Here is a 72,089-nt window from a genome sequence, read left to right as displayed (position 1 = left end):
ATAGCTATCTCCTCTCTTTTTCACACAACCGCCGCTCTCAAAACAACTGTAACCACAACCATGGCAGCAACTTTCTCATAACCACCGCTCACCTTATCACCGTCACCACTCTCAGCAAACTCATAAGATCTTTACAAGAATGCGTTCTTCTCACACGCATAGCTTCTCGGTCCGGTCCTCTCACATCTCGATTACAACGAGCTAACCACTACATCACTGTCGCTCTCCGTCGACCTATCCTCCCGGCCTTTACACAATCAACTATCTTCACAAAATCGTTTTTGGTACTAAAATTGAAACGTTAAGCCCCAACCATTGCGTCACCGTCAATGTGTAATTTTGTGATGAAAGGGGCAAATATATTTTAATTTTTTATTGTTTAGTTTATTTTGAATTATGAAAAATTTATGTAAAGTTTTTTATTTTTCTGAAAAATTATTGTCAAAATAAAAATTGTGAGGTAAAGCATGACACCCTAATATTTTGGGACGATGACAAAAGTACCTAAAATTTTAAAAATATTTACAAAAGTACCTATAAATTTTTTTTATTTATAAAAATACGACTGATTTAAATTTAATTACAAACCTACTAAAAATAAAAATTAATTACAAAAGTACGGTGTGTATAATGTCAGTATAATTATGGTATAATTTCATAATATTAAAACTATAAATCAGATAATTTAAAAATTGTATTTGGTTTATCGTTGGTATAATTTCAGTATATTTTTGGTATATCGATTTTAAAATTTTATATATATTTTCTAATTGATAACATGTATAATTTTTTTATATGTATTTTTCAGTATAATTGGTAATGAACTAGAGAATTTGTATATTGTTAGTTTAATTTTTAGTATACGATGTGAGGGGTGTAATAATAAAATTTTCAGTATATTTTGATGTGTATACTCTTGGTATACTGTTGGTATAATTTTGATATATTATTAATTTAATTTTTAGGATACGAGTTGATGTAATTTTGGTAAATTTTTATTTAATATTAATAAAATCTCAGTATGCATAATGTCGGTATAATATTGGTATAATTTTGATATAATGTTAGTTTATTAGTATACTTACATTATACTCACAATATACACCGTATGTTTATAATTATTTTTAATTTTTTGATACTTTTGTAAATATTTTTAAGATTTTTGTAAATGAAAAAAGTCAACATATAGTTTTATAATTATTTTCATTTTTTTTAGGAAATGGTATAATTTCCTCTAATATTTTTGAGGGATTTGTAATTTTTACCCTACATTTTTTTCATTTTGGATAGGCCAAATTTGAAATTCTCAAACTTTAGGCCCAGTCATAGCTCCATAATTCAATCAAAAACAGAAAATCTAAAAGGGAGAAAAAGATAAAGGGGAAGCAAATGAAAAGCTTTTGAGTAGAGAGCCCTTTTAATTTTTAACTTTGAACAAAATAAACAGGTCATGTATATGTATCCTCTCTTTTCTTTTTTAAGTTTTATTGCCACGAAGAATCTCATGCATTTTGAATGGACCAAAACAATTTCATTGAAGTTAAAATTATAAGAATATTATGAAAAGGACTAACACAAGATGCTGCCAACTTTAATTGGTGGGTTCACTTTAATTAATTTTGGAACTCATCCTGCCTTTTTACATCTTAATTATTTTAAACGAAAGAAAAAGATAGCGAATTATTAATTAAAGAACATGCCAAAGCTAAAGGTAGTTAGATTTGGAACATTTTCACATATATGGCTGCTATGCTTAATATAACCATATATTATATGCTATGTTCGACTCATGAAAAAAGTTTGCAATCCAGGAATTGCGGGATAAAAAGCACTGAGTTTGGTTTTTTGATTAATTGATTTGTTGATACCAAAATAATATAATGAAGCTCTGAACTACTTATAGCTCTAAAATCAAGATTCATAATTTAACTATAACTAATATTTTTAACGAGAAATATCTCCTAATGAGTCGCAAACTCCTAATAAAGCAAAAAGCTAATCTGAAAAAAGGTCTTTGTTGGACTCAATTTCTTTGATAAGCTCATCTAATGTCTTGATCTATAACATTTTGGGCCGGTGTAAACTATATGGAATAATTATTCCTCTTAAAAAATAAAAAATAATTATATTATTTCTCATAAAATAGCTAATCTATTTCATACTATTTCGTTCTATGAACCAAACACAGTTTTAAGAATATGTCGATGTTATTCATAAAACAAAAAGAATATGTCGATGTTAATATATATATATATATATATATATATATATATATATATATATATATATATATATATATATATATATATATATATATATATATATAATTTATGCCTTTGAATTTGACATAAACATTAAAAAAATTGGCTATTTTTTAATTAAAAAAAATTCACATTTTATCAAAATATTAAGTCACTTTTTATCTCTTTTTTTTTATGAATAAGATGTATATTAAAAGACACGAGAAATAGCAGAACTAAAAATTCTAATCTTTTTGCATATAAGGTGGTACACTCATGGTGGCACATTAGAGACTACGGAAAAAGAGAAATGGCCAAAGACAATCAAGATTCAGAGTACAAGATAGAGTTGGATTTTTGATGCAGTTTTACTTGACAGGGGGGTTTAACTACCCCAAAATTGACATGTTTATTATGGTATTACCAATTTGAATATTTTTAGTTTTTGTGTCAAACATGAAGAATGAAAAAAAAGATTGTTATATATATATTTATTCCGACTAGAGTAAAAAACAGGAGCAAGAACTCATCATGTTCTACGATTTACTCTTCCGATTCACTCTTCCGTTTAAGGCATCCCGTGGAAAGTGGATATTTAATTTCTTTAATTCCCCATTAACAATGAAAGCCCAAAACAATTAATTCATATTTAAATCTCATTATATAAATATTAATAAAAAGAAAACAAATAAACATGTGAAACACTAAACTATATAATTTCTAAAAGGCTGTCTCTAATATTTCCCTGGAATCTTTTGAAGGGGTATTGTTGAGTGTAATTTCTATGTTGCCACTATTTTTGCACTTGTGCTCATAATCAACCATGCATTATCCTTTAACCCACCATAGCTATACTCGCCCAGGTGGTCGTTTTGAGTTACCAGCTCTCCTGAAACAAAAATGGAAAATTATTTAAAAAATATATGAAATGAATTTGATATTAATCGAGTCGAATTTGATATTACGTTATTTAGGCTGACTGCGGAATCAAATTCAAACATCAAGATATTCAGCTCAACGTGTGCTCGAATTCAACTGAGTTTTAATAATATTTTTTTGTATAATTACAAATATCTATAGCAATACTCTAACTTTTATACTAAATAATATAAGTTTCAAAATTGTTGCATAGATAATCTAATCGAAATTCATTTTTTATTACTGAATTCGGGTTTCAATTTTAAAATAATTTTTTTATCAATTAAATTTTCAAAATTGGGTCAAGTTTGAATTTTACAATATTTTGACTCGATTTGATTCAATTATACTTTTAGACCCATGTCAGATAAGCTAATTTCCAAATCTGTAAATAGTCAAATTTATGTAAAGTAAGCTATATGGTTTAGAGAAAAGAAAAATTCATATTTAGTATCTTAATATTATAATGTAAAATGTGAATCAATGCACGTTGGTTTATTAGTACTCCTTCCGTCATATAAAGATAGGCAAAATAGAGTTTGCACATGAATTAAAAAATAATATTTAAAGTATAGTTATATTTTACTAACTTCCAATAATAACCTTAATTTAATTATATAAATATTTTAAAAGTTATTAATTTATATTATGAGAAAGGTAATTATTGTGTTGGAATTGTAATTAAATTTTGAAAAGATAAATTTATTATTAATTTTTATATTGTAAAAAGTAATAATTAATACTCCATCCGTCTCATTTATGAAGGGACAATTCCATTTTTATTTGTTCCATTTGAAAAGGTCATATCGTATTTTTTATGCCAATTATATGAATTTTCCTTTTTCGCCCCCTTTTCTCTTTTTATAATTAATGACTATTAGTCTATACACAAAATACAAACTATCATAAATAGGGGTAAAATAAAAAAACATAATAGTTAATGCTTTCTTAATATATGTAAAAAAGTCATTTGTCCCTTCTTAAATGGGACGGAGAGAGTAATAATTTATACCCCTCCGTCCCAAATTGATAGGCAGTTTAGGACAAATACAAGTATTAAAAAATTTAATAAATTTATACAAAATGAGCAATTTTATAAAAACATACCACACCTACCCTTATTTAATGCAGTGTTGACTTTGTTTTTTAGTGGGTTTTGTCCTCTTTTTTAATGTAGTAATATATTATAATTAATGAGGGATATATATGTAATTTAAATATTCAAGCAATAAATTACTGTCTATAATTTATGATAAAAAAAATTCAAAATAGTGCCTATCAATTTGGGACGGAGGGAGTAGAATATAACAAAAGTAGTGGAAATTGATGAAAGTTAAAATTAGTATTACTCAAATTAATATAGTAATTTTGTCTATATTTTGAAACGCATAAAATAGCCATTTTATCTATATTTGTGGGACGGGGCAGTATTAGAATTGAGTGATCTAGACATGCTGAAGATTTTGAGTAATTAAATTTGCACTAAATTAATAATGATGCGAATGTCTAAGACCCTAAGATAATTATAAAGAAACCCAAAAAAGAGAGAGGGACAAGAAAAGATAGCATAAAAAGGTTAACATTAAAGGCCCTCGTAAATGTAGAGAATAAATTAAAATGTTACTTAGCTTTGAATAAACATGTTTAAGAGTGACGGTTGGAATAAAGTGAAGATATAGTCTTTAATTTACCTTTTCTTTGTGTTACGGAATTATAACATTTTTTTCCATAAATTAGCCTCATGGGTATACTATGATGCACGAAGATCATTCTTCATTCCAGTTTTTGTGGTGATCCAGTTAATTAATATTTATTATTATTGATTTTATATGATTATATTTATATAAAAATATTATATTGTACATATATAATTATTTAGTGATTAAAAGAAAAAAATATATATACATATATTAGTATTCAGTTGTAGCTTTTTATAATTTAAAGAATTAAAAATTTGTTAACATGTTCTGAAATAAAAAAATAACTAGTTAGGGCAATTTTTAAATGTTATAGATCATTATTAAAATATTTCATCTAAATTTTAAAAAACAAATAATTACACTTAAAAGTTAAAAGGGGATAGATATCTATGGATATGGTATTCCCACAAAAATGGAGCTAAGTTGCATGGAAACGGAAAGTGAAACTAAAACCAAATGTTTTACGAAAACGGATACGAAATGTTTTCGAGGAGTTTATGAGAGTTTTCAAAACGTTTCTGAAACGGAAAAACTCACCCTACGTACAAAAAGTTTCTATGCATCCTAGAAATGGAGATGAGTTTATTTCCTTTAGTAAAATGGGAATGGAGATGAGAATGATTTTCCATCCGCTGTTCGCCTCATATTATTTCTAGTGACCGTGAGAAAGTATGAAAACCCTCCCAATGCTTCTTTTCTGTTCTTTTTTGAAATTTGTATTCATAATTATCTCAATAGGAAGCCCTAGTTTTGTAATTGATTAACAAACAACACAGATTAATGAAAAATTATAGCAATCAATCTTCTCTAATATGAAATATTAACTTCATCCATATAAAAATCACTTAGATTCATCATATATTTTGAGTTTGAGTCACAACCGTTATGAAATATGAATGATTGATAATACAAATTAACATCTATATTCAAACTTGTGAGTTCAATTCCGGAATCTCATTTTCTATTGTAATAAATATATTAAAAAACACCTATATAATTCCTCCAATCTATTGCTGTTTTTAAGTTTTTAATTTGTTAATAATAGGCATGAGAGAAGAGAACAACAAACTCCAACAGATTGATGATAATAGTTAGTTGTTGTTTCAAATTTAAAAGTTTTGAGCATAATCAAATTCAAATTATAAACTATTTAAAATTTTGTTTTGTTGTAGGTTGCAAATGAAGTTTGATAATATGTACCTGTTATGTATGGGATCTGGACCATTCGGAACTTTTCGCTTGCTCATCATATAGTTTAAATCCAACTGATGATCATAACCAAGTTTTTCGCTTCCTAAATCCGCTTCATGGAGAGTTAACGTTGTCGTCGTTTTGAGACTTGCAACGGATAGAAACCACACGCATCCCAACCAAAATAACACCTTAAACAACACTAAATAATGGCTGCTAACCATATTTTTTATAGTACCTAATAAATACTTAATTAATTATGGGTTATAATTAATTAAAGTAGAGATATTTAACCACATCAAGAGAAGGGGAGAAGAAGAAGAAGAATAGGAAGAGTAGTGGTAAGGCAAGGTTGATATTTTAAATTGATCTTTTTATGTAGTTCAAGTGTTGAGGAAGGTTTGGTATTCTTTATAGGTTGTAGCCATTTTGTTGCACTTTCTCGAACTCAGAGAGAACCCAACCCTTCTTTACTTTATAGTCATTATAAGGTCCCAATTACACTCTCTTTAACAATTCTGTATTTTCATGCACTAAACCAAGGTCTCAATATAATCACTGTTATCCTTTACGTACAAATGGAGAAAAGAAATTCTTAAGTAGACTCGGTCCACCACGTCATTCGTGGACTAAGTTTATCACATAATGACACATCATTAAAATGATGACAATCTTATAATATTATCATTTAAACGTGTAAATAAGTAATGAACGAATTTACAAGATTGCCATCATTTTAATGACGTGTCATTATGCGATAGGTTTAGTCAACGGATGACGTGATGGACCTATTCTATCTAAGAATTTCTCGTACAAATGGGGTGATAGAAAATGAAAAATGATACGATTCCTATTCAGTTTTTTACTATTTTATGTTAATTAAAACATATAAATGAATAAACAAATACAAAATTACTTTTCTAAAATATAAGATCAATTACTCATTCTTTCTACTTTGTGAAGCACAAAATTTTGGCCTGAAATGTTGAAGCTAAATCATGTATGTGATTTTCTTTTCCTTCTACAAGACATGAAATGTAAAACAAAACTAAATTGAAGGTTATTTACTTTCCACACTCTTCTGTAACTATCCTACACCTAAAATACTTTTAGTTAAATTGACCTTTGAATTGATTAGGCATGAGAATCTAAAAGATGAAAGAAATAATCTTAGATGGTATAGTACAATTGAGATATCATATTGATCTCCAATTAACTAAATATTAACACTAAGGAATTACGATTTTTATCATAAATAACATGTCATTTTCCTGTAGTGTGTAATTAAGATGTTAGAAAATCAGATTATAAACACAAATATCATGTGCTGTAACTTTCGAATTCAACCATTTGTTTCCACTTAAATTAAATCACTAGGTTGTGGATTATGATATTAAATACTTGAAATAAGGAGTTTGATAACTAGATCAAGTTCATAATATTTAGAGAAATGTGTTTTAAACGATAATACATTTGAACCTGAACTAGTACAACGAGTTACAATGTTTAGACATCTTTTACAAATAGCTGTTGCTTGCAAGGTTTTTAATATTAATATATTTTTAAAAGAAGACAGCGGTGTGCTGTTATTACCTAAAAATTGCTGAAATCGTAACATATTTGGCTTATTTGGACTTTTACAAACAGGGATATACATATGAAAAACAGTTAGGAGTTGATATCATAATCAACTCCTAATACTAGCTGTAGCATTAAATTAATTTTCAAGTAATGCTACTACTTTATTGTATCTTATTTATAATTATCAGCTAATGTTAACTAACATTCATTTTATGAAATGTCCACAGGTTTGGTTTGAATCGAAATTCTGCCTCCGCTCAAATTTGTTGCCTCAAAGCTCATTAGCTGATTGGTGGAATGCTTTAGTCACTGATCTAGAGAAGCTGGGAAGAAATAAAGAAGATTTTGCCTTGTGTAATTTCCTACTCTGGAACATATGGAAAGCACGCAACGATGTGGTATTTAACAAAATTCACTCAACGGCTTCATCAATTATTGATAAGGCATGCGAGCAACAACGAGAATATTTGGAAGCTTCAAGGAAAAAACACATTAGAGAGGGCAGGCCAAATACTCTTTTGAGTGTGGAAACTGATCTGGCTTTATGGTCACCTCCTCCGACATGATTTCATAAGGTTAATTTTGATGGTGCTATTGATATGAATTTAAAAATAGGTGCAGTTGGTTTTGTTGTTAGTGATATTGCAGGTAACATAATCTTTGCTGGGGCTAGGCGGTTTATTGGCATGGTAATACCACTGGTTATAGAAGCTTTGGCGCTTCGGACATCAATGGAGGAGGTGTTATCAACAGGACTTAGTGCAGTAATCTTCGAGGGAGATTGTCAAGTATTGATAAATGCTACTAATGCCTCCTCTAGTGACGACAGAGATGCCGGAGTAGTTTTAGAAGACATATTCAATCTAGTTTTCCGATTTTTCGGAAATTAGATTTCAATATGTTAACCGTAAATGTAATTGGGTAGCCCATTTGGTGGAAAAAAGAGCCCTTATCGATGACTGCTTCTGCAGGTCTCATCATTTTGTTATGGAATGGCTCACTCAAGTCTGTTGAGGAGTTATTCATTTGTGTACTTTTCATTATATTCAATGAAATATAACCTTTGTTAAAAAAAATAAAAAATGATGTAAAATTTAATCTTCATACGATCACATTTATCTACATTAATGAAACTCTGGTTACGCCTATGATGCTTCATAGTAATGCTACTATCTGGGAATACTTTATGGGTAACGTTATTGTCAGAGCAACAATTGATAGGAATAAAGCAGTATTTTTTATCTTGACAAAATTATCCTCTTTTGATTTGTTTATGCTTTTTTTTAATCACTAATGGAGGGCGATTTTATCACAATAAAAAATATTGCTCTATCGCTATCAATTGTTGCTCTGATAATATCGTCATCCTTATTTTATTTTAAATTGTCAAATGGTGAAAAGTGGCTAAAGTGATTTGGGTGTGTATTTAGATTTATAATTTTTGGAAAAATGAATCAAAAATATGGATAATAGCATTTTCGTAATCATATTTAAAAAAATGATGCATGTGATTTATGAGAAATTCTTAGGTGAACCTAGTTCACCACGTAGAATTATGAACCACCAGTTATTGTGTGACATGTGGCCACGGTAAATGTACTAACCAACCAATAAATATCACATTAATTCATATTAAAATACAAACAATTAATGTAATATTTATTGATTGGTTAGTACATTTATTGTTGCCACGTGTCACACGACGAACGGATGATTTATAATCCTACATGGCGAATTAAGTTCATGCAAGTATTTCTCGTGATTTAGGCATTTTTTTTTGATATAATTGCATTGAAAACGAGCCACTTATCAGTACACACCGCTTTTGCTTTATTTTCCAGTTTTAAAATTCAATTGAATCAATGATTGTCTGAATTAATCAATATATTTTAGGGTATTTTTTTTAAAATGCCTCATTTTTTATTTTTTTTGCAAAAATACTCTTTTTAGTAGTTTATTAGTAGATTATTGATAATTTATTGATAGATTGTAGTTAAAAAAATATATTTCTGTAAAAGTTATAAAAAATGAGGTAGAGAGAGTAATTTTTCTATATTTTAGAAGCTATTATATGGAATTAGTTCTTCAATCAATATGCTTATCGATTTTTTTTTATTTCGGCTATATCACAAACCGTAAACCATAGAAAGCACCTATATGATGATAAAATATTACTTTCTCCGTTCTTCTTTAGTTGTCAATTTAACCAATATTGCACATATCAAGATAGTGCTCATTTTATTTTAACTTTAAAAAAAAATCAATGTAGCCCTAATAGTTAATAAATGTTTTTTAAATGAAAATATGGAGTTATTTATTAGGAATAAATAAATTTGGAAGATAATAGTTAAAATCACATTTAAATTCTAAATGAACAACTAATTAAAAATAAATATATTTTGTTAAATAGACAATTAAAAAAAAACGGAGGAGTGTATTATAGATACCTTATGGTATATGTGGACAAATAACATGTGCAATTTAGTAGTAGGAATCATCTATCTATAAGTAAAGGACCTATTTGAAGATGTAATTTGAAATTGATTTGTTTGGATTGCATGGCTTTTCAATTAAAAGAAGCATTCCCCATCTTTCTTTTCTTTCTTTTCTTTATCTCAATTCTGATACTAAAGCTGGCTAAGGCTGCTATAATATAGTTGAATCTCTACCTTCTTTTCTCTTTATTTCGTTAATTCATGCATGATACCACATTTTAGAAAATATTTGTTATATTTTGCTAGTAAAATTAAGGTTTAATGGGAAAGAAAGACAATTTTTTTTAATATTTTAAAAAGTCTATTCAAATCTTTTAAAAATTATAAAGTTAACTAATTTTATCAACTCATTGGAAATCTATTCAATTTTTTTCAGATAGATTTATCCGAATCCTATAGCATTTCAATCCAATTTTCTTTAAAAAATATATATTCGATTATCACATATGCACAATTAAATTAATATTAAAAATTCTGATAGATCTTTAGTAAATTGGTCAATTTGAAATAAATTTAGAATTTTTAAAAGGTTTGAGTAAATTTTTAATTTTTTTTTAAATGGCTTTTTAGAACTGTTGCACGTAGAATTAAAATTCAGCAGAATTAAGTGGAAAATATAAAACCAAAGGAAATTCGATTAGTTGATGGTCTTTCATGTCCTTGTCTATCATTGGGGCATTATAACCAAAATGATGAAAAATAAGAGGGATCTTCCTTGGAAATGTAAAAGGTCTCCCTAATGATTGAGAGTAGAAGTTTCCCTTTTTTAGAATCACATTTGATGATTATTTATTTATTGTTGCCAATATGACTAATTATTTAATTAATAATTAGATTGTTATATTATAAAAGCTTAACCTATCCGAAGATTTCTGTATTTTTTATTTTTTCTTTACTTTTTTCTTAAATGTTTTTATTTTTTTACTTGGTTCTTATACTTTTAAAAACAGTTTTAAAAAGTATTTTTATTTCTTTATGTAATATATTTTCGAAAACAGTTTTATTTAATCTCTGACGCTTCTATATTTTTGTTAACAAAATGACTTCATAAAATTGGTTTTATAAGTATAAGTACCAAAGTTTGAAAAAAAAATTAAGGACAAAGTAAAAAAAAATATAAAATATAGGAATTTTAGGACTGGTTTTGCCTAATATAAATAATGAACAGTGACGTGCATATGTTTGTTAATTTACATGTTTAAATAATTATAAAAAAATTAAAAAAGAGTTTTTTTTACGTATTTCAATAAAGGATTAAATATGGAGCAAAAGCTTTGAACAACAACAAAACAAATAAAAAACAGCCAGTTTAAGGACATTAGTTAGATAAAATAAATGACTATATCTACTAGGATTGAGCTTGGCAAGCAGCAAAACTAAAAAATAGTTTTTTAGCGACAGATTTTTTCATTGCTAAAAAGCTGAAATCCGGTGCTAAATAAATTAGTGAAAGATTACCAACTGCCAATTTTCTCGTCGCTAAACAGTTAGAATGCAAAAAAAAAATTATTCGCTAATTTAGCGACATATTACCGAAGAATTTGTAATCTAACACTCACCTAGCAGCGGATTAGCAACATATATCGATTAGCGGCGGACGAGATAGATTTTCAAAATTTTCAGCTTATTTAGCGATGGACTACCGATAGAAATTAGCACGTGCATGAGATTTTCATCTCGCACGGCTCCTAAGTTATAAAAGAAATAAGATGAGTGGTCGGTGATCCTGCAATGGTTGAACCTTTACTTTTACTAAATATAAATAAACGGATTAGTGAATGATTTTTGTTAATTTTAAAAATAGTATTTTTAACTAAATCACAAAGATGTTCATTTTAACTATTATTTAATATCATTTTCAATATTTTCGTATGTCATTTTTGAGATATTCGCAAACTTCCCAGTAGGTCACTCATCCTAACATTGCTCCCACCCAAGACTCTTTAACCGTGATATTCTCTCACACTTAACTCCATATTAACTAACATAAATTATTCTTATTGTGAGCGGAGCAGAGTTTGGGGCCGCTCGCCCAGGTTTATGGCTGACTTCAGATCTGGAAAGGTTTCAAAAAATGGAGTCGCCATCTAACTCAACTAAAAATGCCTTTTATACCGACCGGGTAGATCTCTCACGCTTATGGGCGAGACTACCTTACATCCGACCAAAAGACTGGGTTCGTAGACACTACCAAAACTCTTGTATTTGACTTATCAAACACATCGTATATTTGCATGACATAATTGGTTATCTCATCTCAACAATCAATAGCATGCCAAAGGATATTGTTCTGGAAAATGTAAACACATCTGAAAGCGATAAGCAAGTAAGACGCGCATATGACTTAATCTGGAATGGCATGTGAGACATGTAGCATGTACTCATAAACAATCATCTAATCTTTGTGGTTTCTATATATTAACAGACAGTGGTGAGTTTTTATCATTTTATATGCACAAAGTCTAAAACTGGATATTTAGGTGAGGTTGATTTTATTAAGCCATCTTGAATGCATATACAACCACTAATTACATTTTCATGGAAGTCCTATGATTTTTAAGTGATTTGCTGGATTTTATTTAATTTGATTACTAAGTTAACGTGATTAAGTTCATTATTAATAATTGGATTGGACAAGCTTTTGGAAAGCGATAAATAGTATAAGCATACACATAAAGCAGGTGATATACATACATGTTTAAAGATACTTTTAAACCTTGTATATCAGAGTGTTTAGTACTCGATGTGGTTTGGTCGTCGAGGTGGTCAGAATCAGGACTCGGTCAAAACACAGAAGTTCTTCATCTCATCAATACGGATTCACTAGTTTAAATGGAGATCGATTCCGAGTTCAGACGAACCCAAAATCGTGTCGGGAAGCTGTTGGTTTCGTCAGATATGGGGTTAGGACCCGATTAGCTTGGCTGATTATAATTGTGGGTTTCGAGGCCAGAAATAAATTGGGACAGGCCCACTACAATATATATTATGATTATAAAATTAATTACATTACTGTCGGCTCAAACAGGGCTCGTATGGGTGAGTAAGAACCAAACCAAACCAAAAAATCGAATCAAACAGAACTTCGTTGTTTGGTTCGGTTTTTCGGTGAATACAGTTTGGTTCAGTTTTTCGGTGAATACAGTTTGGTTCAGTTTCTACTTTAGATAAAGTTTGGTGTTTGGTGTTCGGTTTGGTTTGGGTGTTTTAAAAACCAAACCGACCAAAAAACCGAATTAACCGAACTTTAATAACAATATATATTTTCAAAAAATAATATACATATATACTTATATTTATATATTTTTTGTCTTTATATCTTAATTGTTGTTGATATATGAGTTATGAATCGTTATTTAAACATATATGTAAGTTTATTAGAGTCTAATTATTTAATATTTGAATTTATTTTAATATAAAAAATTAAAAAAAAATAAAATAGTCAAATTTGGGTTTAACCGAACCGTACCGAATCGAAATTTTCTGTTCGGTACGGTTCTTTTTTTTTTACCTTCAAACTAAAAGTTTGGTTCATTTCGGTTTGCAAAGTTTTCAAACCGAAAAAACCAAAAAAATTCTAATCGAACCAAACCGACCGATACTCACCCCCAGGGGTCCGATTCCGAGTTTAAACGAGCCCGAAAACATGAAAACAAGTTTGAAATGGAGTTTGGAAGATCTGAAAATAGATTTTAGATCGAATAACAAGGAGCACCACGGTGCCAATGTCACGACCCAAATTCTCAAGCCGAGACGGGCATTAGGGAATGGAAATGGTAGTTCTGAAATCTGTAGCAAGCCTCAAAAACATTATAAATGTTTCTCAATCTTTCAAACAATAAATCACATAAACATTCATAAAACGTTTTCATAAAAGCTTTTCAAAGCTTGGCGTTTAAAAACGTCTATTCAAATATGAAAACGTTACATAGGAACCTGGGTCTTATAATGCGATATATCACATCCTAGCATAGCCTGTCCCACATCAAAGCAAACGGTTTAAAGCGCAGTTTTCAAAACTATATATATAAGTCTATGAAGCATCAGAGTATAGACATGTCATTCAAAACCGTTTGACAAACCATATATACAAACTAGGACTCGACTACTGCAACATTATTGATTATGTACATACTTCAAACTTCTGGAACAAGGGTAGAAGTTTGTCACATCCAATACTATATACCTGAAAAAGGGTTATATCGACGGGGTCAGTTAAAACTGAGTGAGTTCATAAGTTTACAAGCGAGTATTAACTAAAACATTCATAACAATGCTTTCAATTTAACCATTCATATATATCCATGTATAACTTGCGATCGACACTCTAAACCTCAGCTTGTCTCATCCTAATCCATATCAAATTGATCTCTTGAATAAGTCTTTGATGCTTATTCTTGATGGTTTGGTCCCGGGATCGTTCCACCGAGTTCAACCACAGCCATATAGTACAGTCCCGAGATAATTCCACAGAGTTGAACTCGTACTATTTCTTATATCCAATTAATCGAGGTGAGTCTCGGGATAATTCCATCAAGTTTAACTCCCTAGACACAGATCCGAAGATAGTTCCATCGAGTTCAACCTCGTGTCTCTCGCGAGTAAGGAACACGTCTTCAGAATTCTGATCAAACGCAATACCGTAGGTCTCTTGAACTTAACTAGTAAAAACACTGTTTCTATTGCCGCTCAATAGAAAAGCTTGTTTCATCGAACTATACTAGTTTCAAAGCATTGATGTATGCATTTCAAACAAAGCAATTCATTCATAAATAATACTATGCAAATTGTATAAACATTTTGCTTATAAAGAAATGTACTTTTAATACTTCAATTGTAAACATCGATATAAACTCACTGCTTGCTATCCAAAGACTTCGATCAATTATAATGCCCGTCAAGCTCCCCGAACTCCTTGTCCGCTAGTAGGTTTCCTTATCGAACCTAGGACAATTACCAAACAAATCTCGATTGAGAATCTATCTCGATAGATATTTTAGACTCGAAAATAAATCGTATTTACATAACCTGTCGTGTTATCGCTTCTAACCCAATACGTTTCTATTTTCTTATCGATATAGCAGTTTTCTATATCATTTATGCTTTTAAGTAAAAAAAAATTACTCTTCATTTCTATACTCTTCATTAATGCAAGGCAATCGGCCCTATTTTATTTCTCTCTTTCCACTATACAAGGAAAGAGAAATTGTATATAACAACCAACAGTATTTTATTTTCATCTTTTTTCTGCCTTTTCTTTACATTTTCGTCCTTTTTCCCTCTTTTATCAAAAAATTTTATTTTAATTAAACACAAGAAATAGTTAGCTCTGTACAAACATTGACTTTCTTTGTTCTTATACGAGAGCATTCTAATATTTTTCTAACCATTGTACTTCAAACGAACTTATTTTTTTCTATATAAGCATTCGAATTTGACTCAAATTACTCATTACTAGAGCCACTCATTCGATCCAAATGTATATTCAGATCTGTTCTTTTTTATGAACAGAACTAGATATATTTTTAAAATACCTGAGAAAGGATGAATTAGATTAATTGACTAATTAAAAATTAATTAAAAGAGGATTAGAGAAGATTGGGGTTTAGGCTGAACACAAAGAGATTTTTAAGGTGATTCAGATTAAACAGCAATGATACGTCCCACTACTCAATCAAAGATTGAGATTTTCCACTAGAACAAAGTGATTATAAAATACAAATGGTGCTTTATAGCTAAACACCCAATTTGGAGTTTTTTCAAATTTAAACTCCTAACTTACAACTAATTAACTTTTACAAGGCTAAATCAACAATCCACAAAGAAAACAATAAATGTTCTAACAACCTAAAATAACAAATAATCAATAGAAATTAATTGATGCACAAAGAAAGAACTTGATAGATAGTTTTTGAGTTGTTGAGTTGTAAATGCTTGTTTTAATTGTTCTAATCAAATCCAATATTAAATTCATCTTCTTGTGTGAATTGTCAAAGCCCCATTGGTCCATGGGGTTAATTTTCCTATTGGAGATCATCTCTTTCTTCATTAAATATGTTGCAGATACAAACAGACAAGCGTCTTCTTTTGCCAGACGATCGTCTGCTTTCAACGGCTATGAAAATATTTGAATATTTAGAAGACAGACGATCGTTTGTGATAGACAAATGATCATCTGTGATAGACAAACAATCGTCTTTTCCTCTAGACGAGTCGTCTGATGCTTTGTCTAGTGGCTCGTCTAGGAAGCTGTAACTTTTGAGGAACAATAACAATGGACATACGATTGTCTATGAGGGCAGATGATCGCATGTTGTAATTTTTGCATAATTCTTTGTAAAATGCTGAAATAAACACTTGAAAACCATAGATACGGTTGATACCCATTGATTGTTTCTATCAAAATTAGAAACGTAACGACATATAGTCAAACAGTTTTATCAGTTTTTGACAAAAATATTCTTCATTCTCTTCAACTCAGTGAAGGTTCATCATTTAATTTATGTACCACCTAAAAAATCTAATTTTCTTTGCTTTATACTCTTCTTTGAAGACAATTTTTTATTTGAACAACAAGACGACAAAAATTTGTTTTTATTTTAAGTTTTGCAAAAAACGACCGGTTTAGAAGTTCCAATCGATTCAAACTGTTCTTGCGGTTTTTCCGGTTTGTTCAGGTTCAAAGCAGAAATTGGTTCTGGAAGAGAATTAAACTAGACTAATCTCCGGTTCACGGTCGAACCGACCGGTCCAGTTTGGTTTTTAAAACACTGCTTCAAATCTATCAAAAATTAACTTTAAGTCTTACACTTCTTTTATCTCTTTAATTTATGCAATTTATTTAATTTAGGAGTAGTTCGATTGATTTAGTTTGAGTTTCTTTACTTTCAGATAAATTAAATATAATCTACTCGTAGTTTAATTGATGGCATAAGATACAAAAAAATTCTCGAGGTTTCTTCAAAAGTACAGTTCAGCTCTTTTGATTTCTCGGGCACAATTCAGTCCTTACAGTTTTTTTATCGAACAAAAAAGCTCTTGTCCATATTGATGTTAACTTATGAGGTGGCCTTAGGAAAAAAGGTTTAAAAAGATGCTTAATGTTTAAAATATTTACCAATTTTATATTTATAAAAAAGAATTAACATATTTTCACCACCTCTTCCTAATTAACTCTAATTAATTAAAATTATAATTAAAATCAATTAAAATATAATAAAATTAATTTAAACTCAATTAAACCAAATAAAATACAATCAAATCTAATTAAATCAAACAAAACCCAGTTGATAAAAACACAATAAAACTAATCAAAATACGATTAAACCAATCAAACTCAATTAATTAAATCCCTTTAAATTAATAAAAACTCAAATAAATTAAATTTAATTAGGATCTATTCTGAAAGCCGTCGGCCTTTTTCGAAAATCGTCGTTAGTCCCAAAATCACTGCGGGCCTCAAAAAATCATCGCCGGTCCCAAAACCACCGTCGATCCAAAAACTACCGTGGGCACTGTTCTCACCTGAGAACAGAAATGGTATGTTCTCAGAGGTCTGCGAACAGATGATGTATGTTCTCAGAGGTTTTATATCTCTTTTCTTGATTAATCAATCCGTTTTGGTAGATTTTTTGATCAAATTATGTCCAAAGCATCAGACTTGGTAAAGCTTATTAACGAGTTTAAAGATTCATGTAGGCTTAACCTATTTTAAGGTTCATGTATTTTTTATTTTTTTTATTTTGTCCCTAGGCGTTTTTATTTATTTACTTGGTCCATATACTTTAAGAAAAAAGTTTAATGAAATCCGTTTATCTGTTTACTTAATTTTTATACTCTCTAAAATAATTTTATTTGATTCCTAATACTTTTGTACTTTTATTAACTAAAAGACTTCATAAAATTGTTCTCAAAAGTACAAACTAATTTTTTTTTTAAAAATAGAGACAATAAAAAAAATAAAAGATACAGAAATTTTAGGATAGATTTTGCCATTCATGTATTATATTATTTCTGCACAAACAATAGTGTATAAATAAATTTCCACATCTTTACAATTCCGGGCAACATGCATGGTCCATAGCATATATGCCCTAATCACATAAACCACTCTTAGTTGGCATTGCTAGCTAACTAATATATGATCTAAATGTATCGGAATAAATTAAATCTGTTAACTTAATTTTATATCTTAAATAAAGATATTTTTGTCGAGAGAGAGAGCTACTGGAGTGGTTGGATTGCTATGAGGGAATATATTGGCAATGTTTACTCCATATGGCTAAAGCATATGGTATATATATGTCTTATCCAGGCCATAAAATTAAATGAATCTTCCTTTACAAATTAACATCAAAGTTTTATATGTTGGAAGAGAATCCAATGCTGCTTCTTGTAATATATATATAGCTAGATGAACCTTTAAGTTTTAACTCTATAAGGGGCCGTATGGTTCAAGGTTGGAAATGGGAATCGGAATGAGAAGGAATGGGAATGGAAATGATTGATTTCATTTTTTGTTTGGTTCAAAGTGTAGGAATGGGAATGGATAAATTTAATAAAAAAATTATTTATTATTTATTTAAAAAAAATTATTTTTTTAAATTTTTTATATAAAAAAATTATTTTTTAAAAAAAAATAAAAAAGTTATTTTTAAAAAAAAAATAAAAAAATTATTTTTTAAAAAAATAAAAAAATTATTTTTTAAAAGATAAAAAAATAAAAAAATTATTTTTTAAAAGATAAAAAAAATAAAAGATATTTTAAAAAAAATATTTTTCTTTTAAAAAAATATTTTTGTTATTTTAAGTATATTTTTTTTGTATATTATTATTGATCAATCGCTAGCCATGACCTTTTTATGTTGTTTTAATTTTATTAAAAGTAGTAAATAGTCAAAAAAATTAGATGGTTAGAATTTTTCAATGAAACATTTATCACAAATCAATAATCAGAGATATAATAAGATCTTTAAACAGTAAAAATGGAATTGTTTAGAGGTTATAATAGAAATTTTCAAAAATATTTTATTTTGTGACCTCCTTTATAACAATTTTATTCATTTTTTCTTATTAAAAAAATTTATCTCTCTTTTCTATAAAGAATTATTTCATGAGAATATTTTCAGATAGTGATTAAATAGCATATCAAAATTTATGTATATCAAAACAGGTTTGCGGATGATTAAAAAATTTTGATCGATAACTTTTTATCAGCAAAACAATTTGATATTTGTAGACACTTCTTTTTCAAAAAGGTAAAAAAATGATCAGCGACTGTACAATGATAATTTCTAAGACACTTATTCAGATGACGAGCTAGCGATTCACTTATCAAAATTCAAGTGGACCAGATCGGCGTACAGCGGCAAATTTGAAGGATGGAAACGTATTTGTCGCAAATACCTCATAAACATCCAAAAGAACTTTGATGCACTTTAATTTTCTATTTTGTAATGGGACAATCCCAATGTAATTCGGGCCTCGTAGGCCAAAAATGTAACCCATAATATAGCGACTTCCAGACCACATTCTGGAATCACCCAAACTCGGAATCAACCTTGGTTCAAACCAGTGGAACCGTATCGACGAGATGGACAACTTCTGTGTTATGCCCGAGAACCGATTCTGACCACACCGACGGTCAAAACGTGGCGAGTGTCAATCACTCAAGTCAACGAGGTTTAAAAGTATACCTCACCTTGTATGTCTATTCAATTGCCCCTGAGTATGTTGAAACCGTTTACGCTTTCCAAAAGCATGCAAATCCAATATTAATAGGTTAAAGGACTAACCACGTTAATTTAGCAATCAAATCAATTCCAGCCAATCACCTAAACATCTTATGATTGCATGAAAAATATAATTAGAGGTTGTATAGGATTTTTAAGATGACCTAATAAAACCAATCAAACTTAGACTCCAGGTTTAGGCTTTGTACATGTAATCAATCTAGACTAACCAATACTTCATGTTAGAAACCGCCAGGGTTAGATGTGTGCTTAGGAGTAATTGCTACTTAACCAGTCCAGATCGAGCCATATGCGTGTCAAACGTGTTTACTGTTTTCATAAGTGTTTCTTTCCTTCAGTACCATATCATGTGAACTGCAATTGAATGTCGAGATGTCATCGATACATCTAGTAGGTAAAAAGTAGAGGTTAATAAGCCAAGCGCATGAGTCAGATAGGTCCACAAACCAATCTTTGGTCGGCGTACGATAATCTTACCCATAAGCAAATAAGGTTATCGAGTCGATGTAAAAGATATTTTCTAGCTGAGCTAGCTGACGACTCCATATTATTTCAAAACCTGTCCAGAATAGAGTTCTACCATAAGATTGGGCGAACACGAGCACTGAAATCTCAGCTTCCTCTCACAATTATATATCAAAGATTGTATATATTATGTATCAATATCTGTCAAATACATCTTGCACACATCGATACTTCTATGATATATTTTAAACATACTATCATAAGCATTAAATAAAAATTATGTGTATTTTTTATGTATACGGAAGGTGATTCTAACACATTTTAAGCATTTTTTTCTTCCATATATCTATCAAAATATATGACGTGTATCTTAAATGTATCTGTAGCATATATCATATTAAATTATATGTGTTAAATGTTGTAAAAATATACAATAGTGTTTTAAGAAAGTATATATCATGTATTATATATCAAAGATTATATCTATAGCTTGAACACATCTCACACATATTTATGGTTAGCTGAAATGTGTCTAACATATACTCCCTCCATTCCTAATTAGTTGACGTTTTGGGGAGATGCACGCATATTAAGGATCAAATTAATACATAACAAAGTTCCTTTTCTACCCCTAATAAATGCACTTGTTGTTTGTGCAAGAAAAACTGAAAAGACTTTTCTCATCATCTTCTCTCTTGAAGGTACATCGGAAATATGTTCTCTGCAAACTAATTGATCCATTTCTGCAAACTACAATCAACCATCATTTTTCTTTCCTTTCTTTTTTATTTTTCATTTATCTTCTTCTCGTTTGATTTATTTATCGATCCATATATCTCTTGGCCGGAGATCGCATCCACTTTCGACTTGCAAAAATATGAACTGGGTTTCTTTTAGAATAGCAAAAAAAAAGTGGTATAGGCTTCTTTTTTAAGAAACTCAAAAATTATGATCTGGTTTTTTTTTGCATTGACAACAAACATAAAACTGAACACTAAACTAACATGTATTTGCAGGCAATAATTTTTTTGTTTTTATTTTTAAAAGAAAAAATCTCAATCTTTTTTTTTTGTTATGAAGAAAAATTCATGAAAATTAGCTCATTTCTCATTTATTGATCTATTTTTTGTGTTTAATCTTAAATGGAGTCATGCAAAATGATGATATGGGTCTTTTCATTTTTTTTCTCTTTAAGATATGTTAAGAATGATTTTTAAGGAAGATACAGTTGAGTGAGATGGAGGGGTGAAGAAGAAAAGATAGGAAACAGTTCATTTGAGAAGAAAATGTCTTTTTCTATTGTCAGACAAGAGAAAGGTTATTTTGGGCAAAATGATCGAATAATACCAAAAACGTCTTATATTGTGGAATATTTTAAGAAGGCTAGAACGACATCTATTAAGGAACGGAGGGAGTATTAAAGTAAAATGTGTCGCATGCTTTGTAAATTACATAAATTATATATCAATAACTCGTATTAAGAATATATTGATTATGTATCCAACATATGTATTATGAAAATCATTTTTTAGCTGTTTCTGATATGTATTTGTGATGTATCTGAGATGCATAAACGATGTACCAAATATGTATCGAAAATGTATCTCGAAGACACTGAGATACCACCGCTGAAGAGATGGCGCGCATCAAGAATATATATATCATTTATAAATTACTCTCTCCGTCCCAAATTGATAGGCACTATTTTGAATTTTTTGGTCCCAAATTGTAGGCGGTAATTTATATTGCTTTAATGTTTAAATGGCATTTATACTCTTATTAATTATAATATATTACGTTAAAAAGAGAGCAAAATCCACTAAGAAATAAAGTCAACATTGCATTAAATAAGGGCAAGTATGACATGTTTTTATAGAATTACGCATTTTACATAAATTTACTAAATTTCTTAATACTTATGTTTGTTTTATACTGCTATTAATTTGGGACGGAGGCAGTATATATTAAAGGTTTACCTAACAAATACAACTAAAAAACGTGCCAAACATGTCTATAATAAATTATATATTTAAAATGAATGTATTAGAGTTTTTTTTATATGCAAGAGATGTGTCAAATATGTATCCAATACTTATCGGAGATGTATCTCGAAGGCATTGAGATACTACCGCTGACGAGATAGCGTGCTGACGCGTCTGGCTCACTGACGCGCCTGACACATTTTTTGGCGCGCTTGACGCATTTCTGACGTTTACACACTGACGCATGCGACATGTGTCGCTTTTTGAGTGGAGAGGCACAAAATGTAATCTTTTTGAGTGAAAAGGTACAAAATATAAAAAAAAAGGTAGTCAATGAAAAGAATATAAACACCTAGTATTTTTGTAAAAACAAATACCCGGTTTTAGCATTTTTTTTTTATTTTTACAAAACAAAAACTAATACTCCATAATTAGAAAAGGAATTAGAAAAGGTTAAAATTAAACACAGTTTTTATTAAAAACATTCACAACAAGTTTTTATTTTTAGTTTAAGAATGGAATTATTTTCAAAATACCTCATTTTCGAACATATTTATAACAAATTTGTCCATTTTTTCATAATTTTCCACTCTACACTAATAACAAACATATTTACTAAAATATACACTATATATAGAAGGCTTATCTCATTTTAGATTAAAATTTTATATAGTCACACTCTCTTTCCTCTCTCTTCTCTCTCTTTCTCTCAAAATTCTCTCTTCTTTTCATTTTATTTTCCGTTTGATTTTCTGTTTGTCTCTTCAGGTTGCTTTTCTGTTTGTTTCTTCCTTTTGCGCTTCCGTTCGTCTACTTCCGATGAGTTTTACGTTTCTTCCGGTCGCTTTTCCATTTGTCTTTTTCGTTCGCGCTATGGATTTCTCGACATCGTTTTTATAATTTTTGTAATTATTTAATTTTTTTGTGATGATTTAGACATTTTGTAAATAAATTATTGTAGATCTATGTTTTTTTGTTTATAAAATTATTCTATTATTCATATAATTATTTTGTCTTTCTCTTCTTATTCATAGATTTTTTTATTTATTTTAATGTTACCGATTTTGTAAAGAACGAATTAATTTATAGTGTATTTGCAGTGTTTTTATAATATATTTATGTTATAGTGTATTTCTGGTGTTTTTCGGTATATCTATATTTTTTGGTGTATTTCTGCCGTTTTTTAGTATATCTATGGTGCATTTGCAGTGTTTATGGTGTATTTGCAGTGTTTTTATGGTATACACCATAAAAACATTATAAAAATGCATAAATACACTATATAAACACTATTGTTACACTATAAAAACACCATAATTGCACTAAAAGAATACAATAGATACACTATAATACACCATAATTACACTAAAAACACGATTAAAAAAATACCAGAAAAAAAAAATCAATAAAAAAAGAGAATAAATCATTAAAAAGTGAAAAAGATATATGTGAAATTTTTTTAAAAAAAAAAGGTATTTTTAGTAAAAAAAAAAGTTAGAAAAGTAAAGACAAAAAAACAATGTACAATTGTAAATAAAATAGGAAATAGTGTAATGTAGGAAATTCTCTTTAAGAATTATATATTAAGTGTTTTTATATCTACAGTTAATTTTATTTTTAGAGTTGACTTCATTTTGATATATAAAAATAGAATTAAGATTCAAACTTTTAATTTTTTAACTTATACTTTATAGTTTATTATTTTTATTTATTTTCATTTATTTTTCTCTTTTTATAAAAAGGTAAAGAATTCTTAAAATTTTATTAATAATTATTTTAAATATTAAAATTTCACTAATTATATAACATAGAGATAATCTTTTTATTTTTCAACAAAAAATGTTTTATATAAAAAAAATTAAAACTAAACTATCTAAGAAATTAAAGTAGAAGTTTATAATTGAATAAGTAAAATCAATCATTATTAAAATTCTAAGATAAGTGTACTTTTATTTTAGTACTAATACTTTAATTATATATTTATTCTTACATAGGTCTGGAAAATTTCTGCGTAATTTCAATCAGACACGTATTGTTTTAATTCCAAAAGTTTCAAACGTGCGAACAGTTAAAGATTTAAGACCAATAAGTTTGTGTACGGTCTTTTATAAAATTATCTTAAAAGTGATGACTTCAAGATTTCAACAAGTTATGCCACACATTATCAGTTCGGCACAAAGTGCCTTTATTCAAGAACGTCTCATCTCTGATAATATTTTGATAGCTCATGAATTGATTCACTACATGAAGAATAAGAGATCAGGAGATAAATAATACATGGCTATTAAACTTGATTTAAGTAAAGCATATGATCGTGTTGAATGGATGTTTTTGAAACATATGATATCTGTTCTGGGTTTCCACCCGCTTTGGATCTCTTGGATTATGGAGTGTGTGTCAACTGTTACTTATACAGTTATGGTAAATGGAGAGCCTACCCAGGTTATTAATCCTACCCGTGGTATTAGGCAGGGTGATCCATTGTCTCCTTTCTTATTCTTAATTGTTGCAGAAGGTTTCTCTTACCTTTTAAACAAAGAAAATGAACATCGGAGTCTTTTAGGCATCAAAATTGGGAGATATTGCCCTATAGTTACTCATCTCTTGTTTGCGGATGATTCAATTATTTTTCTCAAGCAACGGTTGATGAATGTGATAAGATCCTCGCTTTGTTAGAATGTTATTGTCATACCAGTGGACAACAGATAAATTTGGATAAATCTTGTGTCTTGTTCAGTATAAATACTCCTTAGAGGTTACGTCCTTATCTAGCTCAAAGATTGGGTATTTCCAACATAGGAGCACAAGACTGATATCTTGGCCTTCCAGCTGTGATAAATAGATCGAAAACAGAAACTTTTGCTGAAATAAAGTTGAGAGTTTCATCTCGTTTTTTTGGCTGGAAAGAGAAATACCTATCTCCGGGTGGAAAGGAAGTTTTAATCAAATCAGTTATTCAACCTCTTCCAGTATTTCTTATGTCGTGTTTTAAGCTTTCTAAAAGTTTATGTGATGAGTTGAACGCCATGATGGCGCGTTTTTGGATGAACCAACATCATTCTGATTCTGGCATTCATTGGGTAAGTTGGCGCAATTTATGTGCTTCTAAACAAGATGGAGGATTAGGCTTTCGTGATATGGAATCATTTAATTTGGCTCTTTTGGCTAAACAAGGATGGCGGTTGAGTCAACCTTCTGATGGTTTATTTTATAGGATTTTTAAGATTAAATATTTTCCACATTGTTCCTTTTTGGAGGCTCGTAAGCCGTATAAGTCTAGCTGGGCATGGCAAGGTTTCCTTAAAAGAAGAGAAGTGTTACTTAGAGGAATTCGTTGGCAAGTCGGAAATGGTTCTATGATCAATTGTTTGAAGGATCCATGGCTTCTGACATATTATCCATTCTTGACTACTCCCAGGTCAGATGTACTGTTTAATATTTCTCTTGTAAGCCAGCTTATGCTACCTAATCCGCCTCATTGGAATTTCCCCTTACTCTCTCACTTATTTCAAGACTCTGATGTTCAAGTTATTATGTCTCTTTCATTAAGTATTGACCCTTCTCGGCTTGATAAATTAATATGGTCATTTACTAAAAATGGTCGTTATTCGGTCAAATCAGGGTACCATATAGCCTCTCAACTGTTGTTACTAGTAGAATGGTCATAGTTCTTCCACTAATTACTCATCTACAACTGAAAATTTTTGGTCGCGTGTTTGGGGGCTTAATGTCCCGCCGTAAGTTCGCATCTTTATATGGAAATTATTGTTAAACCGAATTCCAGTAGGTGTGAATCTTCAAGTGCGCTGTCCTTCAATTCCCTCAACTTGTCGAATCTGTGGTCTATTTGAAGAATCAGTCGAACATCTCTTTTATTCAGCTTTTTGGCAAAAAGTATATGGCTCTTTTCTGAGTTAATGTTGCGATCGGATTGTTTTGGTCAAATTCCAATTCATGACTGGTGGGTAAAAGTTTTTGACGAACTTACCACTTCTTTTCAACGTAATTTGATGGTTGTAATTTGTTGGAGAATATGGCTTGCAAGAAATGATAAGTATTTTAACAATTCTGAATGGACAGCCTCAGAAGTGAACTGCAGAGCATTGACACAGTTACATGAATTTTCATCTGCTCATGTGTTAAATAATCAATCTTTGATTATGCATAATGGTTCATCTCGGCAGGTACAGCGGTGGAGGCCTCCACCGCCTGGAAGGATCAAAATAAATTTTGATGCGGCCTTAAATATCAGTAACCGTATTGCAGCTGTTGGTTTGGTTTGTTCAAATTCTTCTGGGTACATCACTTATTGTTGCTCTCATCGTTTTTCAGGAATAGTTTCTCCTGAAATTGCGGAGACACTGGGGATGTGGCATGCCATTATGATTGCTTCTCAACTCGGTCTAAGGAATATTATTATTGAAGGTGATTGCTTAAATGTGATCTCTGCAGCTCAAGGTAAGAAGGATATTCCGTCAACCATAGAAGTCATAATCTTTGATACCGTTCGCTTATCATCGTCGTTTATATCTTGCGACTTTGCATATGTTAAGCGAATGGTAATTGGATGGCCCATGAAATGACTAAAAAGTCCTTAAATCCTCCTTTTTAGGAGTAATCATTTGTAATCTTTATTATCTAGCTCTGTCTAACAAACATTATGTACTTCTATTTTCCGATATTAATACAACTGCTATTTTGCCAAAAAAAGGTATAAATTCAATGATCAAAATACACTTTAACTATATGACACATGAGCTTAAGTTCACGAGTTTCACTTTTTGTTTAGAGAAAACTACACAAAAATTGAAAAAGCGGTACATTTTTACTGAAATGTCCACCAACTCTAATCTTTTCTCTTGTAACCAATGTCTTTTACATTAAGTAGCTTATGTGGCACAAATATTACAATTTATAACCAATACACCAATAAATCCCAATTCACCGTATTCTTCAACAGATCATCTATTTTCACTGCTTTTTTTCAATTCTATTACTTTTAGATGCATCATTGGGAGAGATCTTGCGGGATCCAGGTTTAAAGACCCAGACGATTCACGCGAGTGGCGCCCACCGGACTGATGATCGGCGTCGGGTGAAACGACGATGGAGATGAGACCGGCGGGAGAGAGAAGTTTCTTCAAATTGAAACCGTCAGCGAGTTCTGGTGTTATTGGAGGTTGAGAAATTGACGAGAGGATTGTTACTGTTGATAAATGTTTCGGTTGTTGTAATTGTAGGAAAGTTTTGGATGTTTTATATGTTTAAAAATTATACCAGTAAAAGAGGTAGAAGAGGAAGGGGATGGTTAGAAAAGCAATGAAGAGGATTAGGGATTTATTAGATTTATTTGAGGGTTGGGATTTTATGTGCATTCGAGGATGCAACTGTGTGTGATGTGGTGGTAAGTAAGTCGTGGAAGGTCTGGACTGAAGTGTTGAAGACAAATCCATGGCTAAAATGGAATTGTTTTGGAGAAAATGAAGATGGATTCACTTTCACTTAGTTTCTAGCATGGACTCCTGGTCATCTGGCCCGGTTCCTCTCGGGTTGATTAATGGTAGAGTTACTCATATAATAGTATTTTCCTGATTGAGATTCAACAGTTGATCCCCTTTTTTGTGGGGAGCAGAAGGTTGAATTATACTTGCAACATTCTTTTATTGGCTACAGGTGATACATCTTCTTATTAGTTCGACTATAAATCAAAATCAATGATAATGCTACATCTGAGCATCGGTTGTTTCGTTACTAAAATTTTCATATCCATCGGTTTTCTTTCGACTTGTTAATGGAGCCGAATGAAGCTGAATTTAACTAATCGGTAAATTTCAGTTTGGTGTAATTTGATTCTATTTAATCTGGTTCTGAGACGTCTAAAATGTATCAGAGATGTATCTGGAATGTATTTGAAATGTATGTGATATGTTTTCGAGATGTAATTGAACAATTTTTAAAATCTGATTTTATGCAAAATAAAAATTATAAATTTGCTTCTATATTTTTGAATTTTTAATATATTTCATGCGGCTATTGTTGTTTTGAGACGTATCTAGACTGTTTTTGAGATTAACTTAAACTAGTGATAAATTTATTGAAAGCATTATATACTTATTGGTTAAATTTATTGTGTATACATTATTATACATGTTAGATACATCCATTATATATACATCGTATATATACACCACCGACACGTTGTAGATAAATCGTCGACCATCATAAAATACACCATTAATACATTGTAAATACATGTCCTTTTTTTATTATTTCAACGAAATGAATTTCGTTGATACACCATTGATTATAATTTTTAGAACCCATCTCCAACTCAGAATTATTATTTTCAGCAAAATAATTTTCAAAATGACCGATGCATGTGTGTATTAGTGATATATAGATGGTACTTTTCCGACACGTAGCAGATACGTAGATGATACATGTTTAAATTTTTAAAATTATTTTCACGAAATAAATTTTAAAATGACTTATACATTATCGATACATCGTAATACATTACCGATACATCATAACTACACCATCAATACATCATAAATATAGATGGGAAAAATTAATAATAAAATTTTTGTATCTTACCGATGTATCATCTATATCTTGCAATACACTTAAATACATGGCCGATACATCATAATACAGTACCGATACATCATAAATACACCATCAATACATCATAAATATAGATGAGAAAAATTAATAATAAAATTTTAGTATATTACCGATGTATCATCTATATCTTGCAATACACTTAAATACATGGCCGATACATCGTAAATACATTATATATAAAAACAATAAATTGAGCTAAAAAGCAAAGTCTCGTGCAACATGGAAGAATAAAAGAACGGAGCAAACATCAAATTTTTAATAGGAAAACACGTGTTTTAAATACATATATTGAATACATATTAGAAGCAATTTATATATATAATTTATATATATATAATAGATACGTATATTTTTAATCCATAATATAATATATATATACTTTTTTATAACATAATTTATGCATTTTTAAAGCATGTGATACATATATCTTTAAATTTAAAATATATTATACATATACACATAAATAGTACATAAAATAATATGTGAGTGTGTATATATATACACACATAAATTTATTTATTTATTTATATTTTTAAAAATATGAGAAAATGAACCAGTGACACATTTCAGATACATAACAGATACATAGCTGATACATAACTGATACAAGTTTAAATTATTTCGACATGCTGAGATTCGCTGACACGTGATGACGCGTCACTGACGCGCGTGTCAGACGCGATTCTGACGCATGTCAGACGCGTTTTTGACCAGTTATGACACGTTTTTGACCTTTTTTTTGCTTTTTGTGTGTGCCATGTGTCTCCTATTTATTGGTTTGATTAGAATATGTAAACTTTTATCTTTTTTTGGTATCAATGTAAATTATTAGGTTGGTGTGTATTTTTGTTATTTTCTATTTAAATAATAATATTTTTGTGGTTTTCTCTTTTGTTTATAACCATACACTTGTCCCACAAGGACAAGAGGTTAAACAATTATAAAAATAATAATTTCAGAAGTTAAATAGGTGAATTTTACAAGTTGAAGTATCAAATAAGTTAAACTGAAGACAAAGGGTTAAATGAGTACAAATTCAAAGGTTAAAAGATATATTAAGCCAAAATAATAGTTATTTTAAGAATTAACCAGCAAAATTCCGAATTTAGTAGAATTGTATCAATTACCTGTACATCCTTACAGCCTAGGGATTGCTATTCCTTCTAAAAACCAAGTTGAAGGTAAAGCAAAATTAAATGGAGAGCTAATCTAACATCTAAACTCTACAAATTTTTCTAGTATTGACCAATGATATTGAGACCAAAACTTAATTTGTACAATGATAATTATGGGAGTTAATTCTTTTTAGGCTGTGACCTCATGCTGGCTCTCCGTGCAACATCCCAAGCCTTCTGTGGAGCATAAATACCAAGCTGTGCAGCAAAAAATGACTCGTACCCAGGTGAATCAAAAGCAAACCCCGTGTGTTTAGATATTTCTCGTGGGAGTCGAGCTATTGCGTAGCTCCTTTCTTCTTGAGGTGTAAGCCTATTCTCAATCTCCAGAAATCCTGCTCTACTGTTGTCATCAGGTTCATACAAGTGTATCTCCTGAATAATCTGATAATCATATGGGAAGAACCATCTTTGAACCCTGTAACCATACATACAATTAATACTAGTCTCTTGACACATCAAAGTTGAGCATCAAAAATATTAAAAAAAAGCTCCAAAATCAAAGGATTCCCGGAATACTTAAATTCAGAAGCATCCAATATGACCCGCGTAACTAACAAAGTGGTTTGTTTCATGACACGACCCATGCTTTGTTGGTAAGTGGTAACATATGAAATCATATGCTAATAGGGCATCCAACTCCAAAAGAACGACGAAAAAACCACAGGCTTATCAGAGATGCTACAAATTAGGATTTCAAAACCTTACCCTTGGTATATGAAGTCTCCAAGAAGTGCAACGACGGGAACAAGAAGAAGTGCAAGGTAGAAATAGAATGTACTCATCAAAATATAAATGACGAAAAATACATTCTCCTGAAGTGAATAGAAGAATGAGAAAGTTAGTCAAGTAGAAGATTACTGACTGGTCTTGCTTGATATTTAAAATAAATAAATGAGAAGGATAAGGACTTACCCTAAATATTGAATATACAAAAATGAAAAAAAACCAAGCTAGAATGCTTCCTCCGACACTGATATAATGCCACCTTGTAATCGAGTTGCATATCATAAGAAGACGCAAGTTGACTGTGACAACAACACAAGTGAAGGCCATTGTGCTGACATCCCATAGTCCAAATATCCGGCCTGATGAATTTTTACCACCCTTACTGGAAGTGGTCGCAAAGTGATAAAAGATTAGAGACTGGTATACAGAAAAGCAAGCCCATGTCACCACAACTCTCCACTTGAAAAAGACATTTCTTATACCCTCTTTATACAGTTCAGGGTATTTCTTTGAAAGGGATGCACTGACATCCTGCCACACAAAAAATTACATCAGTCATTCTGTTTGGTGAATGGAAAAGAAAAGCAACAGCAAATCCGATCTATGCACATTACCAAAGGCAACATTTCAAACTAATTATGTTTCAAAAGCTGTAAAAAACTTGGTAAAACAAAGTTGTAAGGGATGGAGCACCTTGTCAAAAAGCCCAACAATGATCACCGGAAGTGCCGTAAATATGACATTGTACAGCGACTGGAACCAATCATCATAGAATCTTTGGCCAGAAAAGCCAGTATGGAAGGTGAACCAAAATTGAGTCAGCGTAAATGTGAGATTCTTGTAAAAGAAATATGTGATGACCTGCAATACATAGCTATCATGAATGCTCACCAAAAATAGATACCCAAGCAAAATTTAAAGCTGCACAAAGTCAAACCTTGCATATCCTAAAATATGACCACCGGCCATGCACAAGAAGTAAATCAGCAAGAAAACGAAACTGGGCAATTGCAAAATCACTAGCCATAACCGCTTGCATTCCTTCCATTCCACTTATTCCAACACCAATATGAGCAGCTTGAATCATGCTAACATCATTGGCACCATCTCCAATGCTAAGTGTAATTTTACGTGCACCTTTTTTGACCAAAGTAGTCACCTGCAAAAAAAAAATGAAACTTCTCAAGTCAAATAGCCCTTCCAAAATTTGAGAGTAAAATAGAAATTTAATTACTCAAGAAATGGCTGGCAGTCTCTAACTGAAGAATGTAGAGTCTAAGTAGCATTTTAAAAGTCAAAAACCGAAACCGGGGTTTAAACCTTTGGACAATTCTATAGGCCACTGGCAGTTCGTTTATTATTACTTCGCCATACGAGTACAGAAATTTCTAACTATCAGCTCTCTTTAATAGCAGAAGACATTATAGCAATTAGCAGCTTGTGCAGGTACAACATTATAGGAAGTGGGACAATATAGAAAAAATTTATGCCCATGTTATGCAAAGAGGTCAATTAAATAGAACATCCATGAATTAATCACCTGTGCTTTCTGCAAAGGAGAAACGCGGCAGCAGACAACTGAACTACAATTCAAGCTCAAATTCAGCAGCATTACTCGTAAAGTGGGGTCCAATGCATACATCAAGCACTTTCCGTCGATAACAAGAGCTAATTTTGGCCCAGTCACAGTGTTTAAAGAGTGTTGTGCTTCCTCAAGACACTTCTTCAACTCTTTTTTCACTTCTTCTTTCATAAAGCGGGCAATTTCCACTTGATCACCCTGGCAAGAGATTTTTAGATCACATCATTGATAGACAATTTAAAGTACAATGTCACAAATTCTCCATTAAATACATATGATAATTAAGGAGTCCAGAGTGTTGCTTACACTGCTTTCAACTTCTCTGATTGCATCAGTTTCTGAGCTTATGATGAATTGTTTCATATCGTTGTTGATTAAGTTGCAAGCTGAAGCAAAAACAGCCAAATGGAACACTTAAGAATCTGATGATGTTTAATATGAAAAAGTACTTCAAGTCTCATGACAAAAAAATAGAGGTTTAGGCTAACATTAAGTGACTCACCATAAGCTATATTAATTGCTGTTTCTATCTTGTCCCCTGTTAGAACCCAAATCTTGATTCCAGCTCTAGCAAGAGTCTCAATACAATCTGGAACTCCTTCTTGAAGTTTGTCTTCTATAGCAGTGCTCCCAATCAAAATAAGTTCCTTCTCTATAAGTTCTGCAACCTGCAAGGATGTTTCAGAGTTTGTATGAGATGATCAATTTTACATCATAATAAAAGCAAAAGAAAGTTAAAGCATTCAATAATAGCAGAAAGTAATTTTTCTAGATTCTATCATTCAATAATCTCTTACAACACTGTGATAGCAAAATCATAGCAGTTTCACTATACAAGCTGTTATAACGTCTAAGGTTAACAAGTTCTAAATACGTTACAAGAATTGCATAACAAAAGTAACCAACTACACACACCAGTCCCCATTACTCAAAAAGTACCACCTGATTAACTGGACACAGAAAAAAATGCTGTGAGGATAAAAATTCACACGAAAAAAGCAACAATAAATGGCTTGCAGAAAAAGAAAAAGAACAAACCAACAACCCGTGCAACATAGCTTGAAATTTTTCACAAAAAAACATGCTTCTAGATAAACAAGAGCTCAGGTGCTCAACATAACATAACTGAAGTTAAAGCTTAAAAGCATATCCTTGACAATTTCCAGCAGTGCATTTTCAAAGAGATGAAATCTTTAAAATAAATCTTAATGAACAGGGGAAAACAAATAAATTGTCAAAACAGTCGGATATACCTCATCCAACTTCTTTTCACGATCTCTAAGAGAAGATTTAGCTTGAATAAACTTCTCATTCCAGCTTTCATATACTTCAGGGCTTAAATCTCTATAGGCAAGGCAGAGGGTGCGTAATCCAGAAGAACCAAATTGTCCCAAGTGTTCCCTAGTAACTTTTACTAAACCATCGTTTCCATCAGCCAATCTCTCAAAAATTACAGTATCAGCACCCTATAAATACAATATCCATCTAGGTATCACTTTGCGCGCCAGCATTGACGATAGCAATTATCATCTCAAAAAAAAAGGAAGCATCCCAAATATAGTACCTTGCAGTATAACGTGAGTCTGCCATCAGGATATCTACAAACAACAGACTGGCGTTTTCGCGTGCTACAGGAACAGTGCATACAACAACTGATATTAGTCCTTTTAACCATGATATCATAAATTAAATATCTGAACAAGTAACCACCTGTTGAACTCAAGAACATTCAAAATTTCATAAGACACGTCCTGAACTTTACCCATCTTCTCCGCATGAGATTCACGAACATATATAGTTGTAGGTGTGCGCCTGAGAAATATTTCCTCATATTAGTTGGTCTTCAAAGTTTTCCACATGAGCATTAGAAACAGACCAACTCAAGAAACAATAAGTTTGCAGCAACTGAAAAAATAATGAGTTATCTAACAGTAAGTTCTAAACCTGTAGAAGAAAAAACCAAAATTCTTTGCTGCAGCGACCAAAGCAGCCTCATCCGGTGATGCAGCCTGATATGTAATTTTCTCAGGGGATTCCTCACCTTCAGGAAGAACCGTATGACAAATTGCAAGGCATCTGAAAAATTCCTACACAAAAAAAAAAACTACAACTTGAAACAGTGTTTAGTGGACTTAAATGTCGGAACACATCCATAAATAAGGACTCCAAAAAAAACTAGCATAAATAAAGATATTTGTGAAAAGTTGCCCAGATTATGTGGGACACAAGGAAAACGAATCTCCTGCTTTTACATAGATACAAAAAGATCCACCAAACAGTACTTAACATGGCAGACATTAAAAACAAACAAGTAGTTCTGAAAAGAATTAGATTTAATATAAGACCGTGTAAAAGCGTCTGCCGAAAAGAAAAAAAAACACCTTGCATGTGTCAGGATTAGGTTCATTCCTCCAAGCTCCACCCATAAGCCTAGGATCATCAAAATTGAACCCCTTCTCATGTATTGCACCAACTGATTTGTTACTCTACAAGAAATTCAACATCAGTCAAATGATATTGAGCAAAAAAATTAATAAATGAACTGCTGCAAATAAAAAAGTCATTCAAACAATGTTTTCTTAAAATGAAAGCAACATATACTTCTTGAATTGTCATGCCACTCCGTTGTGCTCCACCACGTTCTATTTCAGTAATACCAGAGCCATAAACTTCTCCTCCAATTGAACACTTGAAAAACTCCATTAAATTTCTCGTTAAAGTACCAGTTTTATCGGAGAAAACATATTCCACCTGACAAGCCGCAACATAAACAATACTGAATTCGCGATAGCAAAAAGAAACATGAGCACTATTTCACACAGTGATCATAGCACCAATTTACCTGTCCAAGTTCCTCATTTAAATTGGAAGTCCTAGCCAATGCAGCAGTATTGGTTTCAGCATGATACATATGTAGGTCTTTGTTGATAAATTGGGTGCATTGAATAAATTTGATCATCTACAAGAGGTTTCGAATACCATTAGAAACAGAACTCATCCGTCACACAAAAGCTGAGGAAGATACAGCCACCAACATAGCTAGCCTACCTCAATAGAAACATACAAAGAGATGGGAATTATTGTCGAGTATAATGTAATGAGTGTAAACAAAGTCAAAGCAGCAACCTGAAAAATCAAAAGAGAGCAATAAAAACAAATATTAACAAAAAGAAGCTTTTAACTGTAGAAGAATGTATCTTTGGAGAAATAAAAGAACTTCAGAAGAATGTAGTACCCCAAATCTGTTGCTAGGGTTATACTCTGTCGGTGCACTTTCATCAAGACCAAGGTAGTAATACTTACGGTTTATGAATATACCGCTGAAGAATTCAATGCAATAGAAAATAATTGTTAAATAGAACAATAAAACAAAAAGATAACAGAAAAAAATGATGAATATTCAGACTAGTCAATCTCCCACCTGGCTATTGCTCCAATCAGGCACATCATGAAAAGAGATCCAAAAAGGGCAAGAATAAGTTTATCAAGTTTCCTCTCCAGTGTACTCCTCTTCGAAGGAACATTCATGGAGTTCATCATAACCTGCAAATAAATTAAGCTGTTCCATAAAGCAAAATCTACCTGCAATAGTAGCCTTCTGAAGAAAAAGATCATATCACTAGAAGTCTTTGTACATTACTAAGCTCCATCAGCAATAAAAATTAATGGATGAAAATCCAAATATAAGTTTTCATATAGATTTGCAGCAACAACGGAAAGTGACAGAACGCAATGCAAGCCAAATACATTTTATAGGTAAGCAAATAAGGACATAGGCAATTAAATTACACTAGGATCTACAATAACGAACCTTTGATTCTTGACCTGTAAATATAACAGCCCCAACGATATATACTGTGTTCCTGAGACTGCACCCCTAAGAATACATAATGCAAAAGTCAGTGAGAAAACCAAAGAATAACAAGCAAATATCATAAAATAGACAAATAAAATTCAAACAGCTTTTCACATTTTACTAATTTTTGGACCAAGGGAATGAAGTTTATTCTGAGATCAAGAAGCATTCAGTTCCTACATTCTAGTTGGCATCCTAGTAAATGATTAAAGAAGGATAAATAACATCAATTTATGATCCTATTGAAATATCAGAGCATACTCTTAAAAGAAGTTGGTTTGGACTGAGAGGTAATGTCTGCTTTTGGATAATAAGATTGCCGGTGAAAGTGTAAAGCGAATTGTTTGGTTGTTCACATTGTACTTCACCTGCACTAATAAAAAGGAGTTACTGCAAGGTGACAGAAGAAGTGAAGAATAAAGGTAATAAGGTTTTGCATGAAGGGAAACATAATACTAAAAAAAACTGTACAAATACACAACTACAGTATTGCAATAAATTCAATAAGCATAAGTTCGTCAACCAGTGCATTGCTCTCTATGAGCAACGATTGGAAAAAGCACTCAATCCAGTCATAAAATTATTCTGGCTGTACTTGTGTAACTATTATTTCAATTACAAACAAATTATACTACTCCCTTGTAATGGTCAAATGAGGTTTTGAACAAAAGAAACAAAAGAGAAGAATAAAATCACAGTAGCTGAACATAACGAAAAAAAGCTTAAGACTACCAAGGTTGTTACCGAAAATAATCAACATCACAACAAAGATTTAGCTAAGGACCTTTAAATTCAGCAGCTTTTTCAGGGGTCAAGTAATCCCACGTCCTTTCCAATGCCTTTCTAATCTTCAAATTTGTTTCCCCATCCAAATTTGCCGTCTGCCAAAAGACAAATACAGATGGATACCATACAAGTCACCCGTGGTTCACCGTCAAGCTTTCAAATAGTATAATAATTTTACACAGAGTAAGCAGAAAAAGAACCTCAATATAACAGACACCGTCCTGGTTTGTAGAAGCTAGGAAAAGCAGATCGGCGGGAAAGAACCCATCCTGCTTAATCTATAGCCCACAAAAACAATTTTAATGGAATGCAAAAGATTTTTAAGGAAATCACAAAAGATGATGACAAACACTAGCAAACATAGTTGTAACACAGCAAAATTCAAAACGATAACTGCACAAATAACAATGATCAGGTTCAATTCAAGATCAAAACCTATAAAATAAGTTGCTTTTATCTCCTGCATATGGCAGCTGAAGCTGGCCGACCTTTGACCAAAAGCGGGTGATCCACATATCCCCCTCATGATATTAGAATCAAAGGTTCTACAATACTGTCATTACTATGATTATAGCTACTGCTATTATGCTAGCCAGCAACAAAGTCTTCGAGGAATCATAGACTTGAATGTTTGGTATCAGTTTCTTTTCAATTATTTTGGTTTTCTATCTTCAAAATACAAGATAAATTATTAAACTTTTTATTTATTAAATTGCCATTTTATTTATTGAATAGAAGAGCAGATTTGCAAAACTCAGAAAACCCACAAAAGTGGGTTTCTTGATTTTCTCAGCTCTACTATCAAAGGTAAACAGCTAAAAACCAAAAACGAAAAAACAGAAAACAAAATGATAGACAACAGATATTACCAAATATTTTCAAGCTCCTGAAAAATTACCCAAAAATCATTGAAGGACATAAATGTTATTGTATTATAGTAAAAAAAAAAAGTTAGTAACTGAGGTTGACCTAATGCATGTTAATTGCTGATGCGGACCATAATGGGGCTTGATAGGTGATATGGGCTAACCAGTAGTCACTCGTCACAATGTTCATATGTACATTGCATCTAGAGGTAACCATCAAAATCCTTACCAAAGTTAAACATTATCCTAAAACACACTATTGCATTTGAGATGGTAATACAGTTGGACTAAAGGGGAACTCTCCGATATAAAAGTGTGGATCATGAAAGATAATGAGATCTAACACATGTATGAAGGCAAATTAAATTAATTCAATTTCTTTCATAGATCTTTTCTTTTTTTTAGAGATCTTTCATTGATCTTTAGGAGGAATAAAATAACGGAAAAAAAAAATTACCCTAACAATGTCTCCAACTTGCAACTTCTTCCATGGAATAGTCTCCCACTTTTGATCTTGCAACACTTCTACAGGACTGTTGTTAATCACCATATCATTCTGAAAACGCTTCTGTAGTGCATAATTGACAAAGACAGAGCAAAGAAAAGAAAAGTAAAAGCCACTTTCCACAACTACACATGATAAATCACAGGCTCAAGCAACCCATTCCACCCTCTCAGTTGCTGAGGGCATACCAGAGTAGATTAAAGCAGAATAGTCTGATTCCACAAGAAAAAATGAACATATAAAAATACTATACAGAATAGTACTCACCCAGTCCTCAAATGCCTCCTTAATAAGAGAGACCAAAAGTACCATGCTCAATGGGACCACATTTGTCACAGGATTGACAGGACTGCATCATTAGAAACACTCTTTATATTATTTGCATAGTTAAAAAAGCTAAAGTTGGTTAAACCTGATACACAATCTTTCATCCGTTACTTGAATCAAAATCACTAGGACAATTCGATTAGTACAAAAGTGCACATAAAAAGAAAAAATCTTCAAGCAGAATGACCATGCAAATGAACAGAAGCCAACAAGTGCAAACAAAAACGCACATAATATGTATACATCAGTATTACATAATGCGCATAGAAACCCCAAGAGAAGAAACTTGAAAAAGTAAAACAATCTCAAGAATAATGTTACTGGATGTATAAAATCCAAACAAAGAATAAATGCATCACCATTATTACAAATAATAATCAAATATTTTATGTAAATCCCACAGAGCTTATGAAAATATAATGCATACACACAAAAAACCTTACATCATAAAACAGTAAAAATAGGAAATATAAGGACAAGGAGTCGGAGCATAAAACTACAGGAATTATCCAGGAATTCTCCTGAAAGTACTTTAATTATTTAATTCTATGATCTTTATAAAAGTGCTCAGAATTTTTCACAAATTACACGACAACAATAATGCCAGATTTTTCTTCCAAAAAAAAAATATTAGAAAATGTAAATATGTTTATAAGCAATACATATCCGTGTAGCAACTAGAGAGTAGGCTAGTGATTTTCGCACAAAAAGAAAAGGAAATTGGTATACCTGATTGGTGTCATTGATAAGATAGATATCAAGAGAAAGTAGCAATTGGCTACCCGCCTGAACTGTTCAGTACAAAAAAAATCTCAGGAAAATAAGTCATCTATAAGAAAGAGGCTCAAGCTTCTCGTTCACAGTGCCACTCATTGCATAAACTAACTTATAAGGCTCAAACATACCTGACAGTATAACCAATAAATTGATAGGTATTATTTTACCTGTTCAAACAGTCCCTTTGGTAGAAAGGTTAAGAAATTGTACTTCGTAGTTGATATAGAATTCCCCTGAAACAATTGATCCCCACTAATTATGGCATAACTTATATAAGAAAATTAACAGAAATATTCTTGAAGTGAAATAAATATTATGACATTAAATTTATTCTAAATAAAATTATTACTTCCAAGTGCAGGAAGAAAACAAGGTCAAGAGTAGTCCACAGCAATGATGTAGTTGTAGGAACCAAATCTAGCATTTTGCATCACTTTTGCTCTCAGTTTTCAGCATCTAGAATGCAACTCCTTTTCAGAGTTTGAGGGTCTAAGATCTAAGCATTGGCACATTTTACTCCAATTTTTCTACAAAGTACAACCCTTACATGTTTTGACAGCAGAATACCCTTTTGAGAAAACAAATATATGTATTTTGCCTTTGTATCCTAAGAAGGTTATATGTATTACATAAGCCTATCTTTGTATCCTAAGAAGGTCATATTTTAGACGACTATATCACAGCTACCTGTCTTGTCATGCTGGAGTGGAAACTAGCATTAACTCATGTCAGTGAGCTGGTATTCCTTGTGCAACCAATACACATCAAGAAGATTCAACTTACCAAGAAAATATACCTTAAATGTACTATTTGGAGCCTTAAAAAGAAACAGTTACAGGACATGATGGGCTTGTAATCCAAAACACTTCTCTTCATTTTAGGACAGATAGATGAGACACAACACAAGACATAAGCACAAACTAGGCCACAAGTGCTATGAACAAGCATAAGCAAAGCACTTCAAACTGAACAGCCATCTCAAACATAGCATCTATATACTTTAACAAGGTAATATTTCAAAGGCAATAAAAACTTTCGTGAAAAAAATCATCTGATCAAGAAAGCTACTAGCAATACTGCTCTCTAGTTTAAACAATAAACCTAACCAATTTAAAACTCATCGTTTTTAAATTTTTTCTACCATGCTTGTTGCATTTTCCCAAAGATACTCAAAATCTTGAAGATTAACAACACATCAAGTTCAATGTATTCCTAATCACTTGGAAACCAAAGCTGATTACAGGTAGACTAGTCGATGCATAGGTTTCCCCTAGTACGGAATACTACAAGTTACTCGTGTAAAATCATGTCAAGAGCAAATGCATTTGTTCCTTAGTAACCCATATCCTCATCTTCTATATTACATATAAAATAAGTTAATCCTAAAATCACTATCACGAGAATTATCAAAATCATTTAAAAAATAACAATCTTCCAAGAAATTGCAAACAATAACTGCAGCTAATCATCAAATTAAATTCGTCTCTTTAACGCACAGCTGTGTTACTTCTATGATTAAGTAACAACTCTATTATATAGCTACAAAATTTGGCTCAAACTGACAATCTTCACTCTCTATTACGTAATTTGACTAATCACAACGAAAATTCAGCGCTAAACTCGACATAACTCGCTGTAACTCAAACAAAATTTCACTCCAAAAATCTTGGATAACAAAATAAGATCAACACTTAATTATACTCTAAAATCAAGTAAAACATTTCTCTCCACATTTTCATATGCAAACAAGAAAACAAACAAGTAAATGAAGACAATATAGACATAAATTTGTGAAGTGCGAACCTTGAATCGGACGGGGAAATTAGCCTCGCGGTCATTACAATAGATAGTACGGTGACCAGGTGCCTGAGGCTGCACTCGACCGAGTCGAACCGTCCGAGATGATGTAGAACTCGTTTCTCTTCCTAATCTCGATCTCGAAGTCCTTACCCTCTCCCATCCACCTCCACCTCCACCTCCGCTCATCTTCTCCCAACCAAAACCGATCCGAACACAAACCAAACCGAAACAGAAATGAAATTAATACCAGTATATTCCGATTTGGTTCGATTCCAATTCGCTGGTGTGTCGCCTTCGATAAGCTTTTTAAAATGAAGCTTCGTTATTACAAACGATGAGACAGAAAAAGAAACAAAAAAAATTAATTCAATTTACCTTTTATGATTTTTTTTATTTTATTTTTTTTGCAGTTATGTCATTTCCGAGTCGAATCGAGCCGCGTTACATAATAAATTAGCTATAAATTATGGGTTTTGCTATTCGCCGCCCCCTTTTACTTAGCACCGCACAGGCGAAAGACATTTTTACCCCTTTAGCAAAATTTCAAAAAAAAAAGTTCTCTCAACTCATTCGAACACACTCGAACAACTACGTAAAAAGTCGAGTAAAATGACGGATAACGAGTATAATTCGTCGGGAAACGAGTACCGATAGTCGGAAACAATATGTTCCGGCTTTTTCGAGATAAAAAATAATTTTTAATTTTTTTTTTCTGTTTTTCCGGCGTCCCCTCCGCCTGAAAAGGGGACGTCTGGCGTCCCCTCCAGAGGAGAGGACGCCGGAAAGCGGCGTCCCCTCCTCTGGAGAGGACGTGGATTTCCCACGTCGTCTCCTGAAGAGGGGACGAACGACGTCTTCTCTTCAGGAAAGGACGTGGGAAATCCACGTCCTCTCCAGAGGAGGGGACGTGGATTTCCCACGTCTTCTCCTGAGGAGGGGACGAACGACGTCCCCTCTTCAGGAGAGGACGTGGGAAATCCACGTCCTCTCCAGAGGAGGGGACGCCGCTTTCCGGCGTCCACTCCTCTGGAGGGGACGTGAAATGTAAACGTCCCTCCTTAAAAAAATTTAAAAAAATTATTTATTTCGAGTTTTTTTAAAAAAAAATATTTATCGGGGGTTGTTTCCGAACGTCGATACTCGTTATCCGATGAATTGTACTCGTTGTTCGTCATTTTAATCGATTTTTACGTATTTGTTTGAATGTATTCGAATGAGTTGAGAGAACTTTTTTTTCAAAATTTTGCTAAAAGGGTAAAAATGTCTTTTGCCTGTGCGGTGGTAAGTAAAACCGGGCGGTGTTTAGCAATCCAGTAAATTATTTAGTTAAGTTTTTTCCTTCGACGCTCACTCTATTGGCGCGTTGGCTTTGGTTCTTTTTAAGTAGGTATTAACGTGGGTCCCGCAAGGGTTACAGGGATTGGGTTATTTAGTGATACGCGCATGTTTGGAGCGTGAAGATGTGCAAGATCGTGCAAGTGAGGAAGTGGAAGGAATGGTGAATGAAAGGTTGACGGAGTCGTGTCTTGTCGTCGCTATTTCATTGTATTAAGGCTGGGGAAATTAGGATTTTACGTGCGAGTTTAATTGATAAAAATGAGGCCTTGATTTAAGGGTCTATTTTGTCAAATATCTTAGGATTTCTTTGAAACAAATACAATATCTTTTTGAAATTATGTGGTATTGATTGGTAATTTCAAATTTTTAGTTTGATATAAATAAGTAGACTAATATAATTTCAGGAGTTGAATTTTTTTTTTAATTCATCAAATTTCATTAAATCGAATCTGAAACGGTTATATTCGTAAGAAATTTAAAACAATTAAAAATTAAATCTGATGTCCTGACATACCTAACATGGAATAAACTATTACACTAACATGTGTTGTCTAATTTGCAAATCTATTTCTAAAAATAAAAACTAAATTATCAACTTGCCACGACTCGAAATTTCGAGCCGAGGCCGGTATTAGGAAATGGGAGTGTTAGTTCTGAAACTCGTAACAAATCTAAAACCACTATGAATTTTTCGCAATTTAAAATCATATATTATATATAATCTGTTTTCAAAAGAAATACAATTGAACCTTTTCTTTTTATTTAACGTAAACATTTTCCTGAAAAATCAGTACTATAATTATTAAAACAAGGGAGTATCTCAATTGTGTCATCACACAACTCGCTCTATTTAAAACACAATACTGAAACCTTTTATAATAATATAAATCAGTATAAAATATATGATAATGGTAAAAAGTTTATCTTTTATAAAATGACACGGCTTTTCAAGCATATACATATATAGCAGTTCAAATTAGAGTTTATAAAAATATCATCAACTACTGAAAACAAAAAACAGACTTCCCGATATCCTACTAGTTGTAGCTCTAGAGTTAAAGATGACTACCAGAATTATTATGGAAGTCTAACCTCGTAACTCGATAAACCTGAAAGGGGAGAATAACAGGTCAAAAATAAATTTCTGAATGAGTCTACACGTTTACAGTTGAATATTAAAATTGCATATAAGAAATCATTTACATAAAAAATATGACCAAATATTCGATCCAGATGAAACCCTAATCCACAATTTTTCTAATGGACAAACTATATCATGAACCACAATTCATAAAATTGTCCAATATTACAAACCTCAGGTCGTACGTTAAAAGTACCATCACCGTGTAGATCTGGTCGGAATTTTAAGACTGTCACCTTAGATCACTTCCGATATGTCTAGGTCGTTGCATGTAACTTACAACTCTACAATAGCAATCACAACTTAATCTAATGTAAGAAATGGTGATCACGCAGTCCTATTGTGAACGGAAGCGGGGGTTTCAGGATTCCCGTTCGCCCAGATTTATGGCATGACTGTGTTCTGCACAGGTTTTGAAATAAGTGTGGATTTGCCACCTAGATCAGTTAGGAAATGCCTTTTATACCGACTCGATAACCTTACCCACTTATGGGTAAGATTACCGTACGCTAGACCAAAACACCGGGTTCATGGACCTATCTCGACTTGTGTGCTTGACTTATCAGTTTCTAATTTTACTTACTAGACATATAGATATCATTTCGACATATATTGCAGTTCATAGGATGTATTGCTGGAAATGTAAACACTTTTGAAAGCAGTAAACACGTTTGACTCGCATATGACTCGATCTGGACTAACATTTGAGGTAGGTAAAAATTACCTTTAAACATTCATCTAAACCTGGTAGTTTCTAACAAATAGTCAAGTATTGGCTGGTCTATATATTTTACATGCACAATTCATAAACTTGATGTCTAAGTTTGATTGTTTTATTAGATCATTCTTGAAATCCTATACAACCTCTAATTACATTTTTGATGCAATCTTAAGATGTCTAGGTGACTGGTTGGATTTGATTTGATTTGCTAAATTAGCGTGGTTAGTCCTTCTGTTAATATTGGATTTGACATGCTTTTGGAAAACGTTTAAAACAGTATCGACATTCTCATGGGAAGTTGGATATGCATGCAGAGTTAGGAATACTTTTAAACCTTGTCAATTCGAGTGCTTGGCACTCGCCGCATTTTAACCATCGGTGTGGTCAGAATTTTCTCTCGAATAGAACATGAAAGTTGTTTTTCTCGCTGATACGGTTATATTGGTTTGAATCGGGGTCGATTCCGAGTTCAGATGAACTCGGAATCTTCTCTGGAAGTTGTTGGACTCGTCAGTTGGGGGCTTTGAGGCCCGATTCGCTTAGCAGGCTACAAGTTTGTGCTTCGAGGCCCAAATTACATAGGGACATACCCATTATAATACATAATATGAAAATACATTAAATACAATACACGTGGGCTTAAATAGAGCCCAATTCGGAGATGAAACGATCCTGGAAACATAAAATTAGATTGGATCGAGTCTGTAAGGATCTAGGATCAATTCTGGGGGGGCTGGGGAAGTGATGAACACCGCGCCATGGTGAACCGGCGCCGCCTCCGGTTCTGGTAGGTTTAGGGACTACTTCTTTTGGGGTCTCGGAAACATGCAAATGGAGATAAAAAAAAACGTGTCAAAACACTCACAAATCATTCTAAACATACTGATATTGAAATAAGACAATTAAACATGCATCAATCATCTTAAATCGTGCATTTTAAGCTGATTTTAAATCAAAAATATCAAGAGCGCCAAGAAACACATACTATGGAAATTACTTCTAACATGCAACCTAGGCACTCGAATTGATTGAATTTTGAATATAATGTAAAACATAATAGGGCAGCCCTAAGTATGCTAATAAACAACTTTCATGCCAAATTCATTGAAATCATGACAAAGGCAGTTTATGGCAATTATTAACAATTTTAGGCAATTTCACAGCAAAATAACTTAACATGCACTCTAATACAACAAACTAACAATTCTAAATCACATGATGATAAAAAAAGGTATACACAATAATTGGATCCTTAGAAGTATCGTTCCGAGTCTTTGGCTCGTTTTCTGGTGATTCGGATGTGGTATCCAACATGGATTTAAATTGCGATAATGGCTGCAGTCGCGACCGCGGCTATTTATAACGGTAACGTATCTGTAACGGCCGTAACATTGTGTAACGGTCTATCGGAGCGCAATTTAAAAAAAATTGTAATTAGATGGAATTAACATAAATTGAAAGAACTAAAATGAAATATAATTATACAAACATCTAATAAAAAGAACTGTAATAGAAAAGGCATGTTATTTAATTATTATTTTTATCATAGTTGAATATGCTTCAATTTATTGTTATAATAATAAAATTTATTCATAAGTACATGATAAGAAAATATAAATATAATTTTCATATGTTAAAATATAAAACATTACGAATGAAATCACCACCACAAAGAGTGTCGTGGAGGATCTGGTAGAGGCTCTTCTTCCTCCATTTGATAATTGAACAAGGAATCTGCAAAGTTTGACGTATCCATGAATGAATTGAATGCAGATTGACTATTTGATGATTATGGATCATGTTGGGTTGATTCAGTACTGATATCATCGTTGTATCCATAGTTGGTAGTACCGCCATATGCATAGTTGGTATTTGATCCGGAGCTATCTCCTCTATAGTTGACTGCATTATAAATACCATACCCATATAAGTTATAGTTGTCATTTCCACTTGAATGAGATTGGTAATATGATGAAGAATGATAGTGAGGATCATACGGAGGAAGCTCATAAGAAGGAGGACGGGGCAGGGAAGGAGTAGGGCAAACATTATGACTTGAGGCACCTCCAGCAATAATATTTGGATCATATGTAAAATCATGAGGATAAGTCGATGGAACAAATGTCTCTCCTCCATCTGCAGCGGGTGGTGCACTATCATCATCATCATTTCCACTGTCATCATCATCACTAGTATCACCATTACCACCACCACTAGTACTAGGTCCAGCCAGATTATTTTGCTGAGCATCAGAAGTAGTTACGGGTTCATCATCATCCGATAGCCAATCCAAATTTTCTCCATCAAATAACGGTGTTTCTCTTTCTTCAAGCCACTCAGATAAAGGATCATCTTCCTCAAAAATATAATCCAACTTTATTGGATTATAACTTTGATTCAACTCAGCTTCACTCTTTCTAGTCGCATTTCGAATTTTAAGCTTCATATTGTAATGGACAAAAACGAGTGAATGCAATTTTTGGTATCAGAGTCTATTTCTTGTCTTTGTATGTATCAGTGAGAAAGTACTCCAATGTCTTTCACAATTTGAAGAAGATGTTGTTTGGCTTAGCACTTTTACTGCGATAGTTTGAAGTTCTGAAGCACTTTCACCATATTGAATCCACCACTCAGCTATAATAAAAAAAATTATAAATTAACTTATAATTATAGAACAATTTAAATAAAATAATTAAACAAAAAAATATTACATGGAGTAGTAAAATCAACAGCTCTTTGTGTCAATGCAGAACCAAAACTTTCCATTTTATCACGAAAAATTAGTACCTGCAAATTAATTAATAATTTATAAATGATCTTTGAAGTAAATTAATAATTTAACAATTTTAATTACTTACTTGATTCAGTGCTTTGGCTTGATTATCTAAACTGGGCTCTAATCTTTGAACCACACTTTTCATTCCAGCAAAGACCTCTCTGTCATTGGCTATGTCATGTTTGCCATATTGAAACTGTGGATTGAGAAAATATCTTGCACATAGATTATATTAATCTAATTTAATAATTATATTCAAATATATAAATTTACATGCGAATAATAAATTCTACATGCTGCATGAAGATCATGATGTAATTGAAAGCTCCACCTTTGATCAATTATTCTTCAATAATTGACATAGCTCCTACAATTTTCTTTTATCGCCAATTTTGCTCTCTCCATAGCCTCATATATATATATATATATCCCATTGTAGATCTATCATCACCATCGACTAATCGCAGAACTTTTAACAAAGGCTCTTGAATCTTCACAATTTCTTTTGTTTTTTTCCAAAATCATATACCTTCGCTCGACAAGTTAAGAATTATTTTCTTAACTTCAACAGCAGGACCGGTGGTAGCTTTACCATACTTAGAAGGTAACCATCCCTCAGATTCAAACATATTTCTCAATCCAATTTTATGCCTCATAATACTTTCTAAGGCAATAAAATTTGTAGCACACCTTGTAATCCCAGGCCGAAGAGTATCTCTGCCATCGGTGAATTTCTTCATGTAATTGTACACCCAATTATGATTGTAAATGAATTGGGTTATTTTTTTGGCTATTTCCATAGCATCTTTGATTGTTTTTCTTTTTTCAAAATCTTCAAGGATTAGATCAATATAGTGAGCAGCACACTCAGTCCAATAAATGTGTGGAAATGCCTCCATCAACTTTTTTCCACCGGCTTTCATTGTCGCTTCATTATCTATGACAATTTGAACAACCTTTTCTGGACCAATTTCCTGAACTACACTTTTCATCAGTCCAAAATAATATTCAGCATCTTTTTAAGGACTTAAGTAGCAATTTGCCCCTTCAACTTGTAAGCAATTTGCAATTAACACATAAATTAATTTTGTTGGCAAATCAATACACGAACTTGGTGATTATGGGCAATTAGCCCATTTTGGCAAATTAACTTACAAGTTAAGGGGGCAAATTGCCAATTTAGGATACAATTAACTCACAAATTTCAGGGGCAAATTGCCAAAATGGGGCAAATTTCTCATAATCACCAAGTTCGTGTACTGATTTGCCCACAAAGTTCATTTATATGTTAATTATTCATTGCTTACAAGTTGAGGGGGCATATTGCCACTTAAGTCTCTTTTTAAGTAATAAGCGAAGCGTCAACTGACTTATGAAAAACAGTTTCACGGTTAGAATAAACCATAAAATTAATTATAGACATTCTAGTGGTGCCTGTCCATCCATCACACATAATTGTGACACCCCGTTCCTTCCAGATTGAATCAAAAGAAGCAATATATTCTTTCATCAATTTATATTCGTTTGGAAGAAATACCTCTGCAATTTCATAAGGAGTTGGTGGAGGTATATTGGGACCAACCTTGCAAGCTGCTCTGAGTAGTGGCCGCGTCCAAGGTGAGTTTGCAACTGCAAAAGGCAATCTATTATGAATCACAAAATTTCCAAATGCTTTCATCAATTTTTCTTTTTGGTTCTTGAACCATTTGGTTTTAATTTTTTGTTGCTTTGCTGGAGCTTTCTTTTCTAATTCGATTTCTCTGTCTGCTAATCTAGTACTCGGTGTTGATGCAGGAGTAAACCTTAAACTTTCTATAATCCTTTCACGAACAGTGAATGAACGACCAAAGCCTTTTTTTTGTTGTTGGCCACTACCACTACCACCGCCAACATCCTATTGATCTCCTCTACTTCTTCTATATTCGTCTTCTTGATATTGCCGTATACTTTCTTGTCTTGCTTGTTGAAAATCATCATCTTCTCCATCATCTTCAAAATCTGGTTCATTCATTCGGGCGCATTCATCTTCAAGCTCTTTTGATCTTTTTGCTTTTTGTTTTTTAGCCAAATAAAAATCTGTCATAAGTCTATACATATCTTTTCTTACAGTATCATAAACTTTTGGACAACTACTTACTTGACCTGATATATGAGCCAAGTGTTGTTTCAAACGAGTAATTCCTCCCGTAACTTTTTTTACCACAAAACGAACATATCATTTCGCCTTTATTTTTAGTTGAAGTAGCGAAATTCCATCCAATATCATCACTGGGTTTTGATCCGGATTCTGCACGTGCTCTAGGCATTTTATCAAAGAGAAGAGAAGTATTTGTAATCTATTTTTTGTGTAAATATAAACACATGACAATTGTACATATTTATAGTGCATTGGCAAACATTTAAACTCACGGACTCCATTCATTTTGCTATCAATTATTTGCCTCTTTTATTTTATATGCCCATTATTTATAGAATGTGGTCAAAATTTCCATGATTGTTGAAATAAATTATTACATCCATGTGTATTATTTCAATTTTTACTTGTCCTTTTCTTACAAATAATGCAAACATACAACCTATCTATCACACTTTATTTTACTTTCTCTAACAAACCCATATCCATTTTATTTAAACTTTCACGTGTAGCATGTCAGATTCACAGTCCTTATTTTCTTTCATTTTAAAAAGCAAATCATTTCTACTTTCTTGTCTTCACACCACGTTACATGTAGGAAACAGATACTTCACGACGTTAACATGATACACAACGGAGAAAACGGTCGTTACTATACAAAAAAGGAAACAGTGTTGGAAAACGGTATTAACAGCAACGGCAGGTCTGAATACCTATATTTAACGGTCGTTACGTTACGTAACGACCGTTATTTGATTCCATGGTATCCAGCTTCGAATTAGAACGTAGTAGCTTTTTCTTGAGTAATTATGGCATTTTAGCTTGTTTTTCAGGACTAAAGTTGACTAATTTGCAGTGTTTTAAAAAACTGAACCGCTGATTGAATCGATTAGGCTATCGATTTGCGGTCAAACCGGTTCAACCGATTTGACCGGTTCAACTGGTTAGCCCCTGTGCAAATATAATTTATGTCATATGTAAATATATCATGCAATAGAAGGATTTGTAATGTAATATGATTTTCGGTTTATTTCGGTATAGGAAATTATGCCTACATTAGCTATTGTGCAGGTATGACTTTTTCTTTGTAATTAAAATACTTTCTCTACTTTTTTCATTTGAATTGTCATTTCAAATAAAAAATTGTGTTTTCAACTCTTTTTATCTTTTTCTTTATACAGTCCTTTCATATATAGAAAATTGTGCTTTCTCCTCAAGAAAAACACATTTTCTTTTATTTATGTAGAAGACAAATGTAATACCCCAAAATGTTTAAGTATCTAATTGGACCAAATGTCCAGTTCTGATTCGCCAGGGTGGCGATATCGGAAATAATTTACAAGAAATTAAAGTAATTATGCAGAATTTAATATCATATTCCAATTTTAAAGTTGGAATTTAAATTAAAAGGAAAAATGTCAAGAAAAGTCCCAAACTAGAGTTCAGGGACTAAAGTGGTAATTTAACCAGTTGAGTCACGAAAAGAGAAATTATTTCGCCAAGATCCGCGAAATGTTTTATAGTATATGTGGTAAAAAATTCGGGTCAATCGGAGGCCTTTTAAAATTTAGACGCGAATGCGTCTTGGCCTAAATCGCAATTTTTGAAAAGTTCAAGGACCAAAGTGTAAATTAGCCAGTTGAGCTTCGAGAATAGCAATTAGAAGATTATTGACGGAAAAATAATAATTTTGGGTTAGTATTATTTATTAGATATAAATAATACGTATACAAATTGGTTAAAAGGTTAATTGATTAAGCGAAGGATTAAATTGAACAAAATAAAAGTTTAAAGGATAAGTTATAACAAATAAAGAAAACAAGGACGTAAGTGGAACTTTGGCCAAACTATATAAGATTTTGATTATGAAAGAAATGAATCAGAAGAAGGAAGGAGAAACATCCAGAAGCCATCACCATTTTTGACGATCATCTTCGTTACTTCGCCGATTCGCTGTTCGGAGTCCGATTTGAACGATTTTTGCGTCGATCTCTCAGGAATTGGAAGCTCTATCAATCTTAAGCTTAATTTCAAGGTAAGATTACTGATTTGGCTGTTAAAATCAGAGGTTACGGGCTGTTTTGATGAAAAGCGCTCTGTTTGAATCGAAACACTGAAAACACGTCGTTTTCCACCATTTTCGTATGGATTCTTGATAAGTTTTGTGTTTAAATGAATTGGGAATATGTTAGAATGGATTATGAGTGTTTTGGGGCTTCAGAAATGGTCTGAAAACATCGGAAACGTCGTACCCGAAGTGGGCACGACGTGCACCACAAGGGTGCACGACGTGCACAGGGAAGGGAACGACGTGCCTTTCGTGAAAAATGAGGGGCACGACGTGCCCTACTTCGATCGTGACCTCCGGGGGACTTCCGGGTGCGAAAATTGGCTTCCGATGGCATGATACGGGTGTAGAACTCTGACAAATATCTTAAAATGAATATTAATAAGACATTATAGCAATGAACATTAGCATGATGAGTAATCAAGATATTAATAGAGATCTATAGAGAAAGATACGTTTAGAGCACGACGGTTATGTTTCGTGCTTTTGTCGTGTTAGGTATCTAGTGCAGTTTTTAAGAACATGATTCTCCAAGTATATGTTTTAACGGTAGAATCCTGTGATAGATGTGACGGACTATCGAGCTACGAGTATGACAAACCAAGAAGCCCGACGAGGATTGACAGACCAGTCTCCTGGAGCTTACGTTCGGATATAAGGAATAGCGGTTTCTGTGAGTTGCATTTACTTTTGCGTATTATTTATAAAAGCTAATTTCTTATATTATGAATATTATTATTAAATATATCGTATCTATATAACTTGCTCGTATAAGATATTACTATGTTTGAGTGATCCGCTTGTATGAATGATGTTTTATTCATTGCTTTGAATGCATGAATCTAGTATGCGATGTGAAGAAACTAACTACCTATTGGGTGTCAATAGGCTGTGTGATCACCAGTATTGAGCCAGTCTAGAGTGTCTGACTTTATGATTAAGATTTAATGTATTTCTGCATGATATAATACGAATGTGATACGAGAGTGAACTCGGTTACGGTGTAACCTGAGCCCTGTATCTAGTGGGTTGGACCCGCCAGTGGGTTGAACCCACCAGTGATTTGGACTCACACTTTGAGATTCGATACGAGTGAGCACTCAGTTACGGTGTAACCTGGAGTCCCCGTATCTAGTGAGTTGGACTCACACTTTGAAGTTAAGAATGTTTGTTGTTTGCTTATATCATGAATTTACATACGTATTAAGCATATGATGCTATATTTTGATAATACCATTGGTAACTTGCAAACTCACTCAGTATTTTCCCAAATACTGACCCCTCACTCTGATGTTTGCAGGTATTAGAAGTCGGATCAGACAAGCCATCTCCATTGTGCCAGAAGTCATTGGACTTGCACAAGTATGAGTTCCTAGAGCTGCAGTAGTCAGTAGTTGTCAGTACTAGATATACGCTTTAACTTCAAATGGTATTTTATATTGTAAACTCTGATATGATACTTTAATATGTATAAGTATATTATTTAAAAGAGTTCTTCCAAAAATGTCTTAATATATATTATATATTATACTTTTATTTGCGAAAAATTATTAGTGGTTTCAGGCTTGTTACGGGTTTCGGAGCTACCACTTCCATTCCCTAGCGCCGGTCTCGGCTCAATAAATTGGGCCGTGACAACAAAGCAAGATTTAGGAGCTTTTGAATTTCAAAGTTGAAGAATGAAATAAATCGAAAACCAAGTTTAGATTATGAGCAGAGCAGGTATGCTCTTCTTTTCTCTTCATCTTTTTAGAAATTCCTTACTTATTAAATGGAGCAAAACTTACATCAATTATTAGTTCAACGAAACTTCTTATGAAATTCACTTTTCTACTTTGTTTTTTTAACCGGGCGGTTTTTTGCAGACTAACCGATCCGACGGTTTCCTGTTTTAACGGTTTTTCCAGTTTAAAACGGTTAAACCGGAAATCTGATTTTCAGAGATAAATGAACCGGACTGGCCTTCGGTTCCCGATTGAACCGGTCAAACTGGCCAGTCCGATCCGATTTTTAAAACACTGCTAATTTGGTGTGTGTGTGGAGTATAATTCGGCCAGACCTAGTATTTTTTAGGGTTTGTGCGTGTTTCTTATCGTTGGGTGCCACCTGTGGCTATGCTGTATAAACAATGTATTTATAGAGGTATGAAGAACCTAGGGTTAGCTAAAGGTTCAGTTCTGTCAGGAGTGTGCAAGTGTGTGAATTAATAAGTCTTTTTAGTATTAGGATTAAGTTAAAATTCTATTTAATTAAATTTAATTTGGATTATTTTTTAAAGACTAAGTAAAATAGGGCTATAAGTCATTTTTGGTACCCAAAAGTATTAGAAAGGGTTCCTAGGGCCCTAAGGGTTTGGGTATGGTCAATTTTAGTCCGTTAAACTTGCAAATTTACCCATAAACTTCTAAGATATTACAATTAGTCATATTCTTAGACTTAGACTATAATTGTTTTGGATTTTTATGTGCTATTTACGACTAATTACGTTTTAATCTCTCAAGTTCGCAGTTATGCATTTATCAGTATCACGCCTACTTGAATACAAACAAACGAATCGAAGCTCGTCAGCCGAACGAATTTCTCTGAAAATCATCATTGGACGCTTCAGTCCCTTATCACATTTTACCTGTCCAAAAAATAGGTGTTTACACATATTGTCATTCAATAGAAAACATGTTTCACTGGATCTATATTTGTTCTGGTTCATAGTTTAGATATAAATGTTCAAAGTAAAATCAACGTAAACTCACAGAACTAATATTTTCCAAAATACATGCTCTTGGTAGCCCGTTAGTTAAACACCTTGGCGGATCGACAACTTGTCGGATCTAATTGGGATTCAAATACAGAACACCATTAGACATTGAATCCCTAACTTTACTCGTATAATATAGACTTCCATCTTTTAAACAATTTTCGTCTATAAACGACTCGAATTCCGTTCTCGATATTAAACTTCTCGTTCAAATCTTGATACCGTTATAGGTATGAACTTGTTATTCTTTCTCCTTTAATAGGTTTATGTAACCTATAATTTAATTAAAACGTCGTAACATTTTAATTATCTGAATACCTTTAACTTTAATATTCTTTTGATTCGTTTAAACATTTGTTTATACGTGTTCAAAGTCCATTAGGTTATTTCCGGATCGATTGAAACTAATGAGACCAAGTCGGGTTAGAGCGAAAGCCCATAAGTATATGCCCCTCTGATATGTTGTGTGTCCGCACAACTGACTAGCTGTCTGTTCGCAAAGCACGCTCAGTGTGCACCAGCCCCGAGAATTTGATTCCCGGGCCATTCCAACCTACTCCCGACTCCGAAAAACACCAAAAACGTCAATTCAATCATATTCTAACTTATTTCCGCAATTTAAACGTTAAACTGATACGAATTCAATCGATTTGATATGAATAATGTTATATATTCGATTATTAGGCCGTTAATATATAACCGAATCTAAAATAACGATTATCATCTCGTATATGTGCGGATTATCGAAAAAAAACCGGAGTCGGAATCAAGAAATCAATTTCTTTATCTGAAAGATCATTATAGTCATTTGTGAGGATCAGTGTCTAAAAATTAAGGTCATTTTTGTACCTTTTTCCAAATTCCTTTCTAAACGAACCAAAAATCAGCCTTTATTATCCTATCCTAAAAACTCACCGCATGGCAGCAGCAGTAAGATCAGCGGCAGCCTCATCATCATGCATCACCACCACTCCACTCCCTCACTCACCCACAAACCTCCACCTCCGCCGCCGCTCGCTCTCATCTCCTCAAAAACTTCCGTTCCCCCACAAATCTTTCCAAACCCACCACCTCACTCCCTTCCACAAAACCCCAACATCCCCTATCTGCCACGTCAAGGTAAGTCATGAACTTTTTTTAGCTGCTGATCAGTTCATCTAACACTGTCACCATCAAAATCTCATGCAGTTTTTTTCCTCAGTTCGATGGCTCATCTGGCGGGGACCCTGAAGATATTAGTGAAATGTTCTTTGATGATATTGATTCGGTTGAGGATTATGAGAGTGATGACGAAGATGATGATGAGAGTGAGAGTAGTATTGATTTGTTCTTCAAATTTTTGCAAAGTATGCTCAAGAAAATCTCTAAGCGGGCCAAGAAGGCTTCTCGCTCTGTTTTGCCTACTGTAATATCTCCCCAGTTGGTAAATCTACTCGCCTTACAATAATTTGAAGGATTTATAGCTTGTTCTACTGATGATTTGCATACTTACATGGTCTTTATCTTTGTTCCTTTTGCCCTAGTTTCATTGGAATTTTAAGGAACTTGTAAAAATATATCTTTATAAGCTGACCTATTAGGTATTTGTCAAAGGATTTGCCAGGAACAGTTGAAATTTAGGATATCAAAATAGAAGTTCAGTAGTTAATGATGAAACAGGAGTACATCAAGATGAAATTTAAATTGTCAATCTGGCAATGGTGTTATTTTAAGGTTTCCTATGTAAAAAATGAAGTCTCGTATCCGAAACGTCAAGTGGCCAAAACGTTTCAGAAACGGGATAGATGTTACTTAAGTGTGCCAAGTGCCAACTCCTCAATTTAAATTCTGGTGGAGGTGGACAGTATTTGTTTAGCAATGAGGATGTTCTCATTATTGTGTGAATAATTGAAGTTACAGCTTGAGTACGAGGGACAGACTGATGTAGGTCATGTAGTTCCAGAATTTGGCCCTTCTGTATACCTGCTTTTCAACCATAGAACTTCATACATTCAATACAAATCTGCTCTATAGCTACTAGAAATAAGAACTAAAAGAAACAGCTTCTTATAATATTTCAATTATATTTTTCCGAGTATATGAAATCTCATGTCTCTTGGCAATTTGAAATGTTAGTACAGTCGATGAATTTCGGGTTGTCAATCAAAACATTGCTTTTTATATACAACTCTTATTGTCTCGTTTCTTATGTTTTAATCTATCTGAGAATTAAGGTGTCTTTTGCTGTTGATGGGATTCTGCTATTGGCCGCGCTGTCTATTGTTAAAGCACTTCTTGAGGTATTACTCCAGCTCTCCTAACTCTTGAGTTTTTCAGATTCTTTCTACCATTATAGAAGTAGTTGGTACATGATGTGCTTGTAGATGTATCATTTTTAGATTTAGGTATCTTATTATTATTTTGATGATGAAAGTATTGTGTAATAAACAATTAAACACAATGAAAGTAAAGAAATGGGGCTGCTTCTGTCAAAACATGGAATTCGGCTTCCTAGTTGAAGAAATTCATTTCAAGTCTCAATCAAAGGGCGCTGTATCAGTCTGGGGTAGGGGTGTAAACTAGCAGAGCCGATCCTGAGTTTTGCCTAGCTTGAGCTCGGGATGGGCTTAAATGCTCAAGTTCGAGCTCGAGCTCGAACAACATCCAAACTATTTGAGCTCAACTTGAGTAAGCTCTGCTCGAGTTTAACGAATAACAACAATAGTTATTGAAAAGATTATTATATGTGATGTATTTAATTAAAGACATGCACGGAAAGCTAAAATGGATAAAGAAAAGCTGGCAACTGATTCAATGGTAAATGGCAAGTACAGGTGGTTTGCAGCCTCGGAAGCACTGTATTTGCGGTTATCCTGCTTCTACGTGTGGTCTGGGCAGCCATTTCCTACTTCCAATCAAATGGGAACACTTTTAACCAGAGAGGAAGTTCCTTTGGTGGCACGCAACCGGTGGCATAGCATCTCCAGACTCTAGTTATTTTGGACTTCTTCACAAAATGCCAGTGGGTCATTTAAGTATGCAAATAATAATAGAATTAGCTGCTAAAAGTTCTGCAGTGGTGAATAGAAAGTACATAATTTGATCCATGCTGAGTATAAAACTTAAGAGCCGTTGTATATGATTAATCAGGGTGTTGTTGCTTGATCGCTCGATCAGCTGTGAAGTACTATAGAAATTAATGGTTAATTTATTGATCAATTCAACGTTTCTCGAATACAGAATACCTTGAGAATTAACTGATGTAGCATTGTGAAATCAAACAGTGCAATATTGACCTGGTGAGCAGCTGCGGGGGAATGATAATTGAACCATATTTTCCTAATCACGCGACAATTTTGAAGAGTATAGTCTGCCTTTTACATCAAGATATGTGATGGTTATGATGGATGTGGAGAACCTTGCTATTAAGTTTTAGGTCTAATTATCCAAAGAAATTTCAACAACAGTACTAATTGTAGGTTTGAAAACTGAACAAGCTGATTATACAAGCAAGCACTAGGAATTTTGAATAAGCAACTTTGTTTTACAATTCATACCGAGTATTATTCAGGTATTAGTACAGAGAAGAACATGAAGCTATGTCGTAAAGAATCATTTCCCAACATACAAATGAATGGAGATCTGATGTTGAAAATGAAATATATTCTATCTGTGATTTAACATAATGGAGTATATATTCTGATAGCCACTCAAGGAGTCCTTGATGCTCTTATTACTAATTCATAATCATTTTTCATTATGTTCTTTCGAAACCGCCTCCAACCTGCATATGCAGCCATTCCGGCGATGCAGCGCGGCTGTAGTCCCTTGTGGGTTGTGAACCAAACGCCATGCCCGTAGAGTCAAATGTTTGTTCACCGAACTGAAATTCAAAAGGTACATCTATAATAAGAATCATAAGGCTGGAAAACATTATATACCATCAAATCTCTTTGGTTGCTTTTTTATCAATTAACTTTCGAGTTTATACTCAGCCACCATGTTCCATTTTCTTTATGTCTATTCCATATCAAGAAGAAAAAAAGCAGACAAATCAATACAATCTTGTTTTCATGGACAACAACCAATACCAGTTGCATAAACGATACCCTGTTGAAGGCTCATTAACAACAAGAAGGTTGAAGTGTTCCGCATAGCAATTCTTAAGTGTGCAGCATAACATTTATAAAGTTTTATAAACAAAACAATCCTAATCTTTTATCAAAAGGATGACGGTGATTCTACAGTAGAATCTCGAGGATGGTATAAATCCATAGAAAATGCAAAATTACAGCTTAAACTTACGAGCTAAGATCTTAAATAGGATTGAAACAAAGAATAGTAAATTAGGTAAAAGAGCGAAGTAAGTGGGGTAAAAGCAAAAAAGAACTCCGTGACTTACATCTTTAGGAGGAAATGCTTCAATCCCAGGGGTCATTCTTGTATTCACAGTTTCAAGCTTCATCGACAAGAACTGCAATTTCCAGCCATTTACGGATCTTAACTTCTATGCCAAATGTGCATAACGGAAATAATAAAAAACATTGCTAGAAGTTATCACTGAACGGAAGCATACCTCAACCTGACGCTGTAATGATTGGATGTAATTTATAATCTCATCAAGGACCAGAGCTTTTCCAATAACCTGCATCAGAAAATCCCGCTCAGGAAACAGTATTTTAATCCAACACAAAATATTAAATGATGATTTTCTTGTACTATCTAATATCCATTGTAAGGAGGCAAGCTTGAGCCTTGTCATTGACTAGAGCTATGTTCTTTACTTTTACTTTATCAAAGAAAATCGAGTCACACTTCAATGAAACATCTTATCGAATAACACGGAATATACTAGCAAATGCTTCAAAACTAAGCTCGATACAGTTTATAAGGTAGCTTGAACGCCATACCTTGTTACAACCAGGGACTAAATCCTGAAGAATTTTCATCCTTTCACTTATCTTTTCTCTCCTGGCCTGCATACACCATAGCATATCTTTTAGTTTCCATTACTGCGCTGCGTTACTGCATATTACTACAAGTGTAAGAGGGTTAAAGAAAATTACTCGTTCCGCTAGACTATGGCTATCAGTAGCTTGACCCCTTCTTGCTCTTACATGGATGTAATCTTGTTTCGGAGGTTCTGGTGGTTGAGTATTCTGTTCCACATGCTTGCCTGAACTGGGTTCCGCCTCTATTTTAGAATCATGATCATCATCTAAATTTCCTGATGATTTGAGCCGTTTTGCATCAGAATCATTCTGTCCATTTAAGATTGCAAAAGAAAATATAAATACATACCATACAAAAAAATATCCTTAACTGGCTTAAAAATTGTAGTCAACAAAGTTCGAATATGCATCAAAAACGGGTAACCACCTTTAATAGGAAAATGAAATGAATTACTATGGTATAAGTCCAATTAATAAGTTAATTTTGAGTGCTAATTTGGATGGATGATTGAGTTCATTCATTGAAATAAAAGATAGACTCAAAAGCACCCCAAATAAATTATAAGAACAGTAACAAAAAGACTGGGTTGCTAGCCATTATAGTCCGGAGTTGCTGGATATGTGGGCTTGCGGACTATCCATATTCCCGGATTTGATAACGATTCTAGGCTTCAGCTCGGAGTAACGAGTGCTCGTCACCCAAAAAAAAAAGATAACTCATTTTATTGTCACTATTTTAAGTCTTTGTGATTAAACAACAAAATAGCATCAGCCAAATCAAATAAAATAAAACTGATTAAGCTAAATGAATGGCAAACACATAAATGACCAAAATCATTAGGAAAAAGTTCAAAAACAAATACCAATCCATTGCCATTGCCGGAAGACACAACCTTGGCTGAATCATCCACCACCGCATTACGGTGTTTTCTTGCACCACCACCATCACCACGTCTCCGGTCTAAATTTAACAGATCATTACCGGAAACATCGTTATTATTATTCCTAAACTGACCAACTATTGTCTGCCTGAACTGACCTCCCCCATTACCATTAACAGGAAACTGCCAGATCTCCGCCAAATTATAAGACCCATCGCCCATTAAAGTGGGTGGATCCATGGGCAACCAATGCTTGATTTAACAATAACCAAACTTAAAAATATTACAGTCTTCTAGCAAAACATTGCGTGTCAACTCAATCGGTTCGTTGAAAAAAGATCACTCCTTCACAAAAAAGAAGCAGAACCCAGTAGAAATGGAAGTGACAGCAATAGAAAATGATAAAAATGAGTGATCTCCTTGGAGTGTGGAGGTAGGTGCGCAGTGCGCCACTGTTTCAGTTGGTCATTACAGAAAAGAAAAGAGACAGAGACCTCGGGAGTTGCGAACTAAGTCACTTCCAGTGAGGTTTTATCGGAGGATCCAGCTCCTACTGCCCTCTCTCAGGACCATGCCTACATGAGTTCTTCGCCGTTGGATCTTGTTATTTTTTTATAAATGGACGATGGTGATGGATTAGTCATTTTATGATATATTTTGTTGGTTGATTGTGTATTTATGGGTCCCTTAGCTTAGCTTGCACAAAGTACATATCCATTTTGGTATAAAACAAATCGGAAAAAGAAAGGATTTTGCTTAACATATGGTTGGGTAATGATAATTGGGTTTTTGATTTGATTAACATATGATTTTGATTTGATTAGAAAAGAGTTTTAGCCTTTTAATAGTTGCTAATGATTGTTTAATGTTAATGATTGTGATGTAAAGATGTGTGTGCATGAGATCTCATATTTTTTTGTAAAGTTTAAACGTTAAATTGGGATTTTAATCCTAGGTTTAAGTGAACGCCCCTACCATTAAATCCTCCACTTACCCAACTTGGTTATGCTTATCATTCTCATGACCTTCAACTTTGCCCCACTATGAGTTTTTTTTATTGCTACTTGGAAATCAAATCGTAGAATTAACGTGTTCTGTAATTATAACATAATTTTAAAATTTGACAAAATCAGACATTAATTTTTGATAAATCAAAATATTCTTTTTTTCTTGAGTTTTTTCCCAAATAATTCCTCCATAAAAAACTAATTCCCAAATGGTGCCTCTGGCTTGACTTGCGGATTCAAGTCAGAAATCCTTAATCACTTGATTAAGGGTGATTAACCCTTAATCGAGTGATTAAGGGCTGACACCAATCATTGGGAGACAGTTTTGTCTCCCAATGATTGGTGATTGGGATTAATGATTGGGCATTTAGTGCCCAATCATTAATCCCAATATATTAATAAAAAAAATTAATTTATATATTAATCTATTTTAACGAATACCTACTAATTTAAAATTGATAAAAATATTAAACATTAAAAATTAAATACAAATTATAACATTTGTAATAATTTTAAATAACAATATTATTTTAAAATTGATAAAAATATTAAACATTAAAAATTAAATACAAATTATAACATTTGTAATAATTTTAAATAACAATATTATTTTAAAATTGTTTACAAGTACTAAAACTAGTCACGATATCGAGCCGGTCGCCGCATGCGGGTTCTCATGTCATAACCCTGCTGAGTGCGTCGGTGACGTGAGGTATCAGTCACAGGGTTATAGTCGCCACTGTCACCCTCGTCACTGTTATCAGAATCGTCGCTGTCTTCTGAATCGTCACTGTCTTCGTTTGTAGGCTGGTGCGGCTGTTCAATAACTGGAGCTGGAGTAGTGTCTCACAAATCTTGCGAGGTGATGTCCGGATACAGGGTAAAACCAGGAGGCGTAAAATGCTGAAACCGATCACCGAAAAACGGATCAGCAGACAGATCTGCACCGGAGCACCACGGCTCCGTAGTCGAGAAATACATCTGCGAAGGATCTTGAGCCTGAGGCGACCCAGAAGGTGGAAACTGGTGCTCCTTCCCCATAGCGATTGAATAAGCGGTTGCACAGGTCTGAACAACATCGCGACTTTTGAAGGTCATCCCCGTTGAAACTCCATTCCAGGCTGCCAAGTAAAATTCGGGGTCTCATCCTCATTCAAGTCAACTACGAAATCGTCAACATTTACACGACTAACGTGTTCAGGGAGCTGCGACTGGTACTGAGTTTGTTCTCCCGAATTGGCCATTCCTAACTCGGTGTCGATGTCTCCTGCATCATCTTCGTCGCTCTCATAAAAGTGTTCGTCTTCATCTTCGTCACTGCTCCTTACTGACTCACTGTCCCACTCTGACTCGCTCGAATCGCTTAACTCCAAATTATCCAGCAAAATTTCAGTTCCACCCAAAATCCGGTACTCAACGTAGAACTCCATAATTCGTAGATTCGGACATCTCATAGATTCGGTTAGTATTCCAAATAAATGGTTATTATCCTGCACTAAAATGAGTGCGTACGAATCTACTTCACCCCTTATAAATTTAGGCAGTCTGAATAAAATTTGTGTAATCTCCACTTCTGACTTAGTAGAGTTCGGTCCGCTACAAACTGCTCTTTTACAAATGTTAACCAATTCATCGAAATTCATTCGTTCACTGAGTGTCATCTCCACTCGACAACCACCGTGATATTCTACTCCACGGGGGGAGTATAATTTGCCTATCGAACCATATCAGAAAGGATACATTGAGTGTCGACATTACTACACATTTTTTAACAAAAAATTAGTTATCTATATTTAATATTTGTCCATAAATTATGATAACCATTTCAAACACAAAGCATCTTTTAGTCACATTTTACTAGCACTAAATAACTATAACAATTATTTCTAATATTTTACTAACAATATAAAAATAATTTTACTTTTAACAATTATAATTTTTTAATATTTTTAAAAGTTAAATAAAATAGAAATATTCTTCTAAAAATTACTAATCCCTAACATTTTACTAAAATGTAATTAATTTTTATTATTATCCATTATACTAATTTCTTTAAATCATACCATTTTTTTAAATTATACTTGATTCTAGAATTTTATTTAATAATGATAATACTTACCATTTTACATTACAAATACTATATAATAAATCAATAATTTTCACAATTAGGATTTTCTAATTTTTTAAACATTAAACTAACATACTAAATTTTTATTTTTTTTTATTATTTGACTAATTTCTAAATTTAATATTCACAGTTATAATAAATACTCTAAAAATATCAATCAAAATTAATTATTAAAATCTAATTAACAATTTATATTTAAATTAATATAAAATAAAATAAATAAAATATTTACTAACCTCTTGTAGTCCACAAGCAATAATACACTATCCGTTGTTAACGCCTAGCTCCGATACGCTGTCCGTCGTTAACGCCTAATTCCGATACGTTGTCCGTTGTTAACGCCTAACTCTGATATTTGTAAATTATAGGATGTAAATTGAAATCGAAAAATTGAATAAGGGTTTTTAAAAAAAAATAACCACAATAGTGTGGCTTGTGGCATCCGGGTGTGCTGAAAATGCACACTCGGGTGCTATTTATCTAAATGTATCCGCAAGTCATACTCGCGGATACATTTAGTCTGATTCCCATGCCCCTTAATGTTAATTAAGGGGATTGCTGCTTGAATCCGCAAGTATGACTTGCGGATTCAAGCAGCAGGCACCATTTGGTTACTTTTTTATGGAGGTATTATTTGGAAAAAACCCTTTTTTCTTTTATGTAAATATGTCAAGTTGGAAATTGGAATTTACACATAGATTGACAAGCTGGATTTTAGTAATTGACATACATGCCATCACGCTGTAAACTAAGCGTAATATGTAATTATAACATGAATTTTAAAATTTGACAAAATCAGCCACCAAATTTCATTTTTTCGAAAATCAAAACACTGTTTATTTTTTTGATACAAATGTCCAATTTTTATAATAAAATATATATTTTATAATAAAAGATTTAATTTATCATAAAATTATACATGTTGTGAGCGGAACGAGGTTCGAGGCCGCTCGCTCGGACTTACGGCTAACCTCTATTCTGTAAAGGTTTGAGAAAATATGGAGTTGCCACTTACATTAGCTAGGAATGTCTTTTCTACCAACTTGATAAACTCACTTGCTTCTGAGTAAGATTATTGTACGCCAGACCGAAAAACCGGGTTCGTGGACGTTTTGTCGAAACATATGTACTTGACTTATCAATTGTGTTGTAATTTAATAGGCATATTTATCTTATTTCATCTCAACATTCATGCAATTCACAGTATAAATTGCAGAAATTTAAACATAGATGAAAGAAGTAAAGGGATCCAATTTAGGACACACATATGACTCAATTATGGCATGTGAGGCAGGTATAAAATACTTGTAGGCATACATCTAATCTTGATGGTGTATATCATGTTTCAAATAATTGATGGTATGGATCGTTTTACATGCATAAAGCCTAAAAACCAGATTTTTAGGTGTAATTGATTTTATCAGTTCATCTTGAATATCTTATATAACCTCCAGTTATATTTTCATGGCACTCTTAAGATGTCTAGGTAATTTGTTGGATTTGATTGATTTGACTATTAAATGAACGTGATTAGTCCTTTAACCTGTTAATGATTGGATTTGACATGCTTTTTGAAAACGTTTAAACAATTTCATCATACACACTAAACAGGGGATAAACACACAAGGTTAAAGAAACTTCTAAACCTTATAGACCGGAGCGTCCAGCACTCGATGTGATTTGACTGTCGAGGTGGCCAAAATCAGAACTTGGTCAGAACATAAAAGTCATTTGTCTCGTCGATATGGATCTACTAGTTTAAACTGCGGTCCATTTTGAGATCAAACGAACCTAGAATCCCTTCTAGAAATGGCTGGTCTCGTCAGTTGCGGACTTCAAGACCCGATTATCTTGGAAGATTACAATTGTGGAGTTCTAGACTCAAAATAAATTGGGTTTGACCCATTATATTAGGTGATATGATTCTATAACTAATTTAGTACATGTGGGCTCAAACGGAGCGCAATTCTAAGATCAAACGAGCCCGTAAATACAAAAACAAGTCTGGAACTGAGTCTGAAGGATATGGGAGTCAAAATCTGGGTTTGGGGGATGAAGACACAACGCCACTAGGAGTCGGAGGCGCCACTCCACACTTTCGGTGGCAGCGGTTGGCAATCCGTTGTTTGGCTCGGGAATTCATGAAAAATCACTTAAAACCCTATAAAAACGTACAAGAAACTTATTGGCACTATAATCAATATACAGATAGTAAGACATCCTAAGTAAGTAAAGGACACCATTTAGACATGAAATCACATAGATCTAAGCCAGAATACATTCATGGAAAGAAAAGCATAAAACATCATAATCGTGCGTTCTAGGCATATAAATCAAACAGAAATTGGAATAGATTTGTAAAACGTGCAAAAACAACCTAATATCATGCTCCTAATCAATTTTGCATGGCATTATGGAAAGAGCACTAAATTTAGCAATTATGGCAACCTCAGCAGTTTTATGGCAAAAATTGATAGAACGATCTAGCATGCATCCTGAACACAACAGATTCAGCAATTATAATAAAAGCAACATGAAAGTGATAAGAGACGATTATAGATCCTCAAAAGTACCGCTCTACATCCCTGGATCATTTTCTAGTGATCTGGATATAGAATCTAGTTTTAGATCAATGAACATCATTGCATTCTTGAGTGTTTAAAGTGTTTTAACTTGTCTAAAAGACTGGTGTGTGTGTGTGAGGGGGGTTCGGCAAACACAGTGATTTTCCTAGGACTTTTATGCTTTTCTGGTGGTGAATTTTACTGACCTATGGTTAGGATATCTAAGGGTCTATTTATAATGATTATGGGTAGCTTAGGGTTAGCTAGTGGTTGAATTAGATTCAGGCTGGGTGTCCAGAGTTGTAGATAAATAAGAAGGGTGAAAGAGTGTGAAGTGATAGACCTGCTAGTATTAACATTAAGCTAAACTTATATTTATTTTAATTAAATTCGGATTATTTCTTAAAGGCTAAGTAAAACATGTTTAAAAATCATTTTTGGTGCCAAAAGTGTTAAAAAATGCTTCTGGGACTCTAAGGGTTTGTTTATGGTCAATTTAGTGTGTCAAACTTGCAAATTGGCCCATAAACTTCTAAAATTTTGCAATTAGTCAAATTTCTAAAACTTAGACTATAATCTCTTTGAATTTATAGGTTATTTACGGCTAATTACGTTTTAACATCTTAATTTTGCAATTGTGCATTGATCACACCTGCTTAGATTCAAACAAATGAATCGATAGCTCGTCACTAGGACAAATTTCTTAAGAAATCATCATTGGACGCTTCAGTCCCTTATCACTTTTTACATGTCTGGAGAATAAGTGTCTGCATTTCCCCCTACTTAATAGGAATTGGCAGAGTATGTCAATCTTTGTTAAAGAAGTAACTCGTTGTTCGACAAGCAACTAAGATACTGCCCACTATCGGAGGTACTTGCTCGCGGTTGTTTAGTAGTGCCCTAGCCTGAGCATTACCGGTCGTGGCGCACAACTCTAGCTTCATGCCCCCTAGTTCTGTTCTACTCTACATCAAGCTCAAAGTAGGTCTTCCTAGCTGTCCTGAAGGTCATTCGTTGGGTTCGGACTGCCTGATGTGCGCCCCGTGGAATGGAGCTATAAACTCTCAGCTATCCTGAGAGTGATCCAATGGCTTGGACCCCTAGTAATTATCATGTCCGGTACTTTTTGGGTTTATAGAAGGGACAACATCCCTTTGGTCGTCCCAAGGATCACCCTATTGCATGAGTGCCTGGTAATTATCCCGTTTTTGTGCCTCTTAGATTTGTAGAAGGAACAACATCCCCTTGGCTATCCCAAAGGCCACCCTATATCATACATCAGTGATCACACAATCCCATTGACACCCAATAGGTAGTACGTTTCCTCAGATATATACTAGTTTTCATACTACAATACGAAATCACAGTATAATAATCAAAATAGATAATACCATATAATATGCAATGCATTTATTATAATAAGATTTAATGTCATAAAAATTCACCAACTTTACACGTTTTCTCAATTTAATCACGTTCTTTAAAACTTCTCATAAAAATACACCAACTTTCATTTTTCCCAAATTCATACACGGTGCTGACGTATCACTCATTCATTGGTTAAAAATGACTTACACCTCAACAAATTGCACTAATGAATGAGTGTCACGTCAGCACCGTGTATGAATTTGGGAAAAAAATGAAAGTTGGTGTATTTTTATGAGAAGTTTTAAAGAACGTGATTAAATTAAGAAAACGTGTAAAGTTGGTGAATTTTTATGACATTACCCCTTATAATAATATAATAAATAACTTTTAATATTAATACGTAAAAGTAAATTGTAAACTCATAGAACCGACATCCCCCAAAGCGTATGCTCCTGATAGCCCATTAGTCAAACACCCTGGTGTCTTGACTTGGAAGATCGACGTCTCTTCATATCTAGTTGGAATTGAAACATCAAAACAATATCAGATGTCGAATTCCTAACTTTATTCGTATCATATAGACTTCTAGTGTTTAAACTATTTCCGCCTATAGACGACTCTTATAATCAAAACATACAAGCGTTTACAATCTCAAAGTTGATCTTCTCATTCAAATCGTAATACAACTCTTGGTATATACTTATAATCACTTTAACATTAATCAGTTTGATTAATGTATGGTTTAATTAAAACGTCTCAGCGTTTCATTAAACCGAACACCTGTTAATTTGCATAAATGTTTTAACCTGTTAAATATCATAGTTCAGTTTTAAAAACATCCTTTTAAATTATTTAATTTCCCTTTTAAAGCACTCGTTTCAAAACATTTACGAATCGTCAGAAAAACATGTGAAGATACTAGGCGAAAGCCCCTCGGAATCGCCTCTGAAAAAGTCCTCGAATGCCCCTTCGTCAAAGCTGTTGTGCGCCCGCCCAGCTCATGTTGCGCGCGCATAGTGGGCTGTTGTAATACCCCAAAATATTTAATTATTTAAATGGACCACGTGTCCAGTGTTAAGTCACCAGAGTGGCAATATCGGAAAGATTTCCGAGAAATTAAGATAAATATTAAATTTTAGCAAGACGAATTCGAAAGGATTATTGCGAGTTATTATATTTCAGTTTTTAAGTTGGAATTGGAGTTAGAAAAGGAAAAATGTTAAAAAAGTCGCAAAATAAAGTACAGGGACTAAAATGGTAATTTAGCCATATAATTCCCGAAGTGAAAATTATTTCTCCAAGGTCCGCGAAATGTTTTATAATATATGTGGTAAAAGTTTCGGGTCAATCAGAGACCTTTTAAAATTTGGACGCGGATGCGTTTTGGGCTAAATTGCAACTTTTGAAAAGTTCAAGGACTGCAAAGTAGCCAATTAAGTCTCAAAAATAGTAAATAAAAGATTATTGACGGAAAATAATAATTTTATCTTAGTATTAGTTATATAGATAAAAATAATACGTAAGTAATTGAATTAAAAGGATAATTTAACCATTTGGTTAAATTAGAAAGTTTAAAAGAGAAATGGTTTAAGTTAAAGAAATGAATGATCAAAGTGGCACATTAGCCAATTATATATAAATCATTTGAATCAAGTGAAGGATCCGGAATGAGGAAGAAACGCATCAGATGCAAGAAAAAGAAAACTTTCGACGATCGATTACGATCTGCCGCGGTTTCGCCGTTTCTCGCCCAAATCACGAGTTCTTTATATCGATTTGTTCAAAATTTGATTCTCTATTGATTTTAAGCTTCAAATCAAGGTAACTCGAATAAGTAACTGGCGTATCGATGAAATACCAGATCGACGAGCCGGAATAACTAAGGGATAGAACGACGCATGGAGCTTACGCTTGCGGGACTATAATATTATTATTATTCGAAAAGCGGTCACTGTGAGTGGCAATTTACTTTCGCGTATTATTATTATTAAAGTTATTTTTATATAATATGAATATTATTATCAATATATCGCATGAAAATAATGTGCTTGTGTAAGATGTTATTTTTGGTAAGTTGATTATATGAATGTTGTCGTATTCGCTGTTTTGAAGATGAGTGTCTAATGTGCGGTCCGAAGAGACCAACTACCTATTGGGTGTCAATAGGCTGCATGATCACTAGTGAGTCAGTATAGAGTACCTGACTTTGTGATTAAGAATTTAATATATATTTATGCATGATATGATATGAATTCGATACGAGTGAGCAGTCGGCTACGGTGTAGTCTGGAGTTCCCGTATCTAGTGGGCTGGGCCCACCAGTGGGTTGGACCCACCAGTGAGTTGGACTCACACTTTGATTTCAATACGCGTGAGCACTCGACGACGGTGTAGTCTAAAGTCCCCGTATCTAGTGAGTTGGACTCACATTTTTGAAATTAATAATGTTTGCTTGTATCATAAATTTATATACGTATTGAGCGTGTGACGTTATATTTTGATAATACTATAAGTAACTTGCAAACTCACTCAGTATTTTCCCAATACTGACCCCTCACTTTGATATTTGCAGGTATTAGAAGTTTGATCAGACAAGTCACTTTCATTGTGCCAGAAGTCATTGGACTTGCACAAGTATGAGTTCCTAGAGCTGCAGTAGTCAATAGATGTCAGAATTAAATAGATGGTTTAAGTCCAAACGGTATTTTGTATTGTAAACATTAATATAATACTTTACTATTATAATGATATTATCTACAAGAGCTTTTTCTGAAAATGTTTTATATATAATAATATATTTTTTTTGAAAAAAAATTGTTAGTGGTTTTAGGCTTGCTACGGGTTTTGGAGCTAACACTCCCATTCCCTAGCGCCGGTCTCGGCTCAATAAATTGGATCGTGACAGTTGTGCTCCCGCACAGTCCTGAAGTTAGCCCTCCATACTTTCCCGACCTACTCTAGATGCTTGAAAACGATAATTTAATATACTATTATATGTATTTGCAATCCAAACACAATTTGGATGTATAGTTCGACCGATTAGTTCGATAATCGTTAATAATCGAATATATAATCAAAATATATTATATTAGACGTAGAATACGGGACTATTATCTTGATTAATCGAGTAATAGTCAAAAAGATACTGAACTGGACTCATATTAAGCTAAGCCCTATCCCGTAGATCTAGAGTGAGAAGACATATATATTGGACATTGAATCTTAGATTAACCATACCCTATACCAATGAGTTAGAAATGAAAAACGATCGATTTTGGACGGAAATCCTAACTCGCGCACGTCTGGAGAGAATAAGCAGCTCTCTCATATGTTGTGAAATGTAATAAATGAGTTTCTGTCCTTATTTAGTTCTTCTATTAGAGATATTCTTAGGTAGACTCAGTCTATCACGTCTAGGGGTGTACAAAATTTACATAACCCACCCAAACCAACCATGTGAAACCAACCCAAACCACTATATTCATTTTAATCATAAACCATTGGGTTATTGAAATTTTATAGCCCAACTAAAAGAGTTTCTTGGTTTATTTGGGTTTGTTTGGGTTATGTATTATTTAAAGTGCATATACATTTGTTGATTGATTCACCAAATTTTTTCAAAAAAATTATTTTTTTAATATTTTTTTCTGGAAATAAATATCTTTGGAACAATATTTTTAAAAAAAAAATTCTGGAAATTTTTTTTTGTAAAAAAATTATTATTTTTTAATTTTTTTTATCAAAATATATTTTTTCTGGGAAAAAAAAAATTAATTTTTTTTAATTTTTTTCCTGAAAATATTTTTTTAAAAAAAAATTTCTGGAAATTTTTTTTTTATCAAAATATATTTTAAATTTGGGTTTTAAATTTTTCATCTAAAGTGATAAAAAGCAAAAAAAAGTATGTTAAATAACCCATGTTGGTTTGGAATAACTAAACTAACATAACCCAAATTATTTGGGTTATAACCCAAGGTAATATTAGAAATTCAGTTTGGGTGGTTATAAGCTCATAACCCAACCAAACTGAATTTGAACACCCCTAATCATCCGTAGACTAACCTATCACATTTTGACACGTCATTAAAATAATGGCACTATCGTAATTTTGTTCATTACTTGTTTACACCTTTGGATAGTAATATTTCGATAGTGCCATTATTTTAATGACGTGTTAAAATGTGATAGGTTAGTCTACGAATGACGTGGTGGATGAGTCTACCTAACAATTTCTCCTTCTATTAACATATATGTAGTATTGACTAAAGTACTCTTAAATACTAGTTCAATCATGTACTTTAATCCAATTTCTTAATTAAATGAACTTATCTTCCAGAAAATATTGGAGTTTTGTCAAATATATTATAATCTTTGAAGTTCGCCAATTTGATCCATCATTTATTTGATATTTACCAAATATATCCAATATTCATTTAAATTTTGCCAAATATATCCAAATTTTGGTTATATTTGGAAAATATTGAATAAATAATGGATCAAATTGGCAAATTCAAAAATTAAGGTATATTTGAAAAAACGTAGATAAGTTCATTTTGTCTAAATTAAATTACGCTTAAATTTAATTTACGTATTTCCAGTCCTATAAAGTCACTCCATGTGACTTAATTAATGATCTAAAATTTTCGTGGTTATATTATATTATTAAAAAATAAATATTATCTTTTTTTATACAATCAATAAATAATTATATTGCTGTTTTTGATTCTTATCTAGTGATTAACAATATTTGAGGCGTTGTTTATAATTAAAAAAAGATAGTTTGTTAGTTCGATTATGATTGGACAAATTTTGTTGCTATGATATTCATAAAAAAATATTAATGTTGTTATAAATAATGGTTATAAATTAAGTTCTAATGACAAGACAAATTCAAATATTATAATTTTATCATTTCGATGTAAA

At 32.7% G+C, this 72,089-nt stretch overlaps 5 protein-coding genes across 5 annotated transcripts; 2 read left to right on the top strand and 3 right to left on the bottom strand.

The window, feature by feature from the left end:
• Positions 1-2,878: 2,878 nt before the first annotated feature.
• On the bottom strand, positions 2,879-6,551 carry LOC126686221 (CLAVATA3/ESR (CLE)-related protein 25). The gene is made up of 2 exons (XM_050380266.2): positions 6,059-6,551; positions 2,879-3,129 (listed from the first exon to the last, which is right to left on the bottom strand). The coding sequence occupies exons 1-2, from the start codon at positions 6,271-6,273 to the stop codon at positions 3,090-3,092; spliced, it is 255 nt and encodes an 84-aa protein (XP_050236223.1). The 5' UTR covers positions 6,274-6,551; the 3' UTR covers positions 2,879-3,089.
• A 19,528-nt stretch (positions 6,552-26,079) lies between these two features.
• On the top strand, positions 26,080-26,907 carry LOC126687773 (uncharacterized). The gene is made up of 2 exons (XM_050382329.1): positions 26,080-26,162; positions 26,205-26,907. Exons 1-2 carry the CDS (start codon positions 26,080-26,082, stop codon positions 26,905-26,907), a joined length of 786 nt encoding a protein of 261 aa, XP_050238286.1.
• A 3,099-nt stretch (positions 26,908-30,006) lies between these two features.
• Positions 30,007-41,702, bottom strand: LOC126686592 (phospholipid-transporting ATPase 3). Its single transcript, XM_050380721.2, has 27 exons — positions 41,358-41,702; positions 39,722-39,787; positions 39,507-39,568; positions 38,718-38,799; positions 38,403-38,513; positions 37,280-37,357; positions 37,078-37,174; positions 36,555-36,661; positions 36,249-36,314; positions 35,859-35,980; positions 35,673-35,757; positions 35,486-35,563; positions 35,280-35,396; positions 35,039-35,188; positions 34,819-34,923; positions 34,382-34,524; positions 34,148-34,249; positions 34,002-34,065; positions 33,691-33,903; positions 32,940-33,105; positions 32,744-32,823; positions 32,396-32,635; positions 31,793-32,014; positions 31,549-31,716; positions 31,042-31,386; positions 30,835-30,941; positions 30,007-30,544 (listed from the first exon to the last, which is right to left on the bottom strand). The coding sequence occupies exons 1-27, from the start codon at positions 41,538-41,540 to the stop codon at positions 30,247-30,249; spliced, it is 3,657 nt and encodes a 1,218-aa protein (XP_050236678.1). The 5' UTR covers positions 41,541-41,702; the 3' UTR covers positions 30,007-30,246.
• Positions 41,703-55,137: 13,435 nt separating this feature from the next.
• Positions 55,138-57,485, top strand: LOC126687130 (protein SHORT HYPOCOTYL IN WHITE LIGHT 1). Its single transcript, XM_050381532.2, has 4 exons — positions 55,138-55,406; positions 55,489-55,710; positions 56,501-56,566; positions 57,101-57,485. Exons 1-4 carry the CDS (start codon positions 55,206-55,208, stop codon positions 57,242-57,244), a joined length of 633 nt encoding a protein of 210 aa, XP_050237489.1. The 5' UTR covers positions 55,138-55,205; the 3' UTR covers positions 57,245-57,485.
• Positions 57,486-57,767: 282 nt separating this feature from the next.
• On the bottom strand, positions 57,768-60,737 carry LOC126687129 (transcription factor BHLH089). The gene is made up of 6 exons (XM_050381531.2): positions 60,082-60,737; positions 59,333-59,527; positions 59,177-59,242; positions 58,843-58,911; positions 58,669-58,740; positions 57,768-58,149 (listed from the first exon to the last, which is right to left on the bottom strand). The coding sequence occupies exons 1-6, from the start codon at positions 60,337-60,339 to the stop codon at positions 58,024-58,026; spliced, it is 786 nt and encodes a 261-aa protein (XP_050237488.1). The 5' UTR covers positions 60,340-60,737; the 3' UTR covers positions 57,768-58,023.
• Positions 60,738-72,089: the final 11,352 nt, after the last annotated feature.

This window comes from Mercurialis annua, linkage group LG6, assembly GCF_937616625.2.
Source record: "Mercurialis annua linkage group LG6, ddMerAnnu1.2, whole genome shotgun sequence".
NCBI lineage: Eukaryota > Viridiplantae > Streptophyta > Magnoliopsida > Malpighiales > Euphorbiaceae > Mercurialis > Mercurialis annua.
The sequence above is the reverse complement of the archived record's forward strand: the minus strand, read 5'-3'. Positions and strand labels throughout refer to the sequence as shown.

Coding starts and splice junctions, on each gene's coding strand:
- LOC126686221 (XM_050380266.2), bottom strand. CDS start 6,273: ATGGTTAGCAGCCATTATTTAGTGTTGTTTAAGGTGTTATTTTGGTTG. Junction 3,130..6,058: donor CCAGATCCCATACATAACAG/GTACATATTATC, acceptor TTTTTGTTTCAG/GAGAGCTGGTAACTCAAAAC.
- LOC126687773 (XM_050382329.1), top strand. CDS start 26,080: ATGGAAATTATTGTTAAACCGAATTCCAGTAGGTGTGAATCTTCAAGT. Junction 26,163..26,204: donor TCCCTCAACTTGTCGAATCT/GTGGTCTATTTG, acceptor TCTTTTATTCAG/CTTTTTGGCAAAAAGTATAT.
- LOC126686592 (XM_050380721.2), bottom strand. CDS start 41,540: ATGAGCGGAGGTGGAGGTGGAGGTGGATGGGAGAGGGTAAGGACTTCG. Junction 38,514..38,717: donor AGGAGGCATTTGAGGACTGG/GTGAGTACTATT, acceptor TATGCACTACAG/AAGCGTTTTCAGAATGATAT. Junction 33,904..34,001: donor GACTCACGTTATACTGCAAG/GTACTATATTTG, acceptor TTGTATTTATAG/GGTGCTGATACTGTAATTTT.
- LOC126687130 (XM_050381532.2), top strand. CDS start 55,206: ATGGCAGCAGCAGTAAGATCAGCGGCAGCCTCATCATCATGCATCACC. Junction 55,407..55,488: donor CCCCTATCTGCCACGTCAAG/GTAAGTCATGAA, acceptor TTTTTTCCTCAG/TTCGATGGCTCATCTGGCGG. Junction 56,567..57,100: donor TTGTTAAAGCACTTCTTGAG/GTATTACTCCAG, acceptor TGGCAAGTACAG/GTGGTTTGCAGCCTCGGAAG.
- LOC126687129 (XM_050381531.2), bottom strand. CDS start 60,339: ATGGATCCACCCACTTTAATGGGCGATGGGTCTTATAATTTGGCGGAG. Junction 59,528..60,081: donor CCGGCAATGGCAATGGATTG/GTATTTGTTTTT, acceptor TTAAATGGACAG/AATGATTCTGATGCAAAACG. Junction 58,912..59,176: donor TAGTCCCTGGTTGTAACAAG/GTATGGCGTTCA, acceptor TTTCTGATGCAG/GTTATTGGAAAAGCTCTGGT.